The 72,089-nt window shown below is 39.7% G+C and overlaps 1 non-coding gene and 1 pseudogene across 1 annotated transcript; both read right to left on the bottom strand.

Annotated features, from left to right (window-relative positions):
• Positions 1-43,438: 43,438 nt before the first annotated feature.
• On the bottom strand, positions 43,439-67,997 carry LOC139006329 (phosphatidylinositol 3-kinase regulatory subunit beta-like; annotated as a pseudogene).
• Positions 47,530-47,661, bottom strand: LOC139007923 (small Cajal body-specific RNA 20). The gene has a single exon (XR_011471049.1). It is a non-coding gene; the product is annotated as a small Cajal body-specific RNA 20 (non-coding RNA).
• Positions 67,998-72,089: the final 4,092 nt, after the last annotated feature.

The following is a 72,089-nucleotide window of genomic DNA, read 5'->3' as shown; positions in this document are numbered from 1 at the left end:
TCTCAGTTACACATTCAATACCTATCTCTCCTCTTTACTTCCCTTAGCATATTTTCAGATTCTGAATTGCCTGAGATCTAGTAAATACCTATTGTGGGCCAAGTTCAAAGTTATTTTCCTGAAAATAATTAAAAAATAAGAGTATGTTATTTGGATTTAATTTCTAGCTCAGCCCATGTGACCCCAAAATGTTACTTCTTTGTCATTTTTAAAATAAAAAATGGTAATTGTATTCACATGTGGGTTTTTTGTGAAGCTTAATTAAGGTAACACATTAGGATTTAACCAAGCACATAGTGAACATTTAAGAATTTTTAGCTTTTATGAAGATGATTAATATCTAGTATTATTATAATGGAGTCTATGCCCCTACCAAGTATTTGATAAATAATATACTGCTTTGTATTGTTATGTAATGACACTCTTGAATTTATATTATGTCTGTAATAAAATTATGAACCCTTCAAAATTATGATAATATATCAATTTCTTTCAAGTCAGTTAACTCTATCCAATGATGTACTTTATTCAGAATCAGGAATATAATAAGAACTCACTAAATAATTGCATGAAATTATTTGGGATAGTTATTAATTTAACAAACATTTATTCAAGTCCTCCTATGTGCAAAGAACTGTGCTAGACACGAGCCTTCTTTCCAGGACATTTACAGTTTAATGGAGAATGTAAATCAATGGCAAAAAGGGACCGGGATAGAAAAGGTCATTGCTTATGAAATGAATATAGCCCAATAATTTATGACATTTGAAATATACATGTTATGTAGTATACATTTTAAGATTTTTAGGTCATACAGTTTCTGATGGAACTGTTGGCATCTGCACAAACAGCACCAGGTGTTAGACCAGTGGGGTGGGGTCAGACTGGACCTTGGTTTAGCAAACTTGGTACTTGAGTTTTGGCTAAGAAAAAAAAAATTCAGAACCAAGACTTAAACTATAAGAGAAATTTTATTTAGATAGTCACAGAAGTAGAAGACGTGAGCAATAGAAGAAACAAGTTACAGAAGCAAAAGAAGAGGCCCTTGGAACTTAGAAGAAAGAGAGAAAGGTAAAGGTAACCTGCCTGGAGGGAAGAAAAGGGGGAGGGAAAAGGCACATACTTCCAGGAGGGAGTGAGAAACACACCAGGTTGTCCATTCTTTTTTTAAAATATATTTTCATTGTTGATATTATTACAGATATCTCCCATCCCCCCCCCCCCCTTTCCCTTTCCTTCCAGCCCCTACCCACCCCCCAGGACTTCACTACCCTGTTGCTTGTGTCTATAGGCTATGCATATCCTATATAATAAAAGCCTAATATTCAAGTTGTCCCCTCGACCGGGAGTTTGGCCAGGGGTTCGACCAGAGGGCAGAGTCGGCTGGCCAACTACCATGGTTCCTCCCCCTGACCGGCCTGGCTTAATCGGTCCCGATCAGGGTGAACTGGTCAGACCCCACTCATGCATGAATTCGTGCACTGGGCCTCTAGTAGATATATAAGTTCTTTGGTTTATCTCTTTTCACCCCTTCCCCCCCCCCAACCCCACATAAGGTATGTCAGTCTGTTCCATGCCTCCCTGCTTCGGGTCTTATTTTGTTGGTCAATTCATTTTGTTCATTAGATATCACAGATAAGTGAAATCATGTGATATTTGCTTTCTCAGTTTGGCTTAATTCACTTAGCATAATATTTCCAGGTCCATTCATTAACATCATTAAAATTTCTATACTACACAAAGAAATCTACAGATTCAATACTATCCCTATTAAAATACCAATGGCATACTTCACAGAGGTAGAACAAATACTCCAAACATTTTTTTGGAACCATAAAAGACCCATAGTAGCTACAGAAATCTTAAGAAGAATGAAGGAGGAGGGATCACAATACTGGATATCAAACTATACTACAAAGCCAATATAACCCAAACAGCCTAGTACTGTCACACGAACAGGCATATAGACCAGGACTAGAACAGAGACCCCACACCATAATGGTCAATTAATATTTGACAAAGGAATCAAGAACATACAATAAAATAAAGGCAGTCTCTTCAAAAAATGGTGCTGAGAAAACTGGACAGACACATGCAAAAAGATGAAACTAGACCACCAATTTACACCATACACAAGAATAAATTCAAGATGGGTGAAAGACTTAAATATAAGGCATGAAACTATAAAAATCTTAGAGGAGAACATAGGTAGTAAAATCTCAGACACCTCATGTAGCAATATATTGATGGATACATCTCTTAAGGCAAAGGAAACTGAGGAGAAAATAAACAAATGGGGCTACATCAAAATAAAAAGCTTCTGCATAATGAAAGAAACCACCATCAAATTGAAAATGCAACTCACTGAATGGGAGAACATATTTGCCAATGATACATCTGATAAGGGGTTAATATCCAAAATATATAAAGTATTCATACAACTCAACAAAAGGAAGATAAACAACCCAATTAAAAAATGGGCAGAATGCCCTAACTGGTTTGGCTGAGTGGATAGAGTGTTGGCCTGCGGACTCAAGGGTCCCAGGTTCGATTCCGGTCAAGGGCATGTACCTTGGTTGCGGGCACATACCCAGTAGGGAGTGTGCAGGAGGCAGCTGATCGATGTTTCTCTCCCATTGATGTTTCTAACTCTCTATCCCTCTTCCTTCCTCTCTGTAAAAAATCAATACAATATATATATTAAAAAAAATGGGCAGAAGACCTGAATAGACATTTCTCCAAAGTGGACATTACAAATGGCCAAGAGAGATACGAAAAATGCTCAAAGTCACTAATCATCAGAGAAATGCAAATTAAAACCATGAGATATCACCTCACACCTGTCAGAATGTCTACCATCAATAAATGAACAAGCAGCAAGTGCTGGCGCGGATGTGGAGAAAAGGGAACCCCAGTGTACTGCTGGTGGGAATGCAGATTGGTGTAGCCACTGTGGAAAACAGTATGGAGTTTCCTCAAAAAATTAAAAATGGAACTTCCATTTGACCCAGCGATCAATCCCACTTCTGGGAATATATCCTAAAAACCCCAAAACACCAATAAGAAAGAATATATGCACCCCTATGTTCATAACAGTGTTATTTACAATAGCTAAGATTTGGAAACAGCCTAAGTGCTCATCAGTAGATGGATGGATAAAAAGCTGTGGGCATTTATACTGTGGAATACTATGTAGGTGTAAAAAAGGGCTTTTCAGGGAGGGGGTTTTAGGGGCGGTATTAAGGGAGGACCTCAATAATATATTCATCAGCTTTCCAGGTGTGTCTTTTCAGGGTTATAGTTTCCACTGATTGCTTGGTGCCAGGTCAGGGGTCATTAGTCAATGCAGCTGATCATGAGGTCAGCTGTGGTGTTGCTTGCCTGATTTTTCTGCTTTTCTGGGCCAGGAGCTAAAACACAACAGAGGCCTAGATGCATCTGATGATCTGATGTGGATTAGAACCTCATTGTCCTGGGGGCTTAATGTTAAGAGCTATTCAAAGGCCTCTCGTTCATTCTCCCCCCTCCCCCTCCCCTGCCTCCACCGCTGCCCCCCCCCCCCCCCCCCCCCCCCCCCCGTCACTCTAAGGTGGTCTGATCCACAGTACAAACAACATGCCAGGGGAGGAAAGGTGAGGGGAGGGTCTGAACCACAGGAACAGAGATTTGCCCTGGGGGTGAGGTAATTGTTTTTCCAGTTTTTCCTGTTACTAGGCATTCAGGGCTTTCCCCCAAGGTGACCTACTGTATCTGGCCCATCATCCTTCTCTGCTCATGCCTGTCTAACTGCCTACCACACAGCCACACAACTCTATCACTCTAGCATAAAAGCAGCCATAGGTAATACCTAAATAAGTATGTGTGGCCGAAACCGGTTTGGCTCAGTGGCTAGAGCGTCGGCCTGCGGACTGGAGGGTCCCCGGTTCGATTCCGGTCAAGGGCATGTACCTTGGCTGTGGGCACATCCCCGGTAGGAGATGTGCAGGAGGCAGCTGATTGATGTTTCTCTCTCATCGATGTTTCTAACTCTCTATCCCTCTCCCTTCCTCTCTGTAAAAAAATCAATGAAATATATTTAAAAAAAAATAAAAAATAAATAAATAAGTATGTGTGGGTATGTTCTAATAAAACTTCATTTATGATTATGAAGTTTCAATTTTATATATTTTTCACATGAAAAAATATGACTCTTCCTTTGATATCTTCCTCACAACCATTTAACAATGTAAAAAGTCGTTTTAGCTTGCAGGCTGTATAAAAACAGATAGTGGGCCAGATAAAACCCAAAAGCCAGGGTGCTGATCTCTGGTATACGTAACTGCCTCTTATTAGATGGAAACTGCCTTTGTCTGTTTTTATACTATGCTAGAGTGTTTGCCAAAAAAAGACTGCGATAGTGAGTTGGGTTGTTTTCCTGAGCAGGATGCAGGGCAGTTTCTCGTCCAGGTGGATTCTAAGAATGAAGCCATGGACAAAAGGTGGTAGATGAAAAGGGTGGGGATTTATTGGAAGCAAGTTCAGACTCCCACATAGGGAGGGGGTCCTCAGGGGGTAACCCACTAAGCTCCTTTTTTCTAAGGTTTATAAAGGCTGTAGTTCTATGTTTCTTCATACTGCCTACCAATTGGTAGAATGTCAGCTTCAAAGCTCAAAACCCACGTGGCACCCCTCTTTTTTCTCCCCCTTCAGTAGTAGAATTCTCTATCTCTTGTGAAAATATGGTTTTCTCTTTCTCCCATTTGTCAGCATTTCTCTGTCCTCTGTGAAAGTTTGTTTCCTTTTCTCCCCATACCCTGTGGTTTTTCCCTCTCTTCTGTGAATGGATGTCTTCCTCTCCCTTTATCCTGCGGCACTTTTTTTCTTTTCTTTCTGTGAATGTATGCCTTTTGGCAGCTCCAAGCCCTCACCCATGCCTTTCTCTCCCATGGACCTTCTTTATTCCTAACACTCCCTAAACCTGCCTATTTTATCCCTCAAACTCCTTTCAATAGGTGTTCAGGAAATTCAAGCAAGGCCTTATGAAGATTTTGACCTGGCTCCAAGTTTACTACCACTGAGGAGAAATGAGATTTATCCTCTTCCCTGACTGGAGGTTGCAGCCGTAAATCAGGCCAGCCAACTTTACATGCTAATTGGTATACCAAAAAATAAATGCAAATGTCCAAACTGTTATGCATGCATTCACTGATTTTGCTCAGCCAACATCATTATCATATTTCCAAAGGTTTTTTTTCTAGTCAGTCTTGATAATAAATGCTGAATTTCTTAGAGTATTTGACTGAACTTCACAAGTCAAGTGATCCGCCTCCCACTATGTTCATCTTGGAAATTACTAAGCTTTTCAATGGATCTAGTTTACACTTCTTTGTTGCTCCAAGCATGTCACTGGCTTTTAGTCACTGTGACTTCAATTTGAAAATGCTTCTGTGCTTAAGTCTGACCTTTTCTGCCTTGCCCTCAAGCCTTGGCCACACACAAAAGCTGATAGGACCCTTTTACCACACCTAGGCTATAGCTTCCTTTCAACAAATGTCCTGGCAGTGCTTTGGAAGATATTTCCTGAGGAGTGTTTATACAAAACTCTGTGAGATGTATTACTTTTGTTCAGTAATTGGAATAAGCCTATAGTCATAGTTAATAGCTAAAATTTTGAAATGTGTGACTCTTAGTTGTTAACCTGTGATCTTATTCTCTTGAGGGCTCTGTAGCTATGGCCATGTTCATTTCATAAGCAATATTGGTTTTCCATTAAGATTGTGCTTTCTCACTGGGTTTTATAGAAAGATTTATTTTCACTCCCACTGTTAGTCTGGCTCCCCTGACTTCTCCATTCTTTTGCTGTCTCTTTGAACTTGTCTCTTGGTGCTGTGGATATTTTATATAGGTCATGCACTGTATAGGTATTATCTCTGGCTGAATCCCTTGTCTCTTTCAAATGTCAAACAGCCAGCATGATAATTTTCTAAAATACTCCATGCTTTTCAGATGATTCATCCCTGTATAGAATCAAAACATGATTTCTTCTCAAAATTATTTGCTTTTTTCTCTCCAACTAGAATATTTATGCTAGACAAATTTCAAATTTATCAGCTATGCCTTCTTGTCACCCCCAAATAAGGAGAATGTTCAAATATATATATCCAAATACTTCTTTCTACATGAAAAGCAATAATACATCTTGGCTTGTTGGTCAGGAAAAAAACAAACAAACAAAACCCCACAAAACCATCAAATGTGGAACATCAGATGTGAAATTAAACCTGAATTTAAATTTTTAATTTTTGCTTTTATTAGTCAACCAAGTCATTTGATTTTGCTGAGTTTCTATTTTCTTATCTGTAAATTTGGGAATCACAAGAGCAATAATACCTACATCTAGAGTTGTTGTTTTAAATGTTTTATAAAATGTCACTTACTAAAATAACAAATAATCTTGAAAAATTGCTTCTTCTCATAGAATTACAGGGTTTCTCCCCCACAACTTAATTTTACCTGCAATGCATTTGCAAGCAATGGATGTTTAAAGATTTAGTGGGGTGAAGAGGAAAAGGATTTGCATCACATATCACATACCAAACTAGACCAGTCTTCTTTATATGTCTGATGTTTTTTTCCAAAAGGCACTTCTCTTGATTACTCCTAACACATTTCTCTTTTCTTACATAGCCTCTTAGGTCCCCTTCATGTTCCTCTGGTTTCATTTGCGGTGCTTAGTTTTTCTTTCTACTTAGGCCAGTGAAAGTTCAGCAGTGAGTTGGCTCTACCCATAGGGACAGATTTCAGCAGACATCTATACTTTTAAACACCCGCCTAGTGGTCTCACTCAGCTGCTTTCTCTTTGCCCACTTCCCCAACACCCAAGAGGGTTATCAAAACCCTCAGTGTAAGAAAACTTATCTCTTTTACAAGCAAATCAGTTGCTTTGATAATCAATCACATGGTGGAAAGGATTTGAGCTATAAATTGACAAAATCTTTTAGGAGAAAATTGAGCTTAACATCTCAGTGTATTTTATTGCACTTTTTTATTGCACCTATGCCAGGTCTTGACTTGGCATAGATTTGGATATTACACATTCATTCCATAAATTCCAACTTGACAAATTTAAACTTTATTAATTATGAATAATTTATACATTTTTTTCAAAATATAATTGTGTTTAAAAATATCCCTGTACATCCACATTAACCCACATTCATGCACAATGACAAAACCATCCTACTGGAAAAAAGATACATATTTTTGACATTTTTCTTTCTCCTTATATCTATTTTCATTGCTTACTCCAACCTATCCATTCCTGGCATCAAATTACAAGGATTACAAGGTGGAACACTTCTAGGCTAGACATCATACCACCTTGAGCATTCACTTGCCTAGTAAACACCATCTCCAACATTCATCTGTTTAGTTGTTCTTCGGCCTCATTTACTCTTTTGAAATAGTAGCTAGTAGCTTTATGTTCACTATAAATATGTTTATAATGCTGATATATTAGTTGCTTAATTCCTCCTATTAAGTGAATTCATTTACATTTCATTGGGTATTTTGGAATTGTTAGGTCTTAACTAAAAACTTTAGGCATTTTGTGGGAAACCTTTTAATCAAACTTCTAACTTATGAGCTCATGACACATAGGCAGCCTGCTTTCAGAGATGTGAAACGTTCCATTTAATCGGGTTAGTTGGGGTTTAGTTGGATGCAGCACCTTTCGACTGCAAGTGAGAAAAGCAATTTGGAGGCTGGTAAAATGTAGGATCACAGACTACTCAGTGATCTGAGCACTTTGGCAAACATTCAATGGTTGTAAATAATTTAAATACATGTTCTTATTATATGGAAATTGTTCAGAAATATCCCAGTGTAATACAGTTATTGATTAGTCTGCATGTGGATTGTTCTTATATATCTATTATTTTTCTATCTCTATTAATCAACTTGTTCAACAAATTTTCTGTTCTTATTTATGTAATTTTGCTAATTTGGAAGGTTTAGTTGATGGTGAAAACATCGGTGCTACACTTAAAGAGGTCTTTAACTTATGCACAAAGTGTAAATTTAATATTTGTTTGTTTTTGCTATTCTAATACAAACTTTAAAATTCTTCATTTATGACATCCATATGAGAGTGAAACTTCAAAGTCAACAAGTTCCCAAAATATGCCAATGAATTGTCAAATAAACAATAAATAATAAAATATAGTAGCAACTGTAACAAGGGATTACTAATCTAAAAATTTGCTCTAACCCATTAGATATATTAACTCATTTAATCTTCAAAAAATCCTATAGATTTGGTACTGTTTCCATTTTGCGGAGGTGGAAACTGAAGCAAAGGGATTAATTAATTTGTGCAAAGTCATACAGAAAGAACAAATAGTAAAATTATAAAATGTGGCTTTCTTAAAACTATGACCTCCTAAATCAATGTTTCAAGCCACCAGGAATTCTAGAAAAATAGCCAGCAAGCCTATTTTACCTGGAAGAAAGAGGTATCTCATTCTCGTTTTTTACATTTTAAAGACATGTAATGATTAGAAAGAGCCACTTTGTATGCACATGTTTTCTACCCAATTGGATACCCACATTTCTATTATTTTCTCTATTTTGATTTCATTTGCAGTTTCTAAAGCTATGCTTACAGGTAGCCTTTATTTTAGTGTACTCACAGGTCACTAGTTCTGTAGAGTGATAATAGTTCCCATTGTCATTTAAGTTTGTTCTTCTTAATAATGGAATCCTCGGATTCTCCAGCATATTAACAGGCATTGTAATTTCCCAAGCGGGAGATTGCACTTTAAAGAGTTTCTTATATTTACTTGCCCCCAATTCTTTGTGTTGATATGTGTGCGTATTCTAAAGGACTGGTGTTCTCTAAAAGTCACTCTGAGAAAAAAATAGTTAAAGGATTATAATCAAATGTGATGACCTGATATAACATATGTTGACTATATAGGTATTAACACATCTAGCTTTAGTAATTTATCAAATGGGAGATGAACCAACCTTCTAAAAATATAGAAGGATATAAGAAAAAAAAATTCAAAATCTTCTGAGAATCTATGTTTCTTTCTGGGATGATCCTGGTAAAATAATTTTCCTGACTCTACTGCTGCTCCTCTTCTGCTGACATGTGAAGAATGTGTTAGCAAACCAGGAGTGAATCTCCATTTCTATAATTTTATCTTCATTTACTTTCCCCTACTGAAGTTCTTTTCAAATAACCACAATTTGAAAATATGAATTAAAGTTTAGAGGACCTGCCGAAACCGGTTTGGCTCGGTGGATAGAGCGTCGGCCTGGGGACTGAAAGGTCCCAGGTTCGATTCCGGTCAAGGGCATGTACCTGGATTGCGGGCACATCCCCAGTAGGAGATGTGCAGGAGGCAGCTGGTCGGTGTTTCTCTCTCATTGATGTTTCTAACTCTCTATCTCTTTCCCTTCCTCTCTGTGAAAAAATCAATAAAATATATTAAAAAAAAAAAAAGTTTAGAGGACCAATTGCCTTAAACCAAAATCATATCCAAGCATTGTGAAGGTCTTTGTTTTGATTCTCTGTTGCTTTTCAATGGGATGAGTGGCAAAGAACTTGTGGCCATCTTTCATCTATCAAAGTAATTTTTCTTGCATATTTTACATTCTTTTCAACTGCAATTATAATGTAAACTTTTGTATAAATACTATGTTGACAAAATGCCTCAACCTTTTTGATAATTTAATGTATCTTGAATCATTATTTTACATTCATTATCTACTTCTGAAGGAATTAAAAAGCATGTGGGGATGAGTTGGAAAATGCAAATAAAATGACATAAAATAAAACATCTAGGAAATCATTTAGATGATTTTAATCAGTACTCATTATAAACTAATGCTGATTGTTGTCAATTGCAATATGTTTAAGTCAAATGCTTTTTTTTTTTCTTGGCACAATGAATGGGAGAGAAAAGATGATGAGTAATCTGTTTCTGGTTTTCCTTTCATGGTCAAGCTTGATATTTCCTCTGCTTCCAAAAAAAAAAAAAAAATGAAACAGCAACAACAAAAACTATCCTTGAAGGAAAAATTATGGTGCTCTTTTAACTGAATGAAATCTGTTAATGATGATAAAATATGTACTTTCCTTACCTAGTTTGTTCTTATTTCCATTCCTGTCAAATATTTCTAATAGTAAAACTTAAGGTGGTATGAAGATAGGATTACTTCATTTCATATCAGTCTTAAATTTCTGTGGATTTTTAATATACAGACTCAAATAGATATTGATACAAATTTTGCTTTAGGGAATGAGTCTATATACCTGGTTGATTGGACCCACATGCTATTATCCCTGAAATAGGTATGTGTCATTGGTTGGGCAGCATCATGAGAAGAATACACAGCTCTGCCAAGAATGAGACTCCATCCATCACTAGACCGAAAATTTGTGCATATTTCAATTCCATTGGCTTTGTTCCTTTGAGAGGCTCTGTAGGCTGCTGTTTCTGAAGAATGTAAAAAATGTAAAAGAAGGTAAAAGAAAGAGTTTGTGGTTAATGATCTCTGCTAACTACTTCTAAATGCAGCCAAGTTCTTGCTTCACTAATTTAAATGGATTGAAGGAAAAAGGGGAATGCTCATATAGGTGAGTGGTTTCAGTTTTTCTGGGGTGTTACTCATGCCACAGAGCAGTGTAAGCTATCTATAGTCAAAAGTTTTTTTATTAATATGTTTTTATTAAGTTTTAGAGAGAGAGGAAGGGAGAGTGAGAGAGATATAGAAATATCAGTGATGAGAGAGAATCATTGATTCAGTGCCTCCTTCGTGTCCCCTATTGGGGAATTGAGCCCCCAACCCGGGCATATACCCTGACCAGGAATCGAAACATGACCTCCTGGGTCATAGGGTGAAGCTCAACCACTGAACCACACCGGCCAGACTATATTCAGAGGTTTTAAACAAAATGTTGTGCTTTTTGGAGGTTGGTCCAGTTGTATCTTGTAGAAATATGGTCATGGCCTTATCATATCGAAGAGAAAAGTTCTGAAACTCACAATGAAACTAGTTTTTGGTATCTTCCCATCATTTGAATGTCTCAAGCCAATGTTCTGGGTTGTCTTTCTTCTTAATGATACCCTCTGTATCTTTACAAAAAAGCCTACTCCTTTTCTTTTAAGAAAGCAGTTTCCATCTCACTTCTTTTTTCAGTGGGACTTTAAATGTTACTCTGCTAAATAATTACTTTATGGTAACTTTTTAATACCTCTAGATGTATCCTCTTTAGTTCATTTCTAGAAATTTGTGTAAGTTAACAATCTACTCAAAATATTTAGTTCTTTAAAACAATAACCAATTATCGTTTTTCATGAGTCTATGGTTTTCCTGATTTGGATCAGATGATCTTTAATGGGCTCACTTATGTGTGTGCAGCCTGGTTTTCGGCTGGGGCTACCTGGCCTTGGATAACCTTTGCTAGGTACAGTCAGGTTTCCTTCAGTGATAATCACATAACTCCACAGCCTAGCCTGGGAAAATTTCATGGAAGTGGCAAGAGTTCATAGAACAGATTGCTCAAGGGGTAATGCAACACTGATTGAATCAGGCTCTACTGTGCAATTGGCTAAAGTAATCAAATGGCCAGGCCCAGAAATCATGGAGAATGGGGGTTACTACCAAAGGGCAGAGATGTAGGTAGGCATGAAACATTATATCCATCAATACCTTCTACACACACTTTAAATAGAGATACTAACAAAGACTAATATATAGGAGTACCTATGTCAAGGATCATCAATATTAATAAAAGCCCAGGTGGCACCTTGCCCTCTCATCATCAAAAGATGGCCAACCCTATGTCGTCACAAGATGGCTGCCCCATGTCATCACAACATGGCTGCCCCCACATTGTCACCAGATGGCTGCCCCCATGTCATCACAAGATGGCCACCACAAGATGACTGCCCCATGTCATCACAATATGGCCACCACAATATGCCTGCCACAAGATGGCCAGCAGGGGAGGGCAGTTGGGGGTGATCAGGCTAGCAAGGGAGCAGTTAGGCGTCAGTCAGGCTGGCAGGGGAGCAGTTATGGGGGCAATCAGGCAGGCAGGCAGGCGAGTGGTCCCAGATTGTGAGAGGGATGTCTGACTGGGATCAGGCCTAAACCAGCAGTGGGACACCCACCGAGGGGTCCCAGATTGGAGAGGGTACAGGCTGGGCTGAGGGACACCCCTCCAGTGCACGAATTCTGTGCACCAGGCCTCTAGTTAAAATATAAAAATAATGGAAATAAACCTAAGGAATCCTATCTAATAATAGACAAACATGGTAATTGACCGTACCTTCGCTACGCCTCCCCACCGGCTAATCAGCATGATATGCAAATTAACCGCCAACAAAGATGGCGGCTAATTTGCATACTGCAGGCAGGGCGGGACAGTGCCATCCCACCTGCCCTGCCACCATCCAGGTCTGCTATCTGTGACCCGGGGCGGCGGGCATCTGTGTGCGACCTGACCCGCACAGCCAGGCGGGGCAGCAGCGATCGGCCGGCCCGCCCGGGTGTCCTGTGTGCAACCTGACCAGGGGCGGTGCCCCAACTCCTGGATCAGCCCTGCCATTTCCGTGACCAGGGGAGGTGGGACGGGCACCAAGGGATTGGGCCTGCATCTTCCACCCGGGGAGCGGGCCTAAGCCAGCAGGTGGTTATCTCCCAAGGGGTCCCAGACTGTGAGAGGGCACAAGTGGGGCTGAGGGACACCCCCCACCCCCCCTCCCCCACCAGTGCACAAATTTTTGTGCACTGGGCCTCTAGTTATTAAAATAAATGATGATGCATTCATATGATCAATACTATATAGTCACTGGAAAGAGTGTTTTAGAATAATATAAATGACATGGAAAATATTTCTAATATTTTAAGTGAAAAAGTAAGATGCAAAATTGTATATGCAGTAAGGTCTAATAGTTAAAATAATTTACACATATGTATACAAATAGAAAAAATAGAGAAAAGTCATGGCTTAGCAATGGTTACTTTTTGCATCAAATTTATTGGGGTAACATAGGTTAATAAGATCACATAGGTTTCAAGTGTACATTTCCATGACACATAATCTGTATCCTAAATATTTTATAATCAGACAATAATATAAAATAAATTTTGCATAAACAGTAGCTTGTGGTAGGCATCCATATTTTAAGATGGCAAGGATCAATTCCTTCCCTATATAATCTATTTTCCTTCAATGTTAAGAAGGTCTGTGAGCATTAAAAAGGTCACTCTCATGATTAAATTATTTTACATGACAATATTGAAGGATTTTGAAGATGTAATTAATGTCCCAAATACTTTATGTTTGAGTTCATCAAAGTGAGATTATTCTGGGTGGGTCTGACTAATTCAGATAAGTCTTAAAAGGCACTTGGCCTTGTTTTATCTTTTTTGTTTTTAATGAAGGCAGAGATTTAAAGCATGACATAGATTCTCTTGCTGGTTTCATAAAAGTAAGATGCCATATTGTGAGAGGTTCATTTCACTAATCACTGAGGGTGCCTTCAGAAGCTGATAAAGATCCTGTTACTCTAAAATGAAAATAAAGAACTGAATTCTACTAACAATTAATGAGCTTAAAATGACCAGAAGCCTAGAGGAGCTTGCTGGCCTGGATAATGCTTGGCTTTGAGACTACTAATCTCTACCCAGACTCCTGAGCTATAGAAACTATGCAACAATAAATTTGTTTTGTTTAAGATGCTAAACAAATTTGTGGCAATTGATGTAGCAATAGATAACAAAAACATAGCCCTTTAGAGCTAATATCCTTTTATATTTTTAATTCATAAGTTTTCTAGATAGTTCTTGCAAATCATAGTATATTACTCAAAATTATGCCACCATCATAGACACAGTTGATTAGAATCATTGTGCACTTTCATTCTTACAACCTTTAAAAATGATGATTTAATAGCCGTTATTTGTCAAATGAGAATCATGAGACTTAAGTTGTGTTACATGAACAGTCACATAGAAAATTAAGTAGTACCGTAGAATCTTGGAATTAACAGGTTGTCCATCTATCCCAGATGTAGAATTTAATTTGGTGGATCAAATAATATTTGAATAATATGTCGTGAAGAAAGTTACCATGATCATAATTATTAGCATAAACTTTAATCAAATTTAGAACAATGCAAAAATTTTTCATATAAGAATGTGAAAAACCATCACAAATGACAATAACATCACAAAGTTCGATAATGTATATTACTTGGAGTTCCTTCTCTCTTCATTATCCTTGGCAGATAGTTGTCTTTTTCTCTAAGTCCCATCTTAGCATCCAAATAATTTTCAAAATAGCATTCTTGCCAATCAAATCCAGTCCATTAGATTTAGCCTGGGAAATAAAATCATTTTTCCCTTGAGAGCATAACACTTACTACATGATTTAAATAGCCCTACTTTTTCTAATGCATTTCAGACAAAAATATGTTTCATCTAAATTGGACTAATAGCATTTGTTCTATCTAATAAAGTTCAGAAAAATTGTTAGTATTTATAAGAAGATGGCATCAAACATAGTATGTTGATGCCTTTTCCTGACAGTTAACTTAGTCCAAAAGTGTCTGGATACCAAAATACACTGAACTTGGGCAAGGCCACAACCATGCTATTACAAGATTGATTGTGTATAATTTCTTTGGACAAATCTCAGTGGTTCTTCCTTCTTCTTATACTTCCAAGATCCTTTACTATGAAACTTTGGACACACTCTCATCTGGGCCCTCATTTATTCCCATATAAAATGCGTGCTTTGGACTACAGCAGTGATTCTCAAAGTATGGCTTGAGATCAGCAGCATCAGCATTACCTCAGAAGTTGTTGGAGATGCAAATTTTCTCATTAACCTGAGACTTAATGAATCAGAAACTTGGGTTTAGTGTTGGGAAGCAATGTGTATTTTAATTAACAAGTCTGCCAAGTGAACTAGATTATCTCTGAGAGACATTTTGGATCTGATATTTATTCTTTCTAAGTAGCTTCAGTGTGTTGCAGACACACTTTTGACCTCTCTAGTTTTTCAGAATTCCAGTGTGGACTTGTCTTGGCTGAACATAAAGAATTTTAGTGTGAAGAGGAGCCATATTTTGATAATGGTGTCAGGTCTGAGTTTCTATTCCAAGGAATTAAATATTTAAGAGATTGTTTTCTCATCTCAACTACATAATTTATCTCTTACTATGTTTACTTAGATATAGAATTCTGTTCTTTATTTTCTACAAAACAGCAATATCCCCCCAATCCAACACACATATACAATTTTATTTATTCTTACAACAAATATTAATGAAGTCTATAATATGGGCCATGCAATATTTAGGAGCAGGGATATAAGCAGGACAGACAAGATAGTCACAAATCCAATGATTTACAAATAACACATATAAAATAAGATAGTACTATATAACTTTAAAATATAAAGCAATGTATATTTGGAGAGTAGGATATAGGAGAAAAGGAGTTCATTTCACTTTACATAAAGTAGGCAGAGGAGGCCTCTTGTGGAAATTTTATTTATCCAATCAGATTTATATTTTTTAGAAAGATCATTTTGGCTACTAAGAAGAGGAGTAGTAGGCAGATAACTTAGGGAGCTATTTTTCAGGTGAGTGATGGTGGCCTGAGTGAAGGTGGTAGCAGGAAAATGAGACCTACCTAATTATACTATTACTAGTGGCCTGATGCACAAATTTGTGCACATTGAAAGGAAATTCATTAGAAGAAATATTTTAATATCACTATTTGCCCTTTCTCTGTAATAGAAGTGTCAACCAAGTTCACGATTGACAATGACAGATTGAAACACACGCATGCAATTGGCACTAGCGAGAACTTTATATGTATCGTGCATGTGTGAGTCAACTTAGTCTTTTATATAGAGAGAATAAACTTGCTTAGTTAGGCCTGCTTTCTGATTTAGCTAAACTTTTTCCAGCCCAGTGAGGCACCCCAACTTCTCTTTCAGGTAATTGTTTGCAACACAGCAGTAAATATCAACACAAAGCAGATTATTATTATAGATCATGCAAGGAGAACAAAGGGTAAAATATTTAATGACAGCAATGTTTGACTATATTCTGTGCAGTGAGAAAACCTGAAGTCATTTTCAAGGTCCCCCCTTTCTCATTTTTTTTCAGTCGGGTCAAGTTTCTAAACTTTCTAAATCTCCATTTTCCAGCTAATGAAAAGAAAATAGGATTCCACCAAGTCTCCTATCTACCTACTCCAGGACTTCTGTGAGGATCAAATGAGATGAGGCACAAGAAAACACTTCACAGACATTTGGTTAAAGTGTAAAATGTTTCCCTTGGCTATAAAGCAAATTGTGTTCCTGGGTTGAAGAAACTCCAAGGAGGCTACTTGTCACTAGGGAAAGAAACCCAGGGATTGCTACATGATGTCATTATCCGGTGCCCACAGCAACAGTTTCCGGGTTGGGCTGGGCTGTGGGCCACATTTTACGCCATGGGAACTCAGCAACATCAGCTGAGGTTTGGTGGGGTGTCACTTGGGGGTGATGGCAGAGACTGTGTCCCACTTGGGGGAAGCCAAGTGTTGCTTTGTGGGCGCCAAGTCTGCAGTGCTGTTTCTCTGTAAAAGGCCAGTGCACGTCATGGCAGTCCCTGCATTGAGTGTCTGCCTGCTGGTGGTCAGTGTGCATCATAGGTACTGGTCATATGGATAATTAGCATATTGCATAATATATATATATATATATATATATACATGCTAGAGGCCAGGTGCACAACATTTGTGCATCGGGGGGGGGATGTGTTTCTCAACCCGGTCTGTACCCTCTCCAATCTGGGACACCTTGGGCGATGACCGATTGCCAGTTTAGGCCCGATAAGGAAATCGGATATCTGGAAGATGGCCGGTCGACCTGGTCTAATTAGCATATTACCCTCTTATTAGTATAGATAGATTATATAGGATAGGATTGCTTAAATAGGAGGGAAAAGCCTTTTTCAACAGGAGGAGATGCTCTTGGCAAACAAAAATACCTAATCCCTATATCTGGACTGATAGCCAGCCATATGCACTATACAGTCAAACCATTCATTAAAAAATTGAACCGCTTTCTTAAACCTTACAGCAAACAGCTGTTGCCCTTAAAACCCCTCCTCAGCCCCCACCTTAGGTTCTGCCTCTTCAGTTCACCCAGATTAGGTTGTGATTTGTCGGTTTCTATGCCAGTCAGTGTCAAAAGCTCCACCTCCTAGGCAATCATTGGCTCCTCGCAGTTCACCCAGATTTGGTTCTGATTGGTCAGTTTCTATGCCAGTCAGTGTCTCCAGGCCTATCTCCAGGCCTGATCAGAGAGGCAGGACCAATCAGCAGCTGCCCCAGGCTGCTGGTGAGGCCTGGAGAGAGAGAGGCAAGAACTAATCAGCAGCTGCCATGGAGGCTGCAGATCAGACCCTGCTTCTCTCTCCAAACCTCACTCTCTTCGGGCCTCGCCAGCAGCCTGGGGTGGCTGCTGATCAGACCTGCCTCTCTCTCTCTCTCTCTCTCTCTCTCTCTCTCTCTCTCTCCAAGAGGTCAGCACTTCAGCCTGCTTGCCAATCCCTGTCCACCTGAGCCTGCTGTGTGCTCAGCCTGGCATTCAGTCATCCATTCAGTTGTTTTGGACATTATGGACACTGGCTCTTCATATATATAGATAGACTAGGGGCCCAGTGCACAAATTCGTGCACCTTGAAAGGAACTGTGGGTTACGAGTTTGCTGTGGGCACAGGAGTGGGTCTTGTCTCATCCTCCACACCCCCAACTGGCTCCTCCCCCCATGACTCCTGGTCCCCTGTCTGCTGTCAGCTCTTCTTCCGTCACCGCCACTCCCACACACACTGACAGTGCCGGCCCCATTCACACCCACTGACGGAGCAGAGCAATTGGGGCTGGTGCCAAAAGCATATGTGAGCAGGGCCAGCACTGTCAGTGGATGCAAGTAGTGGCTGCTGCCCCAATTGCCCCTCAGGAGCAGAGGGAGGTGGAGAAGCCCTCAGGGGCGATAGGGCCCAGTAGCCGCTGCTAGCACCCACTGAGTGATCGGGATTGGAACCGGGTGCCAGAAGCACATGTGAGTGGCGGCTCCAGGGTTGGTGACAGCAGCAGGTGTGAGAGGAGCCAGCACCAGGAACAGATGTGAACGTCAGGTGGGACTGAGGCACATGGGAGCAAAGAAGTTTCAGTAACCACCAGAAGCTTGCCCAGATGACAGTGACCGGCACCCTGCCTTGGTCTGGCGCTCCCACTCACCTTCTCCACCATCCCGCTGTGGCTGACAGCTGCCCTGTTTCGTGCTCTGCCACCTGCTACCAATGCCCGCCATGTTCCACATGTGCCCCCTGGTTGTCAGCGCACATCATAGTGACCGGTTGTTTGTTTGTTCGGTTATTCCCCTGTTAGATCTATTTGCATATTAGCCTTTTATTATATAGGATTCTCACAATGTGGTCCCCTAACCAACAGTGTTGGGCCACACTATAAATTTATTAAATAAAAAACTCTGATTTTTTAAAATGTTGCCCAGGCAATTCTGATGAATGCAGAATTTTGAAAGCACTGCTTAGAAGAATTGAAAGACATGAGGATAGCAAGTAAGCCAAAGAAAAGTATCAAGATGACTAATCCCTAGGTTTTTTGTTGCTGTTTTTAGAGGAGAGTTTTCCTCACCTTAGGAGATTAAAGAAGATGAGAAAATTTTCTCTTTGCAGTTAAATGACTTGAGGATCAGTATTGGCTACCTGGATAAAAGTTCCTCAGCCATTTCTGCAACTCAAGCTTTGGTGAACCATGACAGTACTTGAGTACTCTCTCTTATAGTCTTCTCTTTTTTCTGCTCTCCCTACTTCCAGTTTCTGCTCATCTATAATGTGTAACAATTTCTCTTCTCCTTCGCTCACATGACCTATTAGCTATACCTAAAAGCTTAATCTTTCTTTCTTTAGTACAATTTCCTAAACAAACAGCTCTTGTTCAGTGAAAAATTCTGGAACAGCTATTGAGAAAATATATTTTAACCCTACTGAATGGAGAAGTCAGTTTTGACTTGAATATATTTAAAAACAATTTCAGTATTAACTGAATTATTAAAAACATAGAAATTAAATTTTTAAAATGCTGTGTTTCAATGTTGACAAAGACATTTATTAAGAATATTAAAATTACTGGCAGCTTTGATGGTTTTTCATGTCTATTTGTTTAGGACTTCAAATAAAGAGTCTAATTTTAATTTAGAATCTTTCTATTCAAATACATTTTTATGAGTAATCTGTCTCTTAAAGTCTTACACCAAAATAATAGTGATTTCACATAACTTTATTAGAAATTATTTTTCAAATTTTGATGACAGTTATTACTATGATACTTTAAAATCTGGTAAGTAATTGAATTAACAGCATAATAATTTACTATTTAACAATAAATTTTTTATGTTTAGGTGGTTTTTTTACTGCAACAGTATTGTACCTCTTTCAATATTGATGTGATAGTACTGTGTAACAAAATTATTTTCTTTTAGAACTGTTGTTCTTTTAATAACAATACTGCTCTATTAATCATAGCTATGGCAGCTCAATGCTTGCATTACAGCATAAAATGTAACTTATTAAAATTTGTTGCAGGCAGATCTGAGACAGGGAGGTCAGTATTTGTTAATGCTTTCTCCATTTTAAGCTTAGGGCAAGCTGAATTAAATACAGTAAAACTTGTGGCACTGTCTTCACATTCAATTTTTTTGAGGCACAAAAAGAAGTGTGCATCATCTAAAATAGATTAAAATAAAAATCAGCAACTGAAGACTTTTGACAATTTTGTGCTTATTTACCTACTAGAGAATTGCCCACATAATTAAGTGCTAAGCCAAGACACTTCTTTAGGACAGTGAAATGGTCTCCAACAACTTTGGTTGTGAATGATCCAAACCAGATGACCAAGCTGAATGAGATTAACTAATAAGATAGCCTTTATTGGGTTCTTCCTGCTACTTTAAGTATGTATATTTAAAGGTGATTTCTTATATTGTTTGGTAAATTAGGTATTTGAGTATGTGTTTAATATACTGAAGAAAAACATACTATTTTTCTGGTAGGCAAAATAGAAAAACAAGATAAATTTTAGAGGGTAATACAGAACATACTTTGTAAACTGCCAATGACAGTAAATGTTTTCAATACAATTAGCTGCTCTTCAGAATTTAACATTATTTTTCAAATGAGTTTGTGTATTTTAATATAACATATTAATTGCTAGTTTCTGTAGCATTTATTTTTTAAAATAAAAATATTTAAAGTCCTTTCAATGTCTGTATGTTAAGATGTATGATTACTTTGTAATGTGTCAACTGGTCTAGACTAAACTGCTTCCTTTTCTTCTGTGCCTCCTGTTAAGGTGTGCTACAAGAGAGATTCTTACACGATTCTGGCGGATGGGAGGGAGGTAGCCATCATTTTATACCATTGCTGATCATCTGCTAACTGACCGTTGGCATGAAGGGTACCTTTATCCCCAAGGTCAGAGACAAAAGGAATGAACACAGGATTCAATCAAACCTTCGGGAATTCATGTTCACTCTCATGAGACCCCAGTCTGCGCGTGACCGTCCCTTTCTTCCTGCTGCCTCCTGACTTGAGGCTCCGCCATTAGAAGAGGAGACAGCCTTGCAGGGACTTTTGAAGTAGGTCTCTCCCCCGCCAAACATGTAGGCCAATTTCCTGCAATAACTCTGTGTGTGTGTGTGTGTGTGTGTGTGTGTGTGTGTTTCCTAGTGATTGACAGATATAAGATCCAACTTCTTTTCTGGTCTATCGTCTATTTCTTGATTTGTCCTAAATTGCCTTTTAAGTATCACACTCAGGCACAGTGCTCCACATATAATCAAATTAAGCCATGACTGTCATTACAGACACAAGTCAAGAACTACTGTAACTTCATTAGTCTGGGTACTTCTTTACCCCATATAACCCACTTGGCACCTATCAATTAAAATACAACTTGTTGGTGATGGTGGTAGTTTTTTTTTGGTATTGTGTCAGTATAAATAATTTCTTCCTCTGAGCTATTCTGGGTGTAGCTTACTTTCCCACTCCACCGTTAATGATAAATACCTTCAGTATATGGCCCATATCGTCTCTCTGTATTTCTCTGCAACATTGAACACAATCATTTATACATTAAGTTCTCAATAAATAACTGTTACATCACAGTGAGTCTGTAAAAAATGAAGCCTGAGATTTTATCCTACTTCTAAGCTAACAAGTTGCCTGCCCCAGTTTCCTGGGTGCTGGGAGAAGGCCAGAAACCCTGGAGACAGAGACAAAGGACTGCACGACTTGCAACACAGCACGGCACACGAGTTTCATGTTTGCATCAGTTACCTTTGCCCTCAAATCCTGCATGGCTGAGTCACAGTTTTGGAAACCTGAGTTTAGGCTTGCCCCAATCGACTATGGAGAGAAGGAAACATTCTCTCTATTATCCTGGTCAGGAAACAGATGTGCGTACTTGACTCACAGGGACACACTCTCTTTCTATCCTCTTAGGCGGTTTACTTTACAAATGTCCTTGGAAAGATAGCCCCAGACAAAACTGTCATAAAATGTGTGGAAACACCATAGAGAATTACCAACCCCAGCCCCCAACCCCAATAGAATCATATACAATCAAATAGTAACTATTTCTTAAATTCCATGAAATAGAATTTTGTATAGTATTTATATTGAAAATGTAGGTAATACAGTTTTTATTTTCTATAGATCTCAACCCCAAATATTTACAGCTTGGCACAAAATTGGCTCATATTTTATAATTAAGGACCATTAAATCTGGCAATTTATCTTACTTTAAAAGCATGTTGCAAATTCATAAAACTAATCTCCATGGAGATAGCTGGGCTGCCCGTCACCTCTTAAATGCTCTCTCTCTCTCTCTCTCTCTCTCTCTCTCGCACACACACACACCACAAACAAAAACAACAACAATGGACTGTGTGGAAGAAACTGGAGCACTTGGGAGTATACAAAAATATTCATTCAGTTCAATTGACTTGTAAATTCCTAGCAATACTGAGTGGAAATAGAAATTCATATGCCAGAGATATATATTTTGGTCCAGTATGCAAAAGTTAATGTTTCTTGTGGTAATATAATCAGACAGAAAACTAATTCTTTTCTTTTTTTCTTTTTCCTTTATTTCCTCCAAGCTAGCCCCCTAAATTATACTTGGATATTTAAATCATATTAAAGTTTGAGTGCTTAAATATTTCATTTCCTTTCCAGTCTCTAACGTTAATCCATTTTAAAGATGGATTATAAATCTGTATCAAGTTGTTCCTGGGAGATATGGTGACCAAAATAGCTTCTTGAGCTGTGCATCCCATTTAATTCTTTTTCTATGCTAAATTTTATAACCAGAGTATTCCAAAGGGATAAAAGAAATATGGCACTTGTAGTGAATGGTTGGAAAAGTAAACTATTCTGAATATAGGGTTGATAGTTAACTATTAAAAATGAGGTAAAATAGCATTGAAAAGCACATTCCTAAAAAACTGAAACCATGAAAAATATTTATATACATGCAAATTCTACATATGGTTGAAAACAGTTTGAATTTGAGTTTCCATTTATTTTAAATATGGACTTATGTAGAAAGTATCAGCTACTTTCATGATTTTAGAGGAATTTGTGTGTGAAGAGAGATAATAAAATAAATAGACCCTTAAATAAAAGAGCATCTGACTGTATGGAAGAACCATATATATTATCATATTTTATCTTTATTTCAGTTTTATTTGATGTACAAGAAATTTATAAAAGCCTTTATTTTGTGAATATTAAAATGAATTCTGAGAGTTTATGTGTTTTTTCCCAAGGTTATAGAGCGATTAGGTAATAGGTTTTTTTTTTATTAGAGCTCAGCATTTCTTGGCCAGGATTATTTTCACTATAAGTTCACTTTTATAACTAATATCTATCATTTATTAACATTCATTATGTGTCTGGCACAGTTTAAGGAGTTTTGCTCTGGCTATCTCATTTAATTTTCATAACATTACTATCAGATAGGGTCAGTTATTATCTTCATGATATTAAAGATGTAGTAATTTGACGAGGTCACAGAGAAAGTAAAGGCTTGATTCCAGTCTCAAAACCTAGGAACTCCTGAATCAGGAATCTAAACTGAAATTCAACCCTAGAAATTAAGTGCATTCAGCAACCTCTCAATCACACATATCCTTATCATACACTGAGGATTGGATTTTGAAACACTCCTCTGTCAACAATAAAAAAATATTTTTAAGATTCCATGAACCACTTAAACATAAAAAATTTAAATTCAAGCTTGCTCTTTTAATCAAAGATTAAATCTTAGAGTAAAATATTAACAAAAAATCGTGTTGATAAATAACAGTTTCTGTAATGTATAGTGAATAGAGTAATATCAATCAAAGCAGAGCATCTCTTTCAAAAATCATTCTGAAATATGTTAGCAGGTGAAATATTTTCATTTCAAGTACAGAAAGTTAACATTACCATTCACTTTGTACGACATCCAGTACTCATTTGATCTGACTGATGATTCAGAGGCAGGAGCTAAGTCTAGGCTCTGTTTATTATTCTCTTCAAATCTCATATTACTCTGTGATGCTCTGGAAACAAAACAATTATTATTCCTCTCCCACAGGGAAAGCCATGCTGTATATAAAGCTGTAGTCAGTCAGCTCCATTTCTACAGAAGTGTTTTAGAAGGAGCAGACATTTCTTGCAATTTTGTGAAGGAAAGAAAAAAATAATCACAATGCATTCAAGTTCAAAATCCTTGAAATCTGTTCCACCTACAAACCCAGTAGATCTTGAAATCCCATTTTAAAGCAGTGGGAATTCAGAGAAAGTCTGACCTGATGCTAAAAATAACTACAGAAATATTCTTTTGTTGGCTTTGCCTTTTCAGAAATAGATAAGACATAATACAGTATTTACAAAGAGCTGCATCACAAAGACAGATATTAGGTCAAATTTAAGGTTACAGAAAAATGGATTTTTCTACTTTTCCATCTAAATTTTAAAATCTGGCTTACTGAAATAATTTCCATTTCTTTATTTGAGAAAATTTTACACAGAAATATACATAGACAGAACACTGTCCTGATATTATTGTAAACTCTTAATTATACTAATGATAACCTTACATTTTCATGATAAATAATTCACCCTTTATGGGAATAGAGAGAACTTCAATTATCCCTTTCCCAGTTCACCCCTTGGACTAAACTTTCACTGAATCAACTACAGCACAGCCATTAATTACACACTTTACTCACTGTTTATATCTACATGTTAAATGAGTTTTCTATATCTACTAAAGAATATTGTAAAAATTGCTTTTAAATTAATTCAAGTTTTTTTTTCAGTTTATTTTTCTTTGTATTTCTAAGTGACAAAAGAAATCTCTTAATTTAGCACTTTCTATGTATAGCAAAATGTTAAATGAATTATTTTACGGTGACATTAAAACATTTTACTTTTTCAATGATGAAAATTTTAACATTTTCATCTGCTTTAGCAATACCTAGTTATAGTTAGACTTATTTGATTGTATAGCTTAATGGAAGTAATAAGTCCATTTGGAATAAATTATGTGTTTTGTTAAAAAATGCAGCAACATGCTCAGCTGGCATAGCTCAGTGATTGAGCGTTGACCTATGAACCAGGAGGTCATAGTTCAATTCCCTGTCAGGGCACATGTCCAAATTGTGGGCTCAATCTCCAGTGTGGGGCATGCAGGAGGCAGCTGATCAATGATTCTCTCTCATCATTGATGTTTCTATCTTTCTCTCCCTCTCCTTTTCTCTCTTAAATCAATAAAAATATGTTTTAAAAAAATAAAGCAACATGTAAACAAATATGACTATCAGTGGATCATTCATTATAAACTTTCATTTATTAGACTTCAAAAAACCCTAATATATTTTTAAAATAGGAATTCCATTATCACAATACAGTGAAACTATACATCTAAAAAAGGTCCACAAAGAAATATTGTCTTATTTATCTATAAATTATATCAAAACAAAACTATCTCTCAAGCAATTTAAGAGTTATAGGGCAAGTTCAATCACAAATTGCAAAATCTTTAAATTTATGTCAATTGAAACCTGGTGTATAAATATGGATAGGACCATTAAATAAACCTAAAAGGAAAGAAAAAATATATATACATAAATTTGGTACCCATATTCATATGAAACAAAAGAAGGAACTCAGGTATTCAAGACACAATGATAGAAACAATGCAATTACTGACAAGAAAGCATAATGAAGAAAACTGACAATGTTGAAACCAAACTTAATGAACACAAAGGAGAACCAAGAAAGAAAGCTTCCTTATCCATCTTGGGTAGGAAGCTGTTTGAAAAGATGATTTCAGCTGTATTGCCTCGCAAGCATGAGAGAAAAATATGAAGACCAGAGAGGTTGGCAGAGCAGAAAGATAAAAAGTTATGGCTTCTTCATTCATTGAATACACATTTATTCAGTAGTTACTCTGCTCTAGGCATGATTCAAAGCATTGGGGATGCATCAGGAGAAAAAAAGTTATTAAAAATTCTTGTTCTCATGGCATTTACCTAACAGTGATTTAGGGAAGATCAACCACCAAGAAATGCTTAGTAAAGCAAATTTTATAGTATACAAAGGTATGTGGAAAAAATAAATCAGAATATCAAGAAAGCTGTGGATGGTAGTGATTTTAAGCAGGTTGGGCAGAGTAAACCTCATTAGAAAGGTGATATTGAGAAGACTTGAAGGAAGGGAATGCATTACTAATCCAGAGGTCTCACAGAAGTATTTACTATGAAGATAGTAATACAATCACATGGTCAGGTTTTATAAATATTTGGTAAATTAGGCTTTTTTTTCTCTTCAATTGGGTAAAGTCACTCCTAACTTCAAATTCTCTTCTGTTATACTCTATTTTTGTAGATGATGTCCAAGTACTACAGACATTTTTGGAAAAACAGATAAAAAGAAGTTCAGCTGGGGATACATTTAATATGATTACATATGATATGAGCTTGGTGTGATATATGTAAATGATTCTCAATTACTTAAATGTATGATTACATCATGGCTAGCCACGCCAACACAGGAATGACTTCCAAAAATAACTATTGCCCACAGAATATATACACTGAATGGCCAGATTATTATGACCACTTGAAGTTTGTAGGCAAATTAGCTATAATTTTGTGCTGAAGTTGCTAGAGGGCCAGACCATTATAAATAGGGAGGCAGATTGTTTACCATGACAGTAGAAGTGATTTTTTTCTGAAGATATGGGTAAACAATGCGATTTAACAGCCTTTGAACGTGGAATATATATATATTGAGTGCCAGATTATTATGACCACCCCATCAGTACTCTTTGTTGGGCCACCTTTAGCCTTCAATTTTGCGGTGATTCTTCTTGGCATTGACTCCACGAGATGTTGAAAGATGATGCGAGGAATCTGACACCCTGCCTGATGAATAGCACTGTCCAGTTCTGTGAGATTTGATGGTTGTGGAACCAGCTGCCTGATGGCTCTTTTAACTTCGTCCCACAAATGCTCAATTGGATTGAGATCTGGTGATTGTGGGGGCCACCTAAGCAAGGTAAAGTCTCCCTCATGTTCTTTAAACCGCTCCTACACAATATGAGCACCATGGCATGTCTTGTTGGAAGAAGCCATCTCCATTGGGATATGCCATCAACATGATAGGATGAACCTGATCAGCAACGATATTTAGGTATGTTGTGCTATTCAGATGTTGTTCCACATGAATTAAAGGGTCCAAATCATGCCAAGAAAACATGCCCCAAACCATAATACTGTCCCCACCAGCTTGAAGGGTTGTACTCATGCTTGTGGGGTGCATGCTTTCATGCTGTTTCCGCCAAATTCTCACTCTGCCATCTGCATGATGCAACTGGAAACGTGATTCATCGGACCACATGACTTTTTTCCAATGCTCGACTGTCCAATCCTTGTGTTCCTGTGGAAATTGGACAAGTTTTATCTTGGTAACTGCAGACAGCAAAGGTGTTTGAACAGGCCTTCGGCTTCCATATCCCATACGATGCAGTGTACGGCTAATTTGGCTACAAACATCAGGTGGTCATAATAATCTGGCCACTCAGCATATATATATCCCACTTTCAAATGCTGTTAAATTGCATTGTTTACCCATATCTTCAGAAAAAAAATCATTTCTACTGTCTTGGTAAACAACCTGCTTCCCTATTTATAATGGTCTGGCCCTCTAGCAACTTCAGCTCGAAATTATAGCTAATTTGGCTAGAAACGTCAGGTGGTCATAATAATCTGGCCATTCAGTGTATATCAAGAGTTCTGATCTACAGATGAAGGGCTAGAGACCATATAATGTTATGAATTATAGCACCCACAATGTCATGCGATTGCTTCTGATGATGTTTGTAGTATTTTTAGCTTTCTAAAAATTATAGTTTGTTGTGATTTCTTTTATATTCTAACAGATATTTTATTTTTACCTTATTTTATAGTGATAACTTTATAGATCTTAAAAAAAAAAAATCCAAATGGTAGTTGTTTGCACAAGACTTAAAATTATCCCTAAAAATTACCAAGTAGGTGCATGCCTGGTGTTTCTGTGACAGTAGGAAGGTCACAAATGAGTATTACAAAAGGGTGGTTGGAGTGCAATGAACAAGGGGGAAGAGCATAGTAAGAGATTACCTCAGAGTGCCACTAGGGGCCAACTCCTATAGGGTAGTTCACTAGAAATATACTGCAAGACACATATATAATCATAGCATTAGATAGTAGCCATATAAAAAGAAAATAAAACCAAATTAACTTGGTAAGACATCTTATTTAGCTCAACACATGCAGAACATGTAATCAACATACAAACTATTAATGAGGTATTTTGCTTTTTTTTTTCCTTGTCATAATAACTTTTCAAATCCAGAGTGTATTTTATACTTGAAAACATACCATCATTTGGACCAGTCACATACCAGGTGCTCAATAGCTACGTGTTGCTAGTGGCTACTGAAATGAACAACACAGCCCCAGAACATTGTAACTTGTAATAAGTTGGTTGGAGTGGAGAAGTGTCAGCAGAGAAGTAACATGATCCCATACACAGTATAAAAGGATCACTCTACAGTTAATAAGATACTATCCTATCTAATAATAGAGAAACATGGTAATTAAGAATAACTTCGCTACCCTTCCCATTGGCTAATCAGCGAGACATGCAAATTAACTGCCAACCAAGATGGCGGCCTGCAGCCAGGCAGCTAAAGCAAACAGGAGGCTTGCTTGCTCCAGTGATGGAGGAAGCCCAGGTCCCCCACCTGCCGCCGCCCAGCTCTGAGCTGCAGTCTAAGCAACTATGTTGCACATATAGAAGCTAAACAAGCCAGCCGGCCTTGGAGCTGGAGCTGAAACAGTGTTTCAATTATAGAACCCAAACAAACCCAGATCAGCAGCCGAGGTCTCAGAGCTGGAGCGGAGCCTCAGAGCTAAAGCCGGGTCTCAGTTCCAGTGACAGCCATAGAAGGTAAATAAATCCCAGAATAAAAAAAAAAGAAAGAAAAAAAGGAGAGGTTGGGAGCTTCAGTCACCTGGCAGCCTAAAAATGGCCCTCAGCCCCTCAACAAGACTGGCCAGGCACCCCAGTGGGACCCCCACCCTGAAGGGGTTGTGATCAGCTGCAAACAGCCATCATCCCCTCATCTAGGCTGGCCAGGCACCCAAGCGGGACCCCCACCCTGATCCGGGACACCCTTCAGGGCAAACCAGCCGGCCCCACCCATGCACCAGGCCTCTATCCTATATAGTAAAAGGGTAATATGCCTCCCAGCACCGGGATCAGCAAAGCCGCGAGGCCTCCCGAACCCGGGATCAGTGGAGCTGCAAGGCCTCCTGGCCCCTGGAGCAGCGCCCAAACCCCCTAATTGCCCTGCAGCTCTGTGTGTGACAGGGGGCGGGGCCACAACCTCCCTATCCACCCTGCTCTGTTCATGACAGGGAAAGGTGCCCCAAACCCCTGATTGGCCCTGCTCTGTGCCTGATTGGGGGGAGCTCCCCAACCCCCTCATGGGCCCTGCTCTGTGTGTGATGGGGTAGAGCTGCAACCTCCCTATCGGCCCTGCCCTGAGTGTGACAGGAGGTGGTGCCCCAATCCCCCAATCGGCCCTACCCTGAGTGTGCCTGGGGGTGGCATCTCAACCTCCCGATCTGCCCTGCTCTGTACATGACAGGGGGTGGTGCCCCAACTCCCCAATCAGCCCTGCTCTGAGCCCGACCAGGGGCTGCACCTAGGGATTGGGCCTGCCCTCTGCCACCTGGGAGTGGGCCTAAGCCAGCAGGTCATTATCCCCCGAGGGGTCCTACATTGTGAGAAGGCACAAGTGGGGCTGAGGGACACTCCCCCCTACCCCTCCAGTGCACAAATTTTTGTGCACCAGGCCTCTAGTCTATAATAATAAAAATGTAATACGCAAATCCACCAAACTACCAAACAGCAGAACGACCATCCAGACAACCATGCTATGACTGGCACCAGGCCAGCCAAGGTAGGTGTGATGTGTTTGGTTGGGGGACCCACCATCGACCCATGATCCCCGGCAGAGGGAGAGACCCAGGCCACCAGCCAGTGGGGCAGTCAATTAGGGGTCTCTGTGATCACACCAAAGAGGGATACCCAGGCCACCCTCTGTGGGACGATTGATCAGGAAGGCTCCGGGGAACCGGGAATGTGTGGAGGCCCATGTGGGCAGCGCCATGGCCAAGGCAGGTGCTGGCAGAGGGTGGGGCTGCAAGGCAGCTAGGGTTGTGAGGGCTGCGAGGCAGCTGAGGATATGAAGGCTACCCTTGCATGAATTTTGTGCATCAGGCTACTAGTAGAGATATAAGGTTTGAAGTGGATAGATTAGACTATTGCAGTAATTCAGCAGGGCAGAATGTTGCTTTAGACTAAGATGGTAGTAATGAATTTAGTAAAATTTACTCAGATTCTGTGTGTATTTCAAAGGTTAAGATACCAGGATTGTTGATGACTAAAATGGGAGAAAAAAATGGAAAGGTATGAGAACTGGATAAATGATAATGTCATTTTTTGGGATAGGAAAGATCATAATAAAACCTGGTTTGAGGGCTTTGGATTTTTATTTTGTGTTTTGATGTTGTTTTTTTTGTTGTTGTTTTGTTTTTCTTTTGTGATATTATTGAGCCAGTATGCCAATCAACCTTAACTATTTTATTTTTAACTTTATTTTTGCTTTTTTTATTTGAATTTTTTTTCAAATTTAGTCAACCTCAATTTTTTATGTGAGGTTATAGATATCTTCATTTTGTAAATAATTTTGAGTTGCTTTAATTATTTACAGCTGAAAGTTGAATGCCCATGCCCAGCCAGTGTGGCTAAGTGGTTAGGCATTGACCTATGAACCAGGAGGACAAGGTTCAATTCCTGGTTAGGCACATGCTCTGGTTGTGGACTCAGTCCCCAGTATAGGATGTGCAGGAAGCAGCTGATCAACAATTCTCTCTCATCATTGATGTTTCTATCTCTCTCTCCCTCTCTCTTCTTCTCTGAAATCTACAAAAGTATACTTAAAAAAAGAGAAGAAAGTTGAATGCCCATATTTAAGATAATAACATTTTTTTCATTTTATTTTTCTAGATTTCTCATATTTCTATACCCCAATAAGTAAAATTTAAACATCATAAGTAAAACAACAACAACCCACTTTTGCTAAGGAGTGATACTGAATGCTATAAAATGACTATATGCCCAGTCATATTGGTATTGGTTGGACAATACCAATTTATGTCTACTTTTCCAATATAATTATTGATATAATTAGTTATTCTCAAAACTCCTGATTTAGATGATACATACATAATTGTTTTAATTATTTATGACCACAATGTGTCATGTTACAAACCACTCCCTAACTTAGTGGCTTAAAATGACAACCACACTACTTCTCATAAATCCGAGATCAGCTGAGTGGATCTGCTGATTGATCCACTGGCTCGCTTCAGTGCTCTTGGCTGGGCTTGCTTTTGCTTTTGCGGTCCACTCGCAGGTTGGATGGTACCTGACTGGTCAGGAATGACCTCTCTGAGATGGTTTGTATGTTTCACTTGGTCTTTCTTCCTTCAGTCCATCCAGATGCTTGTTCTCATACTCGATTCAGAGTTTCAAGAGGGTAAATGGAAGTGTGTAAGCTCAAATCGAGTACAGCATCACTTTCACACTATTAAACTAGTATATTCTGTTGGCTAAACCAAACCTCAAGGCCAGCACAGAGTCAATGTAGCACACAACAATGAACTGACAGGGCAAAAGATTGTTTGATGTGGTCACACCAACAATGTAATGCATCAGTGCTATCAAGCAGCCACTTAATATAAAACACATCTGCCTCTTTCTTAAGTTTTCTTATTTTTGTCTAGTCAACTACACATGCCTTTTCAAAAACATATTTTAAAATGACCATTTAAAAAAGAGTATAATTCTACAATGCTTTAGTTTTTGGGTTTCTATAATGAACTTACAATAACCACTTGACAAATTCCCTTTCCTTCACATTTTTTTCCATTATTTATTTCCATTAAACCTTCCAAATTCCCCTATCCTATATAAAAAAGAGGTAAAATGCAAATTGACCATCACACCCTCACACAAGATGACCACCTCCATGTGGGCACAAGATGGCTGGAAGAGGAGGGCAGTTGGGGGCAAGTGGGTCTGCAGGGGAAGGCAGTTAGAGGTGACCAGTTTGGCAGGGGAGGGAAGTTGGGGGCAATCAGGCCAGCAAGGGAGAAGTTAGGCATTGATAAGGCTGGCAGGGGAGTGGTTAGGGGGTAATCAAGCTGGCAGGTAGAAGCAATTAGGTGCATTCAGGCTGGCAGGCAGGCAGGCGAGCTGTTGGGAGCCAGCAGTCTCAGATTGTGAGAGGGATGTCATCCTCAGGGGATGTCAGACTGCCTAAACGGGCAGTCTGACATCCCCTGAGGGGTCCCAGATTGAAGAGGATGCAGGGTGGGCTGAGGGACACCTCCCCTTCCCCCACAGTGCACAAATTTCATGTACCAAGCCTCTAGTCCTATATAATAAAAGGCTAATATGCAAATCAACCGAACGGCAGAATGACCAGTTGCTATGATGCACACAGACCACTAGGGGACAGATGCTCAATGCAGGAGCTATCCCCTGGTGGTCAGTGCTGCTCAGCCAAAAGCTGGGCTCATGGCTGGCCAGCACAGCAGCGGTGGCAGGAGTCTTCCCCACCTCTAAGGCAGAGCTAAGGACATCCCCCGAGGGGTCCTGGAATGTGAGAGGGCACAGGCTGGGCTGAGGGCTCCCCCGGCCCCAATGCATGAATGTCTCTAGTTTTTATATTTGATAAAAATAGAATCATAGTTATATTTTTGTTTGCTTCTTCTTAAAATGTGTTCTTCTTTTCTTTTATAAGTAAGCCTACTGGGTAAATATCAGACCTAATCATCTAATAACACCTACCAGAGAGATAATTTGCATTTTAAAATTTAAATAATTACTATAATACAGTAAGCATTTCTTTGAAAATTTCCATATGCTCTTGATTGAAAAGAACAGTGAAAGTATTCAGGAGAGCTTTATATTGATTTCCAAACCTTCAAAAAAGGTACGGTGTTTTCTTTATTACCTAGTTTATATTTATACTAGAGGCCTGATGAACAAAAATTTGTCACTGGGGGGCGGTCCCTCAGACCAGTCTGCCTCCTCTCACAGTCTGGGAGCCCTCAAGGGATATCCTACTGACGGTTTAGGCCTGATCCACACAATAGCGAGCCTAAGCCACAGTCTGGCCTCCCTCTGTGGGAGGCAACCGAGCTGATGAGGGGAAGGCACCACCCTCATCACCCTGCTGCTGCTGCCACTGCCTGCTGTGGTGGCTGCAAGGCCTGGCTTCCTGAGCCCTGAGCCTTGCAGCTGCCTGAACCCACAGCTGCCATGAGTCCTGGGCCTTACAGCTGCCTGAGCACACAGCTGCCATGATCCCCCGGCCTCAGCCACCAGGGCTCATGGTTGCCATGAGCCCTGGGCCTCAGAGCTGCTGGGGCTCAAGGATGCCTGTGCCCAAGGCTGCCTGAGCCCCAGGCCTCACAGCCACTGTGGCTTTGTCCGGATGGATGTCTGGATGGACGTTTGGAAGATGTCTGCCCTAATTAGCATATGACCCTTTTATTAGTATAGATCATTGTTTTTCAATATCACTGCTTTCTATAACATGTACTATATAATGACACCTATTAAACAAAAAAGTAAAATAGTGCCTAAGGACCTTGAAATATATTCAATATTAAAACTGTCAACTAAGTAAAATGATCCAGTAAAATACCTATTTATAATATAGTCTTCCAGAGTTGCAGCATCATACTGTTGGGAACTTTTCTGCTCACATAAACTTTCCCAAAGTATCCTGTTCCTTTTACAGTTGACTTATCATTTGTTGCTTATTATGCAGTGGCAGCCTCATAAACACACATTTTTTTTTTTAACATATAAGGACAGATAATCTCAAAATAAAGATTTTATTATTCAGATAATTTGAATTGAACACATAATCATATAAATTATCAGCTGAAGATGGAGTGCTTCCATCTCCTTGCTCAATGGAAGAATTTCTGCATTGTATTTTTTTTACAGTGCAATTTAGGACTCAGGGAGCCTCCTATTAAAAAACATCTTAAATAATGAGACATAGTAATTTTTAATTTTCTTGATTATATAAATTTTGTACTTTCCCAAAGTATATACAAACAAAACTATGAGGCTTTAAAGTAGGTTGCCTTTTCATTTTGTTGATGAAATTTACTGTGCAGTTTCCTTTAATGTGCAGAAACTCTTTAGTTTGATGTAGTGCCATTTATTTATTTGTGTTTCTTTAGCTATTGGAGTCAAATCCACAAAAATATTACTAAAACTGATGTAAATGCAAAGAGTCTGCAAATTTTACATTTGAAAAGGGGTTAACATCCCAAATATATAGAGAACTCATATAACTCAACAATAATAAAACAAACAAAATAGTTTAAAAGATGGACAAAAAATGTTCAACATTGCTAATTATTAGTGAAATGCAAATCAAAACCACAATGAGATATCACCTTACATCTGTTAGAATGACCATTATCAAAAAGAAAAGAAATAACAAATGTTGGAGAGGATTTTAGGAAAAGGAAGCCCTCATACACTGCTGGTGGGAATGTCAATTGGTATAGCCACTATGAAAAACAGTATGGAGATTTTTCAAAAAATTAAGGATAGTAGTACCATATGATACATAGATTCCACTTCTGATTACTTATTTAAAGAATACAAAACACAAGTTTGAAAACATATATGTGCTCTTATGTTTATAGCAGCATATTTAAAATAGCCAAGATATACGAGTAAAACAACTTGTATCCATCAACAGATGAATGGATAAAGAAGGTCTACACTAATAAAAGACAAACATTCAAATTGACCGTACCTTCGCTATGTCTTAAGCCACGCCCACCAGCCGATCAGAGCAACTATATGCAAATTAACCCAACCAAGATGGCGGCAGGCAGCCACGGAGCTGGAGCAAGCAGGAGGCTTGGTTGCCCCAATGATGGAGGAAGCCAACTTCCGTACCTCCAAACAAAGCAACAAAGTTTCAATTATAGAAGGTAAATAAACCCCAGATACCTGCTTTCAGCCGGCCATGGCCACGGAGCTGGAGCCATGAGTTGCCCCTGGTGATGGAGGAAGCCAAGCCCTGGCCAGCTCTGAGCTCCACTCCAGGCTACAAAGTTTCAATTATAGAAGGTAAATAAATCCCAGAATAAAAAAAAAAGAAAAAAAGGAGAGGCTGGGAGCTTCCTTTGCCGGGGAGGCAGGCCAGCCTGAAAACGGCCTTCAGCACCTCACCCAGGCTGGCCAGGCACCCCAGTGGGGACCCCCACCCTGAAGGGGTGTGACCAGCTGCAAACAGTCATCAGCCCCTCACCCAGGCTGGTCAGGCACCCCAGTGGCACCCCAGTGAGGACCCCCACACTGAAGGGCAAACCAGCCAGCCCCCACCCATGCACCAGGCCTCTATCCTATATAGTAAAAGGGTAATATGCAAACTGACCCTAACAGCAGAAAGACTGGGAATGACTGGTCACTATGACACACACTGACCACCAGGGTGCAGATGCTCAATGCAGGTGCTGCCCCCTGGTTGTCAGTGTGCTCCCACAGGGGGAGCTCTGCTCAGCCACAAGCCAGGCTGATGGCTGCCAGTACAGCGGTGGTGGTGGGAGCCTCTCCCGCCTCCTCAGCAGCACTAAGGATGTCTGACTGCAGCTTAGGCCTGCTCTCCACTGGCAAATGGACATCCCCCGAGGTCTCCCGGGCTGCCAGAGGGATGTCTGATTGACAGCTTAGGCCCAATCCCCTGGGGAGCAGGCCTAAGCCAGCAGGTGGTCATCCCCCGAGGGGTCCCAGACTGCAAGAGGGCACAAGCTGGGCTGAGGGATCCCCACCTCAGTGCACAAATTTTTGTGCATCGGGCCCTCTAGTACATATATAATAGAATACTAGTCTGCCATTAAAAAAAAAAAAAACTTGCCATTTGCAACAGCATGGGTAGACTTTGAAGGTGTTATGCTGAGTGAAATAAGTCAGAGGGAGAAGGACAAATACAACATGATTTCAGAAATCCTATATAATAAAAACCTAATATGCTAAATGGTTATCCAGTTGGCTGTTCAACCAATCAAAGCATAATATGCTAATGTTATGCTAAGGCCGCTCAGCTGCTTGCTATAACATGCACTGACTACCAGGGGACAGACAGCTGACTGGTCGACCAGTCACTATGACTACACTGACAGTGAGGGGGCAGATGCTCTGACCGGTTGGTTAGCTTGCTGCTGGGGTCTGGCTGATTGGGACTGAGCGAGATGGGCCCAACATACCCTGGAGCCTTCCCGTGGCCCCTCCCCAGATGGCCAACCTCCTGTGTCCCTCCCTAGCCCTGATCCTGCACCGGTAGGGTCCTTTGACCTGGCCTGCTCTCTCTTGCAATCTGGGACCCCTCAGGGATGTTGCAAAGCCGGTTTCGGCCTAACAGTGGAATGACCGGTCACTATGATGTGCACTGACCACCAGAGTGCAGACGCTCAACTCAGGAGCTGCCCCCTGGTGGTCAGTGCCTCCCACAGGGGGAGTGCCACTCAACCAGAAGCCGGCCTTATGGCTGATGAGTGTAGTAGTGGTGGCAGGAGCCTCTCCCACCTCCGTGGCAGTGCTAAGGATGTCTGATTGCCAACCCAGGGAGCGGGCCTAAGCCGTCAGTTCAACATCCTTCAAGTGCTCCCAGACTGTGAGAGGTTGCAGGCTGGGCTGAGGGACCCTCCACTCCCTGAGTGCATGAAATTTGTCCTCTGGGCCTCTAGTATGGATTTTAAAACAAAACAAAACAAAACAAAAACAAAGTTATAGACGCAGACAACAGTTTGGTGGTTACCAGAAGGGAAGTGGGTTGGGGGAGGTTGGAATGCGTCAAGGGGGTTAATTGCATGGTGACGAATGGAAATTAGACCTTGTAATGGTAAATGTACTATAGTGATACAGATATTGAATTTCAATGCTGTACTCCTGAAACTTACAGTATAGTATTACAAACCAATGTTGCCTCAATTTAAAACAATGAAGCTTTCTTTTATTTTCTTTTAGCTTCAACAGATACTGTCACACTATAACAGAATATAATTACTTTTCTAGAATTTAAATATTATTAATTATTTGATATATTTTGATTTTTTTGCGTAAATGATCCAGTAACTATTATATAGTGATGTGAAGCCCACAAAAACATTTACATACACATAAACTAGACAGAAATAGCTATATTATATGTACCAGCAATCCTTCAGTATAGTAAATGGGAGAATGGAATAAACACTTTTTTTTCATGTGTAAGAGGTAAGCACAAGAGAATATCTATGTGTATGGATGCTTGTATAATGAAACTGTTACAATGAACAAGAAGCTAAATCAAAATGACTAACTTATTGTTAATATTCTAGCTATCAAGCTGCTTTGCAAAAATGTATCTGATCAAAAATATAGTAGTCAAGTAGCATTATGTTATACTTGATGAAAGGAATTTTTATAGTTTCTAGAAATATGATATAATCATACTTCATAACAAGTATAATTTGTTTCTCATAAAAGAGATTTCCTACTCAATATTGTTGAAATCTACACTAATGAAGTTACAGTTATGAAATTGCCTTTCATCTCTTATGAACTTAATTAACAAATTAAAAATATTTTAATGTAATTAATTCCAGAACTAAGATATTTGGTTGTGATATTCAAGTGACAAAAAGCATAGCGATTTAAATAGGGAAATATCTACAAGCAAAACACAATGGTTTACAAATACATGCTACTATGTAAATTTTTCTAGAAGATTAGCATGGCCTTAGATGGTTTGGCTCATTGGATAGACATTGGCCTGTGCACTCAAGGGTCCCGGGTTCAATTCCACTCAAGGGCATATGCCTGGGTTGCAGGCTCAATCCCCAGTGGGGGGCATAGAGGAGGCAACCGATCAATGATTCTCTCTCATTATTGATGTTTCTATCTCTCTCTCCCTCTTCCTTCCCCTCTGAAATCAATAAAAATATATTAAAAAACAAACACAGCCCAACATTCCCTGCAGGGAATGAGCCTAAGCCATCAGTCAGACATCCTTTGTGCTGCCACGGAGGTGGGAGAGGCTCCTGCCACCGCCACTGGGCTCACCAGCCATGAGCCCTGCTTCTGGCTGAGCGGTGCTCCCCCTGTGGGAGCACACGGACCACCAGGGGGCAGCTCCTACATTGAATGTCTGCCCCCTAGTGGTTAGTGAATGTCACAGTGACCGGTTGTTCCACCTGCTGTTTGGTCAATTTGCATATTAGCCTTTTATTATATAGGATTCTCACACTCAACAAAATAGTGAAATAACTGTGTGTATGGACTGCTTTAGCAATGCTTACCATAGCATTTGTGGATCTGCCTATAACTCCACTTATCAGTATCTGACTCAGGCCACATTGTGAGGTTCTCAGTTGTAGACAAACTCTCATTCCTCTTTGTATCACCATCAAAAAGAAAAGGGCTTAATCTATAGAAGTGATTATGTTAAATTTTGTTGCTGTTAATTAAATTTATTTCCCATGTTCTTATAAATGATTTATACTTTTTAAAATTTTCCATGATTGCTTTGAAAAATCTTTTGGGGGTTCCCTCTTTTGGACTTACTTTCTAAAATATTTTATTACCTAAATATAGGTTATTTTTATTTTATCCTTTATATTTTTTGTCTTTTTATTTTTTAGTAGGCATAAAATACTTTTGGAATTCTAATGTAAGTTTAAGAAGAATCTAAAAATCTTTCTTAATGCTTTAGTATCTTCCTTAATATTTGTTCTTAAATGGCATGACACAGAAAATATTTACTGAGAGCCTAGTATGTGTAAGGTTTTGTATTGACTAGAGGCCTGGTTCACAAAAATCCATGCACTGGGGGAGGATCTCTCAGCCTGGCCTGCACCCTCTTGCAGTCTGGGAACCCTGAGGAAATGTCTGCCTGCTGGGTAAGGCCCGATTCCCCCAAGGATCAAGCCTAAGCTGGTAGTCAGACATCCCTCTCATAGTCCGGGGCTCTCACAGTCAGGGACACCTCGCTCCTTACTGCCTGCCTGCAGCAGAGGCAGAAGAGGCTCCCGCCACTGCTGCTGCACTTGCCAGCTGTGAGCCTTGCTTCTGGCTGAGCAGTGCTCCCCATTGTGGGAGCGCACTGACTACCAGGGGGCAGCTCCTGCATTGAGCGTCAGCCCCCTGATGGTCAGTGCGCATCATAGCGACCAGTCATTCCACTGTTTGGTTCATTTGCATATTAGGGTTTTATTATATAGGACTAGAGGCCCGGTGCACAAAAATTTGTGCACTCGGGGGGCGGGGGAAGGGGGTCCTCCAGCCCGGCCTGTACCCTCTCGCAGTCTGGAACCCCCTGGGAGATAACAACCTGCTGGCTTAGCCCTGCTCCTGGGTGGTAGAGGGCAGGCCCAATCCCTAGGTGCAGCCCCTGGTCAGGCTCAGAGCAGGGCCGATTTGGGAGTTGGGGCGCTGACCCGTCATGCACAGAGCAGGGCAGATCGGGAGGTTGCGATGCCACCCTCAGTCACGCTCAGGGTAGGGCCGATTGGGGGGTTGGGGCACCGCCCCCTGTCACACTCAAGTCAGGGTCGATGGGGAGTTTGCAGCTCCACCCCCTGTCACACATAGAGCAGGGCCCATGGGGGCGGGGGGGTTGGGGCGCCACACCCTTTCACACACAGAGCAGGGCCGATAAGGGGGTTGGGGAGTTCCCCCCTATCAGGCACAGAGCAGGGCTGATCAGGGGGTTTGGGCGCTGCCCCCTGTCACGCTGATCCCGGTGCCGGGAGCTTCGCTGCTCTGCTGGTCCCGGTGCCGGGAGGCATATTACCCTTTTACTATATAGGACAGAGGCCTGGTGCACGGGTGGGGGCTGGCTGGTTTGCCCTGAAGGGTGTCCTGGATCAGGGTGGGGGTCTCCACTGGGGTGCCTGGCCAGTCTGGGTGAGGGGCTGAGGGCCGTTTTCCAGCTGGTGGGTTGACTGAAGCTCCCAACTGCTCCTTGTTTTCTTTTTTTTTTAATTCTGGGCCAGCTTTAGCTCTGAGGCCTTGCTGCTGAAAACATCGATACAATGTTGTGGTGGCTGGCTGAAGCCCGGCTGAATGAAAGCCAGTTTCTGGGGTTTTGTTTAGCTTCTTATTTGCAACTTAGTACATAGTTGCTTAGAATTGCAGCTGAGAGGCCGGCAAGTTAGGCGGGGAACGTTGGAGTCCGCAGTCACTGGAGCAGCAAGCCTCCCTGCTCGCTTCAGTGCATGGCTGCCGGACTCCATCTTGGTTGACAGTTAATTTGCATAAGGATATGCTGATTAGCCAATGGGAAGGGTAGCGGTCGTATGCTTAATACCATGTTTCTCTTTTATTAGTGTAGATTAGGCACTTTAAAATATACTACAATAAACATAACTCATATGCTACCTTTAGCAGAACCTCTGAAAACATGGTTTGGAACTGATCTGAAAGAGGTGTGAATGTGTGTGGAAGACAGTGACTGGGGTGGTGCATTGGGTGAGAGAACAGAAATACTGTTACAACTTTTATCATGGTAGAAAGAGTGACTCCTTAATGAGCTTCTGTTATACTTACATTATTTGGTGTGTCTATGAACAAGTCCTTTCATAGTATAAAAATAAAATAGAACAAAAAAAACCATTATAATTTTTAAGCAAAAGGACTTAAGCAGGGGATCTGTAGCTATTGCTGGTAGATGTGTGCCAATCTCAAGAAATGGCAGATATATTGGCGTACTTTGCTGAAGAACAACAGTACGTAGTAGCCACAGTCTGCTTCTCCCATCTGTTGTCCATGAGATGAAAATCCATTACAAGTAGCGATCAGCATTATCGGATTCCACGTCGAGGATTTTTTTATGCTTTCCCATAATGTTAAGAAATATAAAACAAATTAGGCTGAAAGAAAATGTACTTGATTAGACCTAATTAGTGGGCAGTCAAGTCTGGGATGTTTTTTAAATGTTATTATTCTTGATGGGCTATCTAGGGCAGCTGGAAATGCATAATAAGAGTGGGAAACTGAGTGTTATAAACAAAGCTGAAATTAAGTAAACAACTTAAATAACTGAAACACCTAACAAAGCTGATGGTTCTGGGCTCAACCATTTGAACTGATAGCAGAAGAAAATAATTTTGACGGGGAGGACATAATTAAAAGATGCCAGAGAATAGGATAAGCTAAATTTAGTCTTGATATTTGGTTGAGGATTTAGAAAAGGTGACAAATCTGAGAGGTGTCAATGAAAAAGGAACTGATTAAACTGATGTTATAAACTAAGTAAAAATCACTTCAAATTAAGGGAGCTAATTTGTACTTCATGCCTTGTTTTAGTGCTGTCTATAAAAATGCACACCATTTTAAACAGAATACTTGTGAAGTTTTAGGAGAGTGGACTATCTGAATCAATCCCTGTCCTCTGTTCAGAAAGTTTATTTACTTCCTCAGAAAAGTATCATATATTTGTGCCTATAGTAGATCAATGTGAAGTATTTCATTATGTTGTTTTAATAGAAATGAGATGTCCCTGATTCTGGGGACTTCTATAGTTTTATTTCTGCTTTTTTCCCTTTTGGTTTCTGTACTAGTTCTAAAATTATATAGACATAGATATGCATATACATATACAAAAATATTTCTCATATTTAAAAGCATTTTGTCTTTGCTGGGTAGCTCAGTTGGTTAGAGCATTGTCCTGATATCACAAGGTTGTGGGTTTGATCCTGTTCAGGGCATACAAGAGGAAACCAATGAATGCACACATAAGTGGAACAACAAATTGATCTCTCTCTCTCTCTCTCATCAATAAAAGTTTAAAAATAAAAGCATTCTTACTGATTAATCTATTTTTCATTTTATTTATTTTTCTTCATTCATTTAACATTTAGAATGAAATTATTTTATTTTGTATTAGGCTGAACAATGGGTCAATTGTATAATTATATACTACTAGAGGCCTGATGCACAATTCATGCATGGGTGAGGTACCGAGGCCTGGCCAGCGATCAGGGCCGATCAGGGCTGAGCTGATCAGGGTCTGCCAGCAGCTGGGAGGAATGAGGGGTGGGAGGTTGGCCACTGGCCCCAAGGAGGGAGCGGAGCCCCCCTCCCCCGGAAAAGGAGCCATGTCTTCTGCCACGCAGCCCTGGTTCCCTGTCTCAGCCCAGGGCCCAAAGGCCCAGGCAGGGTCAGGAAAGGAGGTGACAGTCGCCATACCGGGTGTGGAAGGAATGGCCTCCAGCTGCCAACACTACTGACCAGCTGCAGAAGGTTGGCGGTGGGAGCACACTGACCACCAGGGGGCAGCTCCTGTGTTGAGCTAGTGGTCAGTGCACATCATAGCAACTGGTCGATGGGTCGTTCCAATTGTTCGGTCTTAATGGTCGCTTAGGCTTTTATATATATATAGATTCTCTATTTTAGTGTAAAAGCTAATCTATTGTAGTATTGTTGTTCTTCAATTTTGTTTAATATTAAATTCCATAAAAGTGACATATATGTTTAATTCCATGGTGGACTTTAAAAGCAAAAAGAAAATGCCTTTCAATGCTTCTAAGCATAGCATATTATCATTACTCACTTAATTTTGTTTCTTATTCATTATATTCAATTGATTTCAAATGTTAGCAATAATTCTTAAAATATAAATTAAAACACTGAATGAGAAACAATACCTATAAAGTACAAGATTAAATACCTACTACTAAAGCCAATGGAGCTCAGATTGTGCAATCATTGTATTAGTGTTTGATTACTTCTATAACAATTTACCATAAACTTGGTGGCTTAAAACAACGCAAATTTTGTCTTATAGCTCTGAACATTGGAAGTCCTTAATGATTGAAATGAGACAAATATCAGGTGTTGGCAGACTGCTTTCCTCCTGCAGGCCTAGAAGTAAATCCATTTCCTCCTCTTTTTCTTTCTCCTTCTCTTTCTCTTTCTCTTTCTCTTTCTCTTTCTCTTTCTCTTTCTCTTTCTCTTTCTCTTTCTCTTTCTCTTTCTCTTTCTCTTTCTCTTTCTCTTTCTCTTTCTTTCTTTCTCTTTCTCTTTCTTTCTCTTTCTCTCTTTCTCTTTCTCTCTTTCTCTTTCTTTCTCTTTCTCTTTCTCTTTCTCTTTCTCTCTTTCTCTTTCTCTTTCTCTTTCTCTTTCTCTTTCTCTTTCTCTTTCTCTTTCTTTTTCTTTCTCTTTCTCTTTCTCTTTTTCTTTTTCTTTTTCTTCCCTCTTCTTGGCCTTCTTTCAGCAATGATAGCATCCCTACCTCTGCTTCTGCTGTCACATCTCCTTCTCTGACACTGACCCTCCTGTCTTCCTCTTATAAGAACTCTTATGATTACATTGAGCTCACGGGGATAATCCAATACAATCTCTTCATCTCAAAATGTTTTAATTTGATCACATCTAAAAGCCTCTTTTACTCTGTAAAATAATATATTCATGCATCCTGGTGATTGGGATGTGGGCATCTTAGGGGCTTATTATTCCGTCGAACCCAGTTACTTAAAGAAGTGGTGAAAGTAACTGACCAGCTTCTAGGCTCAGGTTTTGTAAAACTAATTCCAGAGTCTAACTGTTGTCCCACCTTATCTGATTAACAGTATTTGGACTTCTAACCTCTGATGAGTGGAAGTACTTTAGACAGTCTTATACTCATGTTTGTTCTTGGCTTCTTTTATTTGGGGGATCATGATAGCTAGGCTGGCAGGAAGAGACAGAGTCACAAAACTGTGAACCTGCACAGAAATGTCACAGTACAAATCGAAGGCATAGTTATCAGTCCATTCCACCTGTTGCCCAAAGAGATTCCAGAGGACATAAGAAAACTTTTAGGATCCATGTGATCATCGGATTACTCCGTGTGCCCCTGATTCGGTATCTTTCTCTGCCTAATGTCTCCTGGAATTAATTTGGCTCTATAGCTCTGGCTTCTTTGATTGCTATTCTCATTCAAAACTCCAAACATCTCTAGCAGATTTTTATAAATAAACTGCCTTCACAGGCATAATGTGGATGAGATAATTGAGTCTAGGCTGGCCCTGGGGATATGTTTACCCACCACTTTAGTCTCAGAATACATCCTGGCTGCCCTATAAATGACCCCCCAAGTGACTCCTCCTGAGAGAGAGAAGCCGCCACTGACAGCTGAAGTCAAATGTCAAAAGCTTTTGATGTTCTATGTGCAAAGTACATTTTGAATGACAAGTAAAAAACCCACTTTTTTTCAGTTACTGTTGCTTTTACAAAAAGTCCATGCTTACAGAGGAAGCCCTGCAAAGCTGCAAAGAGAAACGAGCTCAAATCTTATAAGGATATGAAGTGCATATATCCTCTCCCAGAATCATTAAAAGTGGTCATCTTAATGAACAATTTCAGGAACTGCATGCGCAGGAAGATAGAGTTGAGGATGACTACAGTCTGAACAATATGGGAAAGGGGAGCTGTCATTAACCGTTTGAATCCCAAGCAGCGCGATCGCACTGCTTGGTATTTCTCGACATAAAATAAAACAAGCGCTATCACGCTGTTTGGGTCTTTTCGTACTCATTTAGAGAAAGCGCGGTTGTGCTGTTTGGGATTCTTCGACAGTGTTTTTTCAATACCCCCTGGGACTCAAACGAATCGTATGTTTTCTTGACATAAAATCTCAGCAGCGCAATCGCGCTGCTTGGGACTCAAACGGTTAAAAAGAAGAGTACAAAATGCTTTTGCAAATTTTACAAAAATATATGGTCATATCAAATATTGATAGAACCTTTCTCAGAAGGAGTCTACAGAAAACAAAGGGCTGTGAGGCTTAAACTTCATTATTTTGACAGTAAGTGTATCCCTGGATATGCATTTCCCACTACTTGAACTTATTCCCTTGCTTGCTCAGTACATAGTGGAAAGTAATAAATGTTTACCAAATACCTTCTATTATCTTTCTTACTTTTCCTTTTTCTAAAGAACCCATCCATTACACTGGCATTGCTTCATTGCCTGAGGGTGATATTCTTTTTTATTGTTTCCAGCAGCAAAAACAGACTCTTCTCTACTCTCATCCTGCAAAATATACTAGTCAAGATAATTGTCAGCTCCTCACCCAGAGAAATAAGCTAAAGCTTGATTTCCTTAGGCCCTAAGATAGCCAGTGTTCACTGACACTGATGCTACATATTAGCGTCGCCCACCTAGCAAATGCCTTCAATGTATAATTTTATGCTGATCTCAGAGGCACAGTTATTGACCGGGAACCTTTCAATTTCTGAGTTTTGGGGATGATTGATTACTCTACCTCTTTACCACCCTGCTTGAGAATTGGCCGTAATTGAAGACCACATTAGGATTAATGTGACATTAACACCTGAATGTAAACTGTTTTGAAACAATCAATTTACTATCTATTCTTAATTATATCCATGAAGAAACTAGTATGTGGAGCTGTTCTTGTGAGACGATAAGAGAAATTATTAAGGGGAAAAGGGTTTCTATGTTTAAAAAGGCGTAGGTATGTTTACAATTAAAAGAGGCTCAGAAAGAAGTTATAGTTTAGGGTCAGGTTTTTGTTTTTTTCCTAATTTAAAAAAGGGAAAATTAAGAAAAATATTTTTGGTTTCCTTTAGGCTTTAATTTATTCTCTTTATCATCTTTAAATGTAGTGATGTTTACAATCCCTCCTTGAATGAAGTCCTGTGATTATTTTGTGGAAGTAGAAGACTCATTACATTTTTAAGGCAATGGGGGATAGAGGAAAGTATCTACATAAAAAAAAAGCCATTTTCTACTCAGCTCTCTACTTAAATGCCACAGAAGCAAAGAACAATGATAATAAAATCTGGTGCCTATGATGCATGAGGACATTGAGTTAGAAAATATGGATATGATTAAGCTCTTAATATGACAGTTGGTTTATCTGAAAAATGAGGTTAAACATATAGTGTGCCTCCTTATCCAAGATTTTGTTTTCCTCATTTTCAATTACCTACAATCAACCAAGTTCTGAAACTATTAAACAGAAAATTCCAGAAATCAATAATTTATAAGTTTTAAATTGCATTGGGTTCTGGTAGAGTGATGAAATCTTGTGCAGTCATACTTCCACCTCCCCAGGACATGATTCATCCCTTTGTCCCTAGTATTCATGTTGTACATGCTTCCTGCCCATTAGGCACTTTGTAGCCCTCTTAATTAACAGGTCAGCTGTTACGGTACTGTAGTGCTTGTGTTCAAGTAACTCTTATTTTACTTTAATAATGTTTCATTCACTTCATCTCATCATGTAGGCATTTTATTATTTCACATCATCATGAGAAGGGTGTGTATAGTACAATAAGATAATTTGAGAGAGAGAGACATCATTCACTGATCAATGTCATCTAAGGATCACAATAGGATGTGAATATATTGTTTTATATGTTTTTTTCTCTCTACAAAGTAGTTTAGTTAAAGCTTGGGGTTTGTAGATTATTTTTTTCTTCAGATGTCTTCTATAAATTGGATATTAAAACATTACCACATTAAAATTGTGTGCATGATTTCTTGTGATTATCTGGCAATTGATTTAAATGAACTTGGGATACTAAGTAGTAAGAGAAAGATTGGCAGCTGTTTTATAATCATCCTCTCCACCTTCCCCCTCCAAGGACACCAGGAATAAGAGAAAGAAGAAAGAAATGGTTGAAAAAAGGTCAGCCTTCCTGTGTATGTATCAGACTTCCAGTAGAAAGGTAATGGAAAATCATGATCTATGGAATGCCTTAGGGTATCTCTCTGGTCAGTCAAAGTTGCTGATCATAATAATCTTGAACTGTAACCATTTATGGGACATAATCCACTGATAAATGTTAGTTCCAGCTTTATAATTATCAGAGTATTAAATGAATATATTTTATAACTCAAATAATTTGCTTTGTGGAAGTGATTTCTTGCCTAAATTGCTTAGAAATTTCATCTGTCAAATTTGGAGCAGGGTGTGTCCTAGCAGGGCAAGGAAGAATTTGGAGAACTGCATTGATGATCTCAGATTTATTTATTGGCTAAGGATATTGTTGGCTAATGAGTGGGTTTAAATTGAGTCTTCATTTATTTCCTATTAAATTCTTCACTTTGTCTGATGCTAAATTTTCTTATTTTTCTGAAAATTTTCAACTCTACTTAGCTAGTTCACCATGAAAAAAAAGGTATATAATATTGAAATACATCTGCTTTTCTGTCTCTATAAATATTGATATTTTAATGTTCCATTCTTTCTAATCTGACCACTGTATGTCTTCATTTTTCAATAAAAATTTGTCAAACATTATGTTGAGAGTTAGAGCTGTATTAGCAAAGAATACAGATTCTTTGCCTAATAACATGGGGTTATAGTGTAGTGACAATATAGATTTTCATGTAATATAGCAATTCATAAAGTATCTATAATTTGCTACCCTCTAACCTAATATAGAGAGTTAGGAACATTTTTCTTAATGAGGTGCTATCTAAGGCGAGACTTGAATATCAGGCAAAGAAGAAAGGAAGATGAAGAAGATAGCTACAGACAAAGGGAATAGCATGAGTGAAGGCCCTGAATACTTTTAAGAACTGAAAGAAGGTCACATAGCTGAAATCAAGGAGATAATATGATAATGAGGAGCTAGGAAGGCTATGTTAGCCATTATAAAGAACTATGGTCTTTAAGACAAAACACTATGAAAGGGAGTGTGCATTGTTTTAAATGAAATATTGCCATCTTCTTTATTTTTACAAATGTCTGAGGTAGGAAAACAAGGCTTCCCAACTCAGGGCAGCTCCAACAATGACCCTCAAGGGTTGACCTTGGCCTCCAGTCTTGGCTGAGGAGAAAAGAAACCCCCTGTATCCTTATGGAAGAGAGGCCCTACCACCTTAATTTCCAAATTCAAACCTTTACCTGGGTTTTTGTATTAATTCCCTCCACCTCCATCCAAGGGCTAGACCACAATCATCTTCTCTTTCACTCTTATCTTCAAATCCTGCTTACATATCCACTCTTTTCTCTATCAGATATCCCTTGTCATATCCGAACTATAGAATTTCTTTTTTTTTTTTTTTTTAGCATAAACACATTCTCCTGTCCTTTATTGACAGATGTCTTAAAATACAATGTGCACTATGCTACAGGACAATTTTTATAAGAATTACATGCAGAAGACCCATGATTTAAACCTCATTCCAAGTCACTGTAGTATTAGTGTTTTTTACAAATCATTGATGGATACCTAGTATTGTATCAATGATTGAATGTAGTACTAACGTGTCCTCTGAATTAAAATTTTAGCTTATTTGTAAATGAGCTATCCACTCCACAAGTTATCAAGAATCATTTAACAATAGCATGATTCTTTCTTCAATAAATATTTATTAGGAACTGCTAGGAGTGAGATGGAAATAGAGTAAAAAATAATGTCAGTTCTCCATTAAGAAACTTGGAGGTGCTTGTGGTGCCAGTAGGGAAAAGGGAATACAGATAAGAAGTACGTAAATAAATATGTGTTAATTTTATATTATAATACCTACTAAAAAGTGATTTCAAACTATAAAGTAGTTAAAATTTATTCATTAGTTCTTTCACTTATTTGGCATTTGTCTATATGGCATGTGCTCTGTGAGTTTACTGTGTTCAGTAGGAAATGTCAGTAAGAGAGTGTCCTGACCTTAAAGAGCTCAAGTTCTTGAGGAAGTAGTAAGTGAACTGATAAACTGCTTTAGGATGAGGTAGGTGATAGAACAGAGTGGGGAGCAAATCAGTGGAGGAGAGACTTGATGTACTTAAAGGAATAGAGGCAAGATGTTATGAAGGAGGTAAAATCTAGGGAGCTGAATTTTAAAAGTAAATGAGTATAAGGCTATTACAGATTAGATGCAGTTTTCCAAGCTGAAAGATTAGCATGTGTAAATGGATAAATGAGGAAGAGTTCAGCATGTGATCGAGTCAGGCTAGTTCAGCGGCTGGGACAAGGAACGTTTGAGTAGTGGGGAGGCAGAGGACTAGAGGACACACACATAAAAGGGAGGAGGCAGGAGTGGGGTGGAGGGGGTCAATGGAGGGAAAAGGGGGGGCGGGTGTAATATTTTCAACAATAAAGATAAATTAAAATAAAAAGAAATACCCATGAGCTCACTTAGCCCTCTATTCCAAAGTAATGCTATTTTTTATTTATTACCAAGATTAAGTTATTAGCCTTAATTCAGCTATTCAACTCAGCTAGATTATCAAATAAATTAGATAAATTTATAGTATAATTAACTACTTATCCCATTACCTTTCACAATGAAATCAAGCCTACAATTAACTAATTAAACAGAATTAGTCTTTTCAGGGAACACATAACCACATTTTTTTTTCTCCTTGGAATTAATGAAACTTTCCTTTCAACAATGTGTATTTCATCACCCAAACTCTCAAATTCCCACTGGGCAGCAGGATATTAGTATTTGAATATTTATGTTGATGCTGAAGCATAGTCAGTGATTGTGTTTTCTGTGATAAAAGTAACAGTAAGAACAACCATTTCTTATGCATTATAAGTTTTCTGCCTACCACCAGGACCCTTAGGGAAAAAATTCCATTAAAGCAAATCAAATTAATACATGTGCATCTAGCCACAGCAGTGGCATTTATCATTTTAAGATTATATTATTCACCTTCTATGGTAGAAATGCAGTTATTGTTATAGATCACCACAAGATCAATGTCTCTAGTTTCAAAAATATGTCTCTTTTGGCTTCAAATTAATCTGATAGTACGAGTCTGGTACTACTTCAGTTTACTAGTATGAAAATATGTCCATGAATATTTATTCATGAGCATCAACTTCTCAATTTAGACAATTAGCTTTTAGTATAGTTTCTTTCATTTTACTTGGCTACTATCCATTATTACTTTGCATTTACACAGTAGCTTTTCTCTAAGGAGCCTAAAGTACTGCAGTTTAATTGTCCAAAAGAAATAGTGTCAGGGTAGGAGGAAGGGAGGTAGAAAAATGTGTTTCCTGATTGTCTTAGGGAATTGGGAGATACTTAATTTTAATCCTGGCGTTAAGCCCAGACAGGGAGGCTGTGTCTACACAAGTAAGGTTGTGTGTGAGATTTCTAAATTTTGCTTCCATGAGCAAATGTACATGGAGTCCCATTTCAAGAAATTCACAGTGGTATTCTATCTAAGCCAGAGGTTCTCAACCTGGGACTGTGTTTTTCTTCTCCCCATCTTCCCCACTCTGAGGAAATTTGACAATGTTCTGAGTTACTGTGGGGGTGGGGAACCGTAGTATGAGAATCTTGTGGATAGAGGCCAAGAATGCTGCTAAAAAATCCTACAATGCATAGAATAACCCCTATAAGAGGAATTATCGAGGCCAAAATTAGAAACCCTGATAAGCCTTAATATTGCATACATATCAATTTCTCTGGTATTTACTGAAAACATCTAACACCATATAATAGGAACAGTTACTAAGTATAATTCTCACTTATAATAGGGAGAATTTTCAGACGTGGTATAACTGTACCCTTGATTCAGAAATAAAATCAATTTGGGTTCTAGATTTCTGTCATGCATCTAAAGCAGTGGTTCTCAACCTTCTGGCCCTTTAAATACAGTTCCTCATGTTGTGACCCAACCATAAAATTATTTTCATTGCTACTTCATAACTGTAATGTTGCTACTGTTATGAATCGTAGTGTAAATATCTGATATGCCGTATGGTCTTAGGCGACCCCTGGGAAAGGGTCATTCGACTGCCAAAGGGGTCACGACCCACAGGTTGAGAACCGCTGATTTAAAGCAATAAAGGAAGTCTTTTTCTGATTTCCATTCTATCCGGAGAGTCTGAAACCCTTCCTATCTGTGTCTGGAGTTTGTAACTTTTGTTCCCAAAGTTAAGCCTTGTGAGGGCTAGGAGGGCCTCTTCTTTCCAGTGAACACAATTATCTCCAATTGTTTTCACACACACACACACACACACACACACACACACACACACACCGAGAAATCCAGTACCTTCCTTAATATGTCCAAGAGAAATGTACTGGAACTGAATTTTTTGTTGGAAAAAAATATTGGCCCAGACATGTGCACAAAGTAATCGTAAAACTAAAGAACTTTCTCTTCTGTTTTATTTTTGTCACTGTTAGCAGACCTTAGTGATCAACCAGTAACATGGCTGAGAGTACTTGAAATCTTTCGGTACTCTAAATATAGTACAATACCATATGATGCAATATAACTCCACAAAGCACAACTTACATTTTACTTCTGTCCTTATCTTGCTAAGGCTCTTTCAAACTTCTTCCAACGTTCTCTCCTCCTGGAGTAGGTTTCCAAAACGGGAAATGGTGGAGAGGGCAGAGGGGCACTTTAATGAATATTCTGTCCATCGGCTGTAAGTCAGCGCTGTTCCTGCCACACTGTGACGTTTGATTACACCAGCTACAGATATGTCAGGCCATTTGCTACTGGCATTTGTAATTTTATTCCTCTTCCTCTTACTAACATCAGTTTCCTAAACTATGCTGGCCCCTGTGCTAAGAACAATTTCTATTTCATCTCAACGTCATTAGAGAATACACCAGGCGCTCAACCTTTTCTAAATGTTATCATGGTTTTCTGTTTCCTCAGGGTAATTCCTGATCCTACCGTATGCTGGGCAATGCCACTGTCCTGACAGTACCCTGCAGTCCTCATCAAGCCAAATCTTTAGAGTTGTGTTAAAAAAATAAGAAGAAAATGCCTCTTTTGTAATAATTGTAACACTTAGATACAGTATATGAATACAAAATAGTTGCTGCTTTGGCCTTAGTACCTTCAGATTTTTTCATGCAATATACCATATACTAGGCTGATGGATAATTCTGATTGACGTAGCATATGCTTTCTCTTGCACAGATGACTTTTTCTTTTAACAGATTAAGCTTATGACCATAAATCCTGTCCCTTCCTCCCCATCCCATGAGACTCCTTAGTTCCTTATGCAAATAGGACTCCTTTAGACTCATCTAACAAATCTGTTAACACGTCCAGACAGGTCGATACCCCAGAGGTTCACACAGTTTAGAATTAATCTAGGATTTGTTCCCATAGTAGAAAAAAAAGAGAGTATATCAATTTAGAAGTAAAAGTGAAAATAAGGAGAGCAGCTTGCAAAGAATTTCTAATCATCCATAAGTGAATTTTCTGATTTCAAATATGGAACCATGTTTTTCTCCTACATATTTCCATCTTACTCACATGTTTCTCTAGTCATCCTTTCTTGTGTATGAATTTCTTAAAAGAATAAAAGTTAAAACTATGTTCATTTGGTCATTTTGAATATCCATGTGTTATAGACTGATTGGTGCTTCACCCCAGATTCACATATTGTAGCCCTCACCACAATGTGATTGTGTTGGAGACAGTGCCTATAAGGGGAAAGGAAATAGCCTGTTTTCCTCTGTCACCTGACTCAATGTCATCATGAGATGATGATCAATTATTTTTTAAGGGGTGCATGTTTTCTTGAATGTAACTGACTCTTTGCCACACCATTTCCATTATCCTTTGTCATGGTTTTTAAATACCTACTTGATAACTAGAATATAGCTTGCATTTCGCATAAGTACAGCATTATTTATCTGACCCATTTATCTGAATTGGCTTGCTCAATCAACTTTATGTGCACTTTACAATGTTTAAGGAATTTACAATGGTTTTAGAAAATTAACATTTTTGTAATACTATTGGCTTCTGATAGAAATGTCTCCAATGACTTAATATCTGGCTGAGTGCTTAAATTTCTAATTACATATTCTGTGGGGTATATAGGTAGATCAGTGCTTAAGATCTAATTTAGTCATCTAATTGTTTCTTTTTAAAAGGAACACTCTATTGGGAAGCTATGTAGCATATGCATTAGATCGCCATTATCTTTCTCCAGGTAGGGCATTTCTCACTAATGAGTGAATTAAACTTAAGCTTTTGGACTGTGGCACTATATTGCTATACGATAAGGCCAATTCACTTTCCTGTGAGGACAAAGAGGGAGTAGACTGCTGTAAATTTTTTTAAGAGCAGAGAAAATGCCCTTTCCTATGTGGGTAAGGGAAGACCAAGAGAGAGGATGAAATAGGATGAGAATAAAAAAAATAATTTCTCTTAGTGTGATGCCTGTAGAAACTGAAGAAGCAGTATTGTTAATGAGCTCCTTAAAGGCGGCACAACTGAAGTATATAAAAAAACAAGTCAGAAGAAAACTGATCTTACGTCTTTGGCTAGCACTGTATTTAACCTTTTCTGACAAGATGTGACGAATGTTTCTATTTGTGGTTGGTAGACTTTAACTTCCACAAGCTTGGGCATCAGCAAGAGTGATGGAGGGGGTGTTGAACAGCAATGATAATAATAGTTACCATTAATTTAAATGTCTCCTGGATGGCAGGTAATATACTCCGGCATTTTGTGGCATCTTAAATGGTAAACGTTTTCACCACCCCCAGGAAGTAGGAATTACATACTTCCATTGTTAAAATTTTAAAAACCAAGAGGAAAAAAAAAGTTACTTGCTCTAAGGTAGATTTAGTGGAAATGTGAAGATTTGAACCCAGAGTATGCATATATCAAACACTTTCTAATTAGGAGATGAATTTGATTCGTCAGTAAACATTTGTTGAGCACCAACTATAATTGAGGCTTTAATTGTACAATTGTGAACATGTTAAAGGTCTTGTTCTCCAAAAGCTACTTTCTAGACCAAAGCTTATTTCTCCTAAACTGGGAAAGTTATATTTTAAGGAAGAAGAAACTTTTAGTCTTCCCAAAGTTGTAAGAGCCCTGAACATATATATCTATATCTGTATCTATATCTCTCTATCTCTACCTCTATCTTTAGCTCCATCTCCATCTCTATCTCTATCTCTATCTCTGTCTCTGTCTCTCTCTCTCTCTATAGATATACATATATGAATATATTATATTATCATTAATATACATGTATATTAACATATAATATACTAATTACTATATGATTATATATTGTGTGTTGTGATGAATATGCTGCTTATAGTAACATACATAATCTATTATAATATATACTAGAGGCCCGGTGCACGAAATTCGTGCACTGGGGGATGGGGTTCCCTCAGCCAAGCCTTCTCCTCAGTCAGGGAGCCCTCAGTGGATGTCCTACTGATGGCCACAGTCTGGCAGCAGAGGCTCGGTGCAGCCGTCCCCAGGTGTTTGTGTGTGTGTGTGTGTGTGTGTGTCTGTCTGTCTACTGGGGGCCTGCCCACAGCCCCACCACATAGGCTCCGAGCAGTTGCCATGTGTTTGTGTATGTGTGTGTGTGTGTCCACTGGTGGTCTGCTCCTAACCACATGAGAAGCTCAGAGTAGGTGTTGTGTGTGTGTGTGTGTGTGTGTGTGTGTGTCTGCTGGGGGCCTACCCCCAGCCATACCCTGAAGGCTTTCAGCAGGAGCCCCTCTCTCTTGATCTCTCAGGTTCCTCGCCGCCACTGCATGTTGTACTCTCTCTTGATCTGTGGCCAGGGTGGGGCGCCCTTCCTTGCTGTGGGATCCCCAGGGCTACCCAGGGACAGGGCACAGGGGGGCTGGCTGCAGGCCGCCCTTTCCTGCACCTCGCCTCAGCGATCCCACGGGCAGACGCACACAGGGGCTGGCTGCAGGCTGCCCTATCCTGCTGTGGGATCACTGGTTGCTCATCCCTGGTGGGAGGGCCTGTTGGGGGTGTGACTGCTGGCTGAGGGGCAGCAGTTCCCGCCAGTGCCGGGGGATCTCCAGAGGGAGAGCCGGTTTGGGGCCTGGCCAGTAGCAGATGGCTGGGGTCACGTCTGCCAACCCTGGGTAGGGTTGCACAGGGGTCACCTGGCATCAGGGTCACAGATAGCAGGCCCGGATGGCAGCGGGGCAGGCAGAATAGTGCTGTCCGATCCTGCTTTCAGTATGCAAATTAGCCGCCATCTTTGTTGGCGGTTAATCGCCATCTTGACTGGCAGTTAATTTGCATATCGCTCTGATTAGCCAATGGGAAGGGTAGCGGTCGTACGCTAATTACCATTTTTCTCTTTTATTAGATAGGATTATACATAATTGTGTCCATCATTCTTTCAGAACGATATTATTGAAATATTAATAACTTTGTGAGTACTAATAAGATACTTATCAGGAGTGACTCATTATCTGTCAATATCATATTTGGTTTATTAAACTTTTAGATTATAGAATAGGCCCTCCAATAAGAAACTGACAAAAGTAAATGCTGTACTGTTAACATTGTCCTACCATGAAATCAACTGTAACAAATAAGGCCTTTATTAATCCAGCATCTGTCTTATTCTCTAACCTTATTTCTACTAATTTTTCTATAAACAATCCTTATGCCTGTGGTACTAGACTATTTAGAGATCCTCAAATGTGTCTTAGTCTTTCTTGCTTCCGGCTTTATTCAATCTGGTCTCTTGTTCTGAACAAGCAAACCCCCTATATCAGACTGCATACAGCTCTGGCCTGATCTAAACTCCTCTAGAACTCCTTTGACACTTAGACCAATTTGTGTCATTTTTGTTTAATTCCCCTTTGTGTTCCCACAGTACTCTGCATACATCCATTATAGGAAACATGGGCTATTGGTATTATTTACTTCTTGCTCCCTCTCTCATAACTCTCAGATCTGACTTAAAGGTTAGCTATTGCCACAATAAAACATAAAATACTACCCCAGTCCTACGTAGCCTATAATAACATTTCCTTCCCAGAAGGAAAAAAAAAGAGTGGTTGAAACAGAGTATTCTCCCACTAACAGGTGATAAAATATCCCATTGTTCAGCCAACAATGAATACTATGAGAGTTTATACACTTTTGCTTATTTGGAAGAGGTAAAATTATTTTAATTGTTGCTTTGATTTAGATGGTCCTTTCTACTATTATTATTTTTATATGAATAACTATATGACACTTAAATTTTGAATTTTAAAAACATGTTTACTGCATTTATTATATAATTAATTTATTTGCTCCTTTAATCCTTTATGTGGTGAGTTATGTTTATTGGTTTTCTAATATTAAACCACAATTACATTGCTGGGATAAATCCACATTTATCAGGACACATTTTCTTTATTATTATTAAAACATAATATCATTTCTTGGTGTATTTATTTACCATTTTCCATTGTGCATACAAGAACAATTGGTTTTTAAAAATATATAAATTTTATTTTTTAGAACAGTTTAGGGGCACAGGAAATTTCGGTGGAAAGTACAGAGTTCTCATATCCCTTCATATACAGGTACATGTGCAGCCTTCTCCACCATCAGCATCCCGAGCCAGGGACGTACATTTGTTAGAATTGAGGAACCCATAATGACACATCATAGTCTCTCAACGACTACCGTTTACATTAGAGTTTAGTCTTGGTGTTGTACCTCCTATGCATTTGGACAAATGTAAAATGACATGTATCCGCCATCATAATATCGTCACCTTCAAAGAGCTACTTTCCTCCCTTCAAGATAGAAATCAAGAGAAGAGGCAAAACTGATGCAAACGAAGGGATTTACTCACAGCAAGTGGAGGAAAAGGAGAAGGGAAGAGAGCTCAATACAGCAGGGGAACACACACCAATAAAGAATATGGCGCCACAAACTGCTGCCAGGTCTGACATATGGAGCCTGGCTCCTCAGGCAGGGGCAGAGTAGATTTCTTTGCTTTCCAGGTTCCCACCTTTGTTTTCCAGGTTCCTCGGTGGGGGCAATACTGAGCTCTCGGCTCTCCAGGGACGCTGCTTGAGGGCAGGTGTCTACCAAAGCATGCTCAGAGTGGAGCTCTTTGATGAGTGCCTGAAGAGATACTTTAAACTTACCTAGGAGTGGCTCAATAAATGAATATTTTTTAAAAAATCTAATGGTAATTAGACAATACCATTCATCTATTTAAGAGAGGCTCAGCCTGGCTCAGTATCATACAAATACTTTCATTTTCCTATTAATCCCATGTTCTACCTATTCATTCCTCCATCACCTCATACCTTTGACAATCACTAATCTTTTTACTGTCTCCATAGTTTTGTCTTTTCCAGAATGTCATATAGTTGGAATCATACATTACATAGGCTTTTAGATTTACTTAACATTATGAATTTAAATTCCTCCATGTTGGAGAGCATTATGCTAAGCAAAATAAGACAGTCGGAGAAAGATAAATATCACATGATCTCACTCATTTGTGGATTTAATGAACAACATAAACTGATGAAAAGTAGAGTCAGAGACATGGAAGCATCGAACAGACTATAAAACTTCAGAGGGAAGTCAGGGGAGGGTAGGAAGCGGGGGTAAGAGATCAACCAAAGGACTTGTATGCATGCAGATAAGTATAACCAATGGACACAGACACTAGGGGGGTGAGGGCATGTGCTGGGGGTGGAGGTGGCCAGGGAGTATATTAATACTTTAAACAATAAAGAATTTTTAAAAAAGTTCCTCCATGCCTTTTTGTGTTTTTGTGGCTTTATAGCTTATTTCCTTTAAGCACTTGAATAATATTCCATTGTCTGAATTTTTATTTATTTAGTAGAGGCCCAATGCATGAAATTCATGCAAGAGTAGGCCTTTCTTCCCCCACCTGCTGGCACCAGCTTCCCTCTGGCACCCGGGACCCAAGCTTCCCTCATAGCCCTGGCTTCATCCAGAGGTTGTCTGGAAGGACATCCGGTCTAATTAGCATACTACACTTTTATTATTATATCTCTTTTCACCTAATGAAGGATATTTTTGGTTGCTGTGCAGTTTTTGCAATAGTAATAAATTTGCTATAGCATTCATGTGTAGGTATTGCTTGTGTGGACATGAATTTTCAACTCATTTGAATAAAGTACTAGGAGCACAATTGCTGGATCATATGATGATAGTGTGTTGAGTAAAATTTTCTTCCAAAGTGACTGTACCATTTTGCTTTGGCACCAGCGATGAATGTGATTTCCTGTTGTTCGGAATTCTCACCAGCATTTGGTGTTGTCAGTGTTTTGGATTTTAGTCATTCATTGTATAGTCCTCCACAGGTTTTGAAGTAAAAATTATGCAGAATTCACAAAACAATACTATCTGGCTCTTTGCTACATAAGTTTGCCTTTACCTGTCTAAAGTGTATGAAAAGTTTTACCCTTCCATAAAGCAATACTTTTATGCTACTATATACCAATATTTTAATTCTGTAATTTTTTTTATTAACCCCCACCCAAGGATATTTTTTCCATTGGTTTTTAGAGAGAGTGAAAAGGAGAGAGGGAGGGGACAGAGAGAGAGACAAAGAAAGAGAGAGAGAGAGAGAGAGAGAGAGAGACATGAGAGAGACACATCAGTTGGTTGCTTCACTGCATGCATCCTGATCAGGGCCTGGCATCAAACCTGCAAACCCTGGTACATACCCTGGCTCGGCTATTGAACCTGTGACCCTTTGGTGCATGGACCCACACTCTAATTACTGAGCAACACCTGCCAGGGCTCTGTTATTGTTTTCAACTCACAGATTAGGTGTAATTTTATTATTGATGTATACATTTTTTAAAAAAATTAGATATACCCATGTATATTTTAGTATCTTTAATATCATTTTTTTTCTAATTCTGGATCCTTTTTCTTCTTCCTGAAGTATATCTCTTAGAAAGTTCTTTAGGAAGGACTCAGTTTTAGCTAGTCTTTATTCCTAAAGGATCATTTTCCTCCATATGATTTGAAAGTTATTTCCACTCTGCATGGGGAAATACATTTCTTTCTGTCTCTGGGCTTCCACTGTGGCTGTTGAAAATTCTGATATTGGTGATCAAAAGTTTCTAACATTCAATATATTAATGAAACCAATCTAGAATATATACTGCAGCTAATTTTTAAAATAGCCTAAACTTCAAGCTCTAAATATTTTTAATGTTCTAAACTCCATCACACTTGTGCCCTTCTTTTAAAATTTTGCAATATTTTCAATCTGAGCTCTAGAAAAATTTAAAGATTTAGCAAAAGTTTCAAGCATATCTGTAATTTAACATTTTTTGTATGCTGAATAATAATGATAACATTTAACTATATAATAGTGCTTACCATGTACTCACGCACACATGATTGATTTTGATTACTGAAATTAAGATATTGCAACCCATTTTCAGACACATTGTTCCACTCTGGCAATATCCTTACCTGTTAAATAGCTGTGGTTAGACTGTATCTTTCAAAATTTGCTGCAATAATAACGCCACCTCAGTGCTCTTACATTGTGGTTTTGACACTCTTCTCACTGAGAAGTGGGCTTCATGTTCCCTCCTCTTGAATTTGGGTGTGCTTGTGATTATGACAGATGGGACACTGTAATTTCTGACATTAGGTCATAAAAATGATATAGAATCTGCCTGTTTTTTTCTAGGTGCTTACTTTTGGATCCTAGCCATAGTGATAGGTCTAGTAGCCACAGGGAGATGCTACATGTAGGCGTTCTGGTTGAAAGCCCAGTGGACACTCCTGGTGACAATCAATACTGACTTCCAGGCATGAGCAGGGAGAAGCCTTCAAATGCTTTCAGCCCAAGCCGTTGAGTCACCCCCAGCAGGTGGTGTCCTGTGGAGCAGAGATAGGCTGTTCTTACTGAACCCTGACAAAATAGCAAAATTCATCTTTATTTTTTAAGCCACCAAGTTTAGGGTGGTTTGTTACTCTGCCACATTTGACTAAAATAGTCATTATTTTAACACATGTGGCCTGAGTTTTAGAATAAATTACTTGGCTTTTCCAAGGTTCACATAATAACTGATAAAGATATAAGATTCACAGTGAAATTTTATAAATTTACACACTTTATGTATATCAAAATTGTTTATAGGATGCCTAATAAGATCCATATTGCAATTGTAACCAATTACCTAATGACAAACCTGGGGCTACAGAGAAGTTAAGGAAAATTTACCACATTTGCACAGGTTCTAAGTGGCCCTAGGTCATATTCAGATTTGCTAGCCTCCCTCTCAAATATATTTTTTTAACCATGACACAATCTAGCTTTATCGCTGCTCCCTCTTTCCATATTAATCCACATCATCTTGACAGCTCTAGGATTATACAAGTTTAAGAGAAGACTTGAGTTACACGCTCCAAATTGGTTTTAGTGTCCAAACCAAATATACATATTTGCACAAATATGTGCACATATTTTTTCAGAGGATTATAGACCCACTTGAAGCCAATAGATTTAAATGTAGGTTTTCAGGATTCAGCATCTGTTCTTTAGAGTATAAGTGGAGCTACAGATTTTTATTTTAATTGAATTTATTGGGGTGACATTGGTTCACAAAACCATAGAGGTTTCAAGTGTACAACTCAATAAAACATAACACCTGCACACGGCATTGTGAACCCCTTTCCACAAGCAAAGTGCTCCTCCCTGGGAAAGTGGCATCTGGGTCTCCCAGGCGTGCTGAATCCCCACTGATTTTCATCACCAGATGCTATGTGGGCTCCTCTTCCTATCTCTGTTGCTCTAAGATGGGGATTTCTGGGTGGGTTTGGGACCCCATGCTCCAGGGGGGTAGGGAGTTTTGCAGCCAAGATATTCCTCGCTCTTTGCTACCACACCTGAGTGCTGGTGATAGCCCTTTCCACTTCTCTACCCTTCTCACCAGTCCCTATGTGGCTTCTTCTGCAAATCCTTGGTTATAATATTTTAGTTCAGCTAGCCTTCATTTGGGTATTCAGGTTGATTGCTCTATAATTTAGCTGTAAATCCAGTTTGGGTATAATTAAAATATATACCTGTTAAGAAAAACAACAACAACTTGGCTTGTAAAGGTTAAGAAAACATCTTTGGGAGTAAGGCTACTGAATTTGGAATAGGTTATGGCCATATACTACCTGTACAAATTTGGCAAACTTTCTTCATGTCTTTGTGCCCTAGCCTTGTCATAAGTGATTAGGAGAAATAGCATTACATATCTTATTAGAGTCCAGTATGAAATTAAACAATTTTAATGTATATACAAATTCTAGAGTAGAACCTGACAAATAATAGGTTGTCTTTTTATTTTATTTTTTAATAATAGGTTTTCAATAAATGATAGCTGATCCATGTGTGTATGCATGCTCTTGTGTCCTGAGATAAGCTTGTGGTATATCCTTATAACTTCACCATTATTGCTTTCATTTATACAACAAGTTTTAGTTAGTTTTTTAATGTAAGAGGTAAAGTGCAGATGTTTTTTCTACCACATTCCTTAGGCAGATAAAAAAAAGATAGGGAGTTAACGTATAAAGACATACTTTCCATGAGCGAGGCAGTTTAAATTTTATGCAGAACAGTTACATAAAATTAGCAATAAAACGAAATGTTTACTAGTTATAGCTACACAATTCAGACTATTAAATTGTAAACTACCAAAATAAGGTCTACCTGGGTATGCTGATCTAAATGCAGAATTTAGATCTCTAACATATGCTTTAATCCTCTGGTAGAGGAAGAATTATCTAGAAACATAAGGGTGGATAAATAAGCACACATATATGCAGGAAACATCTCATTTTCAACTGCCAATTCAATCTAATATGAGTCGGAAGATCATTCTGATATCACAAAGTTAAATTGCATTGCACATTTCTATCTTAGCAACTGGCTAATTCAATCATAGCAATCATAGCACATAGATTTTTCATCAGTTTTTAATTTGCTTAATTTTTGTGAGCTGATGGTTTAGAAAATTTTCAATTTTTCAACCCTAAGACTATAAGAATAAGGCCATGTGCTATTCTTTTTCTGTGTAATTTTCATTTCAATGTAGATTTTATAGTTCATTACCTGTCAATCAGTTTTCATTTTATCATGTTCCATAAAATGGTTTTATGCTTCTTTCAATGTCTTACATTCATTTTAGACTGAGCCCTATTTATTTCTCTAAGAGCTGTAGCCATCTGTAGCTGTGCACATTTAAATGTGCATTTATTTTAGCAAATGCAATATTTTGCTTTATATGTTATATTCATTTAAGGTATTTATTCAAGCAAGTGAATACTGAGGAAGCAGCACTGTGACAAGCCATTTTACTCTCTGTTTTTTTTTTTTACTTATCCCAAAATTTGAGGTATACATTTTAAATATAATTTAAAATGCTAACACTTCGTATTTTGTCATCCAATTATTCTTAATCTAATAAACATTCTCTCTAATTATATTCAAAGCACCTGGGCAAACATACATACATTTTTTACATAAATTAAAATTTTACATAAATTAACACTTAAATATGTAACAAAAGAAAAATAATCCATTCTTTAAAATTAGAAGTATCTTTTTTTTTCAGACAAGTTTGTGCCCCTTTTCCCATGGTTTCATGTTTTCTTCATTTGACAGCTGTCTTTTAATTAAATAGATAGCAGCTTTATTTCTCCTTTGCATAAGAAATGTTGGTCTTAGCATTATCTTTAAAAAATGAAATGCATCAAAAGCTAACAAGAGCCCTAACTGGTTTGGCTCAGTGGATAGAGCGTTGGCCTTCAGATTGAAGGGTCCCAGGTTCGATTCCGGTCAAGGGCATGTACCTTGGTGGGCACATCCTCAGTAGGAGATGTGCAGGAGGCAGCTGATCGATGTTTCTCTCTCATCGATGTTTCTAACTCTCTATCCCTCTCTCTTCCTCTCTGTAAAAAATCAATAAAATATATTTTAAAAAGAAAGAAAGAAAGAAAAAGCTAACAAGAAAATTTAGAGAAATTTCCCTCAGAAACTAATTAATAAAGGTAGAGTTTTACTGAGGGGACTGTTTTTGACTTTTGACCTAGTAAGTAAGAAATAATTTAAGAAGATACTTAGGCTACTCTTTGATAAAACATACCAAAATATATTTCCTATAATCATATTTGGAAACTAATTTCAAGTTATAACAGTAATTTTTGTGTTGTACTGATAAACCAGCTCTTCAGAAAACCATACAAACAAAATCCTGACTTGTAGCATTGGCCTAGTTTCATAGTAAATTGTTCCACCATTGTCTCACCTCTGATGTATTGGATGTCATTCTTCTCCTTTAGCTCAGGAATTTCCTTATTTTTAAAGTTAATTTTTAATTTGACTACTTCCTTTAAAACATTCCAGATAGCTATATCTATTCTACTTATTAAGTCACTTCAGGATTTCCATTCTTAATTTTTTCCTTATCCATTTAAAATACATAACACTTTGGTGTTTCAAAATGCCTAGTTTATTTCAGTAACTTTGTCACATTGTTATATTGCTGCATAATAAAACTAGGATTGTTATTGAAGCATTTACATATAGAAATATGCTATATGTTTATACCTTGTATTTACCGTTTAAATCTGTTTTTTCTTTCTTTGATGAAAATTTTTTAAGTATCCCACAATTAGAAAATTTCTAAGCATTTAGTAAAAAAAGGGTATTCTCAGCAATTGCGTGGCCTTCACTAAGTGTATCTTTAACATTGCCTTTATCAGACTAAAAAACAAAGCTGTCTATAAGTATGCTTCCTAAAATTTAGTGTTTTTTGTCCCCTCTTTTTAAAATTTCCCCCCAAATTAATACAGTTTCCAAAGAAAACCTTTGCCTTTATTTTATTAACTTGCTGATTTCTGAACATTCTCTTTCCCTATTTATTATGGATTTTATCTTTATAATACACATGAAAAGAGGGGGCACCAAAAGTTTAATTCTTTGACAATTTAGTCCCAGGAGACAAAGTTAATACCAATAAAACAATTGCATCTGTTTATATTTTACTAGAGGCCCGGTGCATGAAATTTGTGCATGGGGGAGCGGGGGCTGACGCAGGTCCCTCAGCCCGGCCTGCACCCTCTCAAAATCTGGGACCGCTGGCTCCTAACGGCTCTGCCTGCCTGCCTGATTGCCCCTAAGCATTCGCCTGGCTGCCTGATTTCGCCCCTAAAACTCAAGCTTCTTCTTTTTTATTTTTAATATTTATATTTCTTCTTTATTTTTTATTTTAAAAATCAAGCTTCTTGAGAACATGAGGCATTTAACATTACTCCATATTCCTCACAGAGAGCTAAGCATGGTAAACACAGCTAATACTTAATACTTATGGGCTTCTATACAAACTCTTTCCAACCAGGAATGTTTTAATAGGCAGTCTCCAAAAACTTGAACTGGAAAACCTAAAAGTAGAGTGCTCAGATTTCAGGCATCAGGTGCTATTAGCAGGATTTCTATCCCAATTAAACTCTAATTCTTAGCTCTGTACAAACTGCCCTTCATTGTCTCCAAAGTTTCTTATTCGTCACTGTCCCATTTTCCTTTTGAGTTCAATGTTTTATATCCACATCAGTATCAACGTACCATACAAAACCCACCGGCCAGCTTAACTGGGCAGGCAGGAGGGGGGATCCTTGGCAGCATAGAAAACCGAGGTTCTTGTCCCAAAAGAGGAGAAAATGGGTTTACAGTCAAAACAAAATCAGAACCCAGCACGATCAAGGAGAAGCTTTGAAACTGCATTGAGCGGAGGTGCTGTGGGCAGCGGTGCATCTCAGCTGGCCCAGCAGTACCTGTAGCAGCCTCGGTTCCTGGGAAGCCTGGGGTCAGATAGGGCCCAGCTCTTGAGGTTATTTTTAATAATTTTGCTTTTTGGGGAGGAGGGCTTCTGGGCAGCAGCTCCATGTGGGGGTAACCGGTGCGGGTTTCACTTCAGGGTTTGGAGGGGAAGTTGGGTCTGTGGGGAGGGACCTGCCTGGCCCCAAATGTCACAGGTGAGGTTCTTGGAATGGAAAGGCAGGAAAGTTCCTTCCTGCCTTCTTCCTGCCCTGACCGCAGGTCTATGGCTTAAAAATCAGGGCACCAACCTGGGGCTGAGCACCCCAGGGGCCTTTGTAAAAATGGCAGGTACAGGCAGGGCGAACTGTAGGAACTGGTAGGGGCAGCCAGAGACAGGCTAGGGCAGTGCCCATGGGGAAAGGGGGCATGAGGTGGAGGAGTTATGCTCCTTTAACAGAGACTTAGAGGTATAGAGACTAAGAGAGACAGAGAGGACAGAGATGTGGATAGAAAGAGTGACAGGAAGAGAGAGACTCAGAGAAAGCAAGACAGAGATTGAGACAGAGAAAGATTCACAAAGAAGACAGACAGACAGAAAGATGGAGTCCTGCTCTGTATGAGTCAGCAGGCTGAGCGGAGGCCAGGCTCCCATGGGATGTGCCAGTGTGATGGTAAGTGCATTGTTGTGTTGCACGAGGGAGGTGCTCTGGTAATGCAGCACCAGCTCCTTCAGAGACCCGTACAGGTTTTAGGGCTCCACAAAACCCAAGCCAGTGGCCCTGTGGTAGATGACACAGTGCTTGGTATCTCTGTCCTCCACCACAGAGCAGGCATAGCAGCCCCGCTGGCCGCTCTCACAGATGAGGAAGGTACCATCCCACTTACCTTCAGGATTTCCTCAGCCTGCGTGCGGTTGATCTTGCCCACATACCAGGTTCGTTCCTCATGGTGGGGGAGGTCATCCTCCTCCTCCATCAGTGCATACTGGTCTTCAGTCTCATTTTTTATTTTCTTCTGCTGGGCGCCTTTCTGGGTGAGCCATACCAGGTACTGGTCTCAGATCTTGCGCAGCTGCATGAGGTCTGGCTTCAGGCTGTTCATACGCTTATCAATCTCCCGGTTGTCCAAGGCCTGTGTCCACAGCTCCTGTTCCAGCTTCATGAGCCTCTCATGTATCTCAGAGATGCGAGACTTGAGCCGTTCTGAGTTGAGCAGGATCCTCTGCATCTCTTTTTCATTAGCCTCATACTGGAAGTGATCCAGATACTCCTTGCTGCACTTCTCTTGAGTCTGGCCCTGCTCTTCAAAGATCTTGATGGTTTCACTGAAGGCTTCAATTGTTGTGCACTTTATCCGCAGTTCCTGGGAGGTGCGTGCGTACTCCTCATAGAGCTGGTTGTACTTGCGGGTCTTATCCTCCACTTCAAACCAAGGTAACAAACAAAACCTTTCATTCTGATCTTCCTCGCCACAAGGAAGCAGCAAACATCAATAGAAATAATTTCCCACCAGAAGTCACGTCCAAATACTGCGAGACTGAGGACTATAGGGCTGACTATGTACATGCACAATAACAGGCTCACTTCTAGCCATAGGCGCCCAGGCGTCCTCCACAATCCCACAATCTTCTGGTCGCATACTTCTGGTTTTTCTAGCTCCTCCTTAAATGGTGTTTCCTTCAGTCCTGTTGCAAGTCCAGGGCCTATAGTTGTAGAGGATTTTTCTGTTCTTTGACGTTGATAGCTGTTTACTATTTGGAATCAGTGAAGTTTTGGGAGTACTGACACTGCCATGAACATGTCGGTCCCAAGCGCACTCATGAAACAACTGCCCATTCAGTCCCCGGCTGGCGCCGTCCTGGTTCGCGATGAGAAAGGTACTGTGCTGAACCGTTTCCAATCGGATCTTCCTCTTCCTTCCCCAGCACAATCCAAACCTACTCCAGGCCGACCACCCCAACCCTGCAGACCCTTAAGACCTTCCCCTCTATTTCTTTGACTTTCCCCATCAACTCGCACCCTATAGCGTTGCCTAGGGGCACCCCTAACTGCTCCCTGGGGGTTGGGGCCAGCCTGGGCAAGGGGCTGTGGTGTTCTGGTCTCTGGTCGTAAGGTAGCTGGTTTTTTATATATATAGATTAGAGGCCCAATGCACAAAAATTCATGCAAGAGTAGACCTTCCTTCCCCCAGCTGCCAGCATCGGCTTCCCTCTGGCACCCAGGACCCAGGCTGCTGGCACTGGCTTCCCTCCAGCACCTGGGACCCAGGCTGGCTTCCCTTGGGCCACCTGCAGGCACCCGGGACCTGGGCTGGCTTCCCTTGGGCTGCCTGCAGGTACCCAGGACCACTGGCTTCCCTCTGGCCCCAGCTTTGTCAGGAAGGACGTCTGGAAGACGTCTGGTCTAATTAGCATATTACCCTTTTATTATTATAGATTCCAAAACCAATAGTGAAAATAGAATATATCATATATGTTTTACTCAGTTTCATCTTGTCCAAAATATCCTTTTATATTTTACAAATAAAATATTTTCTCTTTCAAGGAAACCACTTTCTGGAAAAGCAGCTTGAAAAGCTACTGGCCCAGAATATGTGATTGGTGGGGGAAGTGGAGAGGCTTGTAAAATGCAAATTGAGTAAGCAATGGGAAGCAGAGTGTTGAGTTAGGAGAAATGCCAAAAGAATTTGGAGGCTTTTAACATTGCGGGAATAATAAATACAACCACAGAAACAGAGATGACTACATGCTTCATGTCTTTGGCAGGAGTTATTCTATTGGGTCCATAAGAACCATATAGGGAGCCAGGAACAGTAGATTTCAGCATTTGATACTGGGAATAAATCAAGCCGAAGAGCTGTAGGAAACAATCCTGAGATTTAACAGTGTAAAGAAAGCATTAAGCTGCCATTTTTTTCTTCTCTGAAAACAGACCATGGAGTTTTGAGGACAAAGTGTATGCAGATCCTATAGACCTGATTTCACATTCTGGGACTGTTGTCAGTGGGGTGCCCTCTGTGTTCCCACCTATTACTGGTGGAAGTGGAGCTCTTGAGGTGAGAATTGGGAAAGAATTTCCTGAAGCGCCCATAGGGGATGGAACTTTGTGGAAAGCTTTATTGATGATGTAAAATTAAGGGGTTTCCCTTCCACAGTCCCATCTCTCTCTGTCTCACTTGGAAAAAGTCCAAACTGGTCTTCATCAGGGCTAGGATTAAGGCCACTTCCCAAAGTCTCTGCTCCATATTAAAGTCCAGTCCAGTCCAGAATCTGGCCAGCTGAGCTTGTGCTCCCAGCTGCAACCCATTGCCTGTGGGGTCCGCATGGCCATGTGCCATGGGGCTGCTTAAGGACACATGGTTATGGAGGCACATGGGTAAGTAGGCATCATGGAGCAGGGGAGTAGGAGCACAGGAGAGAACTCTTTGGGAATTATAACTGGGAGCTTAACCAATTAACCCTTCAGGATTTTGCATGTTTGCAGTGGCTCTACCCCTCCAGCCAATTATCTTTTGCCACGTTAGACTGACAGGCATGTACCTTCCCTACCTCACCCAACTTCACTGCAAATACTCCAGTTTCCACCTTTGTTGGACTCTTTTCCTCAGTGATGTTCAGGGAATGAACTGGTGGTTTACTGTGGGAAGTGTGAAGCTGTAACTTCCTGATGACCATGCTTATAATGTCTGGCCTTTCCTTTGCTCTCTTCCCATTATTAATATTAAAAACTAGCTATTTACAACAATAACAGGACCACCATTTACTTAGCTGTGTGATCTAAATAGGGCAGCTGGATAATATAGGACACTCAGTTAAATTTAAATGTTAGTTCACGAATGGATAATTGTTCAGTTACAAGAATGTGCCAAGTATTGCACAGGATATACTTGTACCTAAAAAAAATAATATTCACCCTGGCTAGTGGCTCAGTGGATAGATCAGCCCTCACACCAAAGGGTCCTGTATTTGATTCCCAGTCAAAGGCACATACCTGGGTTGCAGGTTCAATCCCTAGCTGCGGTCAGGGTGCATGCAGGGGGCTACTAATCGATGTGTCTCTCTCACACTGATGTTTCTCTCTCTCTCTCTCTCTCTCTCTCTCTCTCTCTCTCTCTCTCTCTCTCATCTCTCTTTCTCTCTCTCCCTCCCTTCCACTATCTCTAAAAATCAATGTAAAAATATATATACACAGGTGAGGATTAATAAAAAATTATTCTTTGTATATCTGAAATTCAGTTTTAACTGGGAATTCTTTATTTTTATTCGATAAATCTGGCAACACAAGACCTAGGAAAGTTATTTAATATCTCTAAGTTTCATTTATCTCATCTACAATAAAGTGGCAATAATTATATCAAATGAGACAAATTATGACGATACACACACACATAGTATATAAAAGTATTTGGGCAATAGTAATGGGACAATATCAGGTACAAGAAAATCCTTCTACTTTTTACTTAATCAAGCACTATTCTTAATATCTATAATAATAAAAGGGTAATATGCTAATTAGACCAGATGTCTTCTGGACATCCTTCCTGACGAAGCCAGGGCCAGAGGGAAGCCAGCCCAGGTCCCAGGTGCCTGCGGGCGGCTGGAGGAGGGAAGCAGCCTGGATCCCAAATGCTGGAGGGAAGCCAGTGCCGGCAGCCCAGGTTGCGGGCTCTTGCATGGATTTTCATGCAATGAGCCTTTAGTGTAATCATAAAGATATTTTTCTTCTCTTTGCATCTTAATATCCTCTGGGACTAATCATTCCCTTTACATTTGTTGACATTTAGGAAAATTTCATCACTGTTTGGTCAATTCATGGTAACATTTCTCCAGCTAGAATATCTATTTTCATTTAATAGTCTTGATGTAATCCTTGACTTAGCACTAATACCTCTCCCCTTCCCGAGTTTATCCTGCCTTCCATAGAAGCTGGGTATGTGTTTACTGCCTAGAAGTTCTCTAAAATCCATGTTTTTACATAGTTGATTCCATTAGGTAGGCATGGTTGAATTAATCATTGGCCATTGATGACTGAACTCAACCTCCAGCCCCTCTCCCATCTTCATATACCTGCAGGCAGGTGGGGCTAAACATTTTAACCTTCTAATCACTTGGTGGCAACCAGCTCCTAGTCTGAAGCTATCTAGGGTTCATCAAGAGCCACTTTATTAGCATATGTTCAGGAATGATGGATAGAGGCTTATTATGAATAACAGAAGAAGCTCCTATCACCTCTATCACTTAGTTAAACTCCAAGGGCATTAGAAGTTCTGTGTCAAGAACTAAGGACAAAGACCAAATATCTATGTCTCATTATCATAGTGTGTTATTTAGTGCAGGCTAGCATAATAAAACACCAAAGACTGGGTGACTTAAACAAAGGACACTTATTTCACACAGTTCTGAGGGCTGGGAAGTCCAGGATGAATCTGCTGGCCAATTCAGCTGCTAGTAGAACACTCTTTTTGGCATGGACTATGTCCACACATGGTGGGGAAAGAAAGAGATATGGTCTCTCTTCCTCTCCTTATAAGGAGACTAATCCTATCATTAGAGTCCCAGCCTCATGACCTCATTAAATCTAATTACCTCCCCAAAGTCCTGACTCCAAATGCCATCACTGACTTCAACTTATGAATTTGAGAGGGACACAAACATTCAGTCCATAATACACAGGGTTTTCAATCAGTGTAAGAGCCTGAAGATAGGTTTTCTAAATTTTCAGTCTGATTTCTTCTTACAATCAAAATCACAGAGGGAATCTGTTCCAAAAGTTAATGACTCAGATTTTACCTATTCCTTTACTGTAGCTCTCTTGTAAAAAGAAGAATGCTTGTTTAATATCATTAAATATTTACTGACTAATTATCTACACTAATAAAAAAGAAACATGGTAATTGGCGTACGACCGCTACCCTTCCCATTGGCTAATCAGCATATCCTTATGCAAATTAACTGTCAGCCAAAATGGCGGCCGGCAGCCAGGCAGCTGGAAGCGAACATGAGGCTTGCTTGCTCCAGTGACTGCAGACTCCAACGTTCCCCGCCTGACTTGCCGGCCTCTGAGCTGCAACTCTAAGAAACTTTGTAACAAATATAGAAGCTAAACAAAACCCCAGAAACCAGCTTTCAGCCAGCCAGGATCTCAGAGCTGGAGTTATACATTGTTTCGATTATAGAACGTAATCAGCAGCGGAAGCCTCAGAGCTAGAGCCAGAGCTAAAGCTGGCCCAGAATAAAAAAGAAAAAAAAAGAAAAAAAGGAGCGGTGGGGAGCTTCAGTCAACAACCACCAGCCTGAAAGCAGCCCTCAGCCCCTCACCCAGACTGGCCAGGCACCCCAGTGGGGACCCCCACCCTGAAGGGTGTGTGACCAGCTGCAAACAGCCATCATCCCCTCATCCAGGCTGGCCAGGCACCCCAGTGGGGACCCCCACCCTGATCCAGGACACCCTTCAGGGCAAACCAGCCAGCCCCCAGGCCTCTATCCTATATAGTAAAAGGGTAATATGCCTCCCAACACCAGGATCAGCGGAGCCACGAGGCCTCCTGGCACTGGATCAGCGTGACAGGGGGCAGCGCCCAAACACCCTGATCACCCTGCGGCTCTGTGTGTGACAGGGTGCGGCGCCCCAACCCTCCCCCTCCACACACACACAGGCCCTGCTCTGTGTGTGACAGGGTAGAGCCATAACCTCCCCATCGGCCCTGCCCTGAGTGTGACAGTGGCAGTGCCCCAACCCCCCCAATCGGCCCTACCCTGAGCGTGACTCTGGGTGGCATCACAACCTCCCAATCAGCCCTGCTCTGTGCATGACAGGGGGCTGCACCTAGGGATTGGGCCTGCCCTCTCCCACCCAGGAGCAGGCCTAAGCCAGCAGGTCGTTATCTCCTGAGGGGTCCCAGACTGCAAGAGGGCACAGGCCAGGCTGAGGGACCCCCCCCCCCCCCCCAGTGCACAAATTTTTGTGCACCGGGCCTCTAGTCCTATATAATAAAAGGATAATATGCAAATAGACCAAACAACAGAACAATCAAACAACCAATCAAAGTGTAATATGCTAATGATATGCTAAGGCTGCTCAACCACTCTCCATAACATGCACTGACCACCAGGGGGCAGATGCTCTCACCGGTAGGTTAGCTTGCTGCTGGGATCTGGCTGATCTGAGCGAGATGGGCCGGACATGCCCTGGAGCCCTCCTGTGGTCCCTCGCCAGCCTGATCATGCACTGGTGGGGTCCCTCAGCCTGACCTGCACCCTCTCGCAATCCAGGACCCCTCGGGGGATATTGGACAGCCGGTTTCAGTCTGATCCCACAGGCCACTCCCCTTGGGAGGGTGCCAGATGCAGTGCTCATGGCTGACGAGTGCTGCTGTGGCAGCGTGAGCCTCTCCCAATCGGGACTGATTGGGACTGAGCCTTTGGCAGGCACAGTGGGGTCAGGATGAGCGGGAATGGCAGGTAGGAGCTGCAGGTGGCATTGGACTGCCGATCCCTGCAGGTGACCCAGAGGGACCCCACCCATGCACGAATTCGTGCACGGGGAAGCTTGTAGGCATATAAGCATGAAAGTGTGAATGAATGAAGGAAAGAATAGATAATGCAGCCATTTAGGCTTAAATATAAATAGAAATATATCAACTAAAATTTGTTTTTGATCATAAAGTATAAATTCTAATTAAGAAAAGTTGTTTAATAGCATATTTCATTATAATACATTATATATAGTACTATGTTACATACTATATATATATATATATATATATA

The sequence above is a fragment of the Myotis yumanensis genome, unplaced genomic scaffold (genome assembly GCF_028538775.1).
Source record: "Myotis yumanensis isolate MYYU_CA2020_CCGP unplaced genomic scaffold, mMyoYum1.0.hap1 SCAF_3, whole genome shotgun sequence".
Classification (NCBI taxonomy): domain Eukaryota; kingdom Metazoa; phylum Chordata; class Mammalia; order Chiroptera; family Vespertilionidae; genus Myotis; species Myotis yumanensis.
This window is presented reverse-complemented; position numbering and strand designations above follow the sequence as displayed.